Genomic DNA, 72,089 nt, shown 5'->3' with positions numbered 1-72,089 from the left:
TTTGTCTATTTAGGTCTCAGTAGGTCGAGTCGGGTGCGGAGTTGTCTCTTGAACATAGGTGAGGCAGGGGACACTTTTGTCGTAGCATAAGGTGTTTGCCGGTATGACAACAGGAATGCACTATGGCGCCGGTTGAGGGACTAGGTACTTTGAGAGGACCTTAGAGCCTGCTTCATTGTCTGTACAAATTTCTCCGCAAGACTGTTTGAAGCAGGGTGATAAGGTGCAGACTTGATATGTTGAATACCATACTCTTCCATAAATATCCTGAACTCTTCAGACACTAGCTGAGGGCCATTATCACTTACGAACTGTTGTGGTAGTCCAAAGTGACTGAAGATAGACCTTAGCTCTTTGATGGTTTTCTCTGAGGAGGTGCCCTTCTTGACAGCCACCTCAGGCTATTTACTGTGAGCGTCGACTACCACTAAAAACATGTGATTCTCTATTGGTCCCGCAAAGTTTATGTGGACTCTTTGCCATGGTTCTTCAGGCCAGTCCCATGGAGGTAAGGGAGCCAGCTGTGGGAGGTTTCTCACTTTCTGGCAGGCACCGCATGTCTTCGCTTTTTCCTCTATAGCTGCATCCAGGCCTGGCCAACAGAAATAACTGTGCAATTTCTTTCATTTGCACCACACCACAGTGTCCTGAATGGAGCTCGTCGAGCACTTTCTCTCTCAATGGCGGCGGAATGATGACCCGATTGCCCCACAAGAGGCATCCAGACTGGATGGACAGCTCGTTTTTCCTCACCAGGTTAGGCTTAAACCTTGGTGACATCTCTCCTCCCATCCCACAAGTGACCATATCCAGAACCTCAGACATGACCGGGTCAGTGTGCGTGTGTTTCTTCACATGAGCTGAGGTTACCGGAGCAGCAGTCACATCTTTGAAGTAGAAGACCTCTGCTTGTGTTGGCTTAGCGTGCGCGACCGGTAGCGGAAGCCTCGAGAGTCCGTCAGCATTGCCGTGCAGGTCCGACTTCCTGTAATTGATGTCATACTGTTGGGCCGACAGTAGCAGAGCCCACCGCTGCATACGGCTAGCTGCCAGTGACGGGAGGCCACTGTGAGGACCAAATATAGAGGTGAGAGGCCTGTGGTCCATCAGTAGAGTGAATTTTCTCCCGAAAAGATACTGATGGAATTTCTTCACTCCAAACACTATAGATAATGCTTCCCTCTCAATCTGTGCATAATTGGATTCTTCCTTGCTCAGTGTCCTTGATGCAAAGGCAATCGGTTTCTCTTCTCCTGATGGCATGACGTGTGACACCACTGCACCAACACCATAGGGTGAGGCATCACATGCTAGTTGAAGTGGTAATGTGGGGTCAAAGTGGGTGAGGGCCTCTGATTGAGAGAGGGTTGTTTTCACATCTTTGAAAGCTGCCTCACATTTGTCTGTCCACTTCCATGTCTTGGTTTTGTTTAGGAGCTCATGTAGTGGCTTCAGTCTATTTGAAAGGTAAGGCACAAACTTTGAATAGTATGTCAGCAGGCCAAGAAATAATCTCAACTGGCACGCATTCTTCAAGTATGCCTTGCGAAGTCCTGTGCTATCGATTACATGTCCCAGGTACTCGACGGAAGGTTGGAAAAACTCACACTTGTTTTTCGTGACCCTCAGACCATATTCCTCCAACCTTTGTAATGTAGCATCCAGGTTCCTTAAGTGTGACTGTTCATCTGGTCCTGTGATAAGCAGGTCATCCAGGTAGCACTGCACCCCTGGTAGCCCACTCAGAATTTGGTCCATTGCTCTTTGAAACAGTGCTGGAGCAGATGTGATTCCAAAAGGGAGCCGCCGGTATCTGTAGAGGCCTTTGTGTGTTACCACGGTAAAGTAGTTCCTGGACTCTGGATCCACAAGCATCTTGAGATATGCTTGACATAAGTCTATTTTCCTAAACTTCTTCCCTCCAGCCAAACCAGCAAAGAGGTCGTCTATGAGGGGTAAAGGATACTGTTCAGCAATCAAAAAGGGGTTCACCGTTACTTTAAAATCACCACAGATCCGTGGGGTTCCGTCCTTTTTCATTACTGGAACAATTGGTATAGCCAATTCACTTGTGCTCACTGGTTCCATGACCCCACTTTTGACTAATCTGTCTAGTTATTTTTCTACTTTGGGTTTGATGGCATATGGGACAGGTCTAGCTTTGAGACACCTTGGTGTGGTCCCTGGTTTAACTGTGAGCTTAACCGTAATGTCTTTCATGCTGCCAAGTTCTTCATCACAAACTTTGCAGTGTTTTTCCAAGATCTCCTTTAAGTGACTTGTGTCACCATCACTGACCTGAAACACTTCTTGCCAATTAGGTCTGAGCTTTTCCAGCCACCTGCGGCCTAGTAGCGCTGGATGGTTTCCTTGAATGATGTACAGTGGAAGAGTCTTTTTCTGCGTGCTATGGTTCACTGTTACATCCACAACTTAGTTTCAACTTTGTCTCCCGAAAATTAAGGTGCTACAGCTTCTCCTTGTAAACAGCATCCAATACCATAGAAACCCCTGGGTCAGAACAGTGGTGTGACCCAGTATCCATCATCCCCGTCTGTAACAGCAAAAACGTGCACTGTATCTTCTTCATCAGAATCTGAGTAACTCTGCTCATCCTGTTCATCATGTTCCATCTTATTCACTTGTTTTTTCTTGTTTCTTTGAAAGCCACTTATCTTTGTCTCTATATTCTGTTTGTGTGTCTGGGTCTTTTTCATTTTACAGGCACATTCAATTCGGCCTTATTTACCACAGTTTTGGCAGTCCGAGCCTTTACACCAACACTGTTGCCTGGTGTGCTGTATTCCCACAGCGGTAGCAGGGCTTGCCTGTTGCAGTCATGTTCTTAGACTCAAAAGACAACCTATGCACATGGGAGGACGCCCCCAGTTGCTGTGCTTCTCAGGCAGCCATCTCCATTGATGTTCTTATCTCTATAGCCCTATCCAGCGTCAGCTTAGCCTCCGACAACAGTCTTTTCTGGATAGCCTCACTTCGTAGACCACACACCAATCTGTCACGTACGGTGTCATTGAGTGAAACTCCAAAATCACAATGTTCCGATAATTGTTCATTACAGCTACGAACTGTGAAACTGATTCCCCCTCTTCTTGTTTTCTTTTGTGGAATCTGAACCTCTCTGCGATCACCAGTGGCTTAGGGGAGTAGTGATTTCTCAATATTGTCACTGTTTCCTCATAGGACAAATCCCCTGGCTTGGCAGGTTGTACTAGACTGCGCAGCAAGTTGAATGTTTTGTATCCCATAACACTCAAAAATGTGGGCACCACAACATCATCTGCAATCTTGTTAGCAAGCACAAAATATCCAAACCTTTCGGTGTATGAATTCCATGGTTCAGTGTTTTCCTCGAATGGTCCGATATGTCCAATCAGAGCCGCCATTCTGTTTTTTTTTTTTATATTTTACTTTCCTTCCTGTGTCTCTTCACTGCCGGTCTCGTTGTTACAGAGATTCCTCATTTCCCGCCGCAGCTCAGTCCTCTGTTTCCGTTCACTCTGCAGTAGCCAGCTAGTAGCCTCACACAGCCAGCCACCCGTTGGCGCCGTATATCCATGTCATTTCTGATTGGAAAAACCACAGATGTTTATGATCTCAATTAAAATACTTAAATGGGATGTTTATTTATTTCATCGCGCTTTATCTTGACAAAACATAAAGCCTCAGATGAATGTCATAAAATGAACCATATTGAAATGTTCTAATTTGACTGGATCACACCACAAGGCCTCAATGGCAGTGCGCCTTAGGGCCAGGGGTTCCTCAGAGGGGTGTAAATTGCCATGGGGAACATGGATGGAAGAAGGACATAGTCCCTTGGGTGCTACAAGATCCGATGTAGGGGGGTCCTTCGTCATACAGAAGTTGGGGTTGAGGAGAGGCAATTAATCTGTGATTGGAGTTTCGGAGCAAAGGTGAAAGGCCCTGGGACATGGGAGAGGTGGGTAAAAGGGTACCAGAGTGGTTAAAGTTCAGTAGAGAAATTGGAAAAAGGTTGCTGGGAGAAAGCTGTTGGGTCAACGGAGGGCTCTGGCTTCGTGGCACAGATGAAGAAAGGAACAATTGCTTGCCATTTTGTAATGGAGCGATTTGTAGTACACGTTGTGAAAATAGTACAAAACTGTTTGTGTACCATGTGCTATTTGCACCCACATTTGTAAATTACAAATTGTGATGCATGAACCTCTTCTTAAGAACCCAATCCAATTCCAGTAATACATTTGTAGTAGCTAATTCATGAATGATAATTTTTCGCCTTGATATACAAACTGCAGTGGTTCTATTTAGTTAGTTGATATCACACCCACTATTATGAGTTATGATCTAGGCATGCACCTCAACAGTTCAAAGCATTCCACATCTTCTGCACCCCAAAATGTGGTTAAAAAAGGGCATCTCACTTCTGAAAAGTGGATTTTGTGAGCAGACAACATCCCTAGTAATTTCCCCTGGCACAACAGCTGAGCATACTCTTCTGTGTGCAATGACAAACGGAAAGGGTTAGCCTGTCCCTGCAGAATTCCTCAGAAACATCGCTCAGATAGACCTAATTTTGCCCAAGGCTCTCTTCACCTGCTTCTAACCAAAGCAATAAATTAGCAAATATCTTCAAGTATACCTGCTTCCTGGACCGTGCACAAACTGTGCAGACACAAGGGCATGCTGTTCTTTCTCATGAGCCTTGGGAAATTAAGAACTTCCACATATTGAAAGTTCACAAGGTCTTATGCACATCTTGGGGAAATTGTATTGTTTTACGATTTTTTGGTTTCCTATACATTTCATTCATTAAAACTGATGTTGAGTTTATTGAGTTTGCAACACCCAGGAAATTAACAAGTGAAAGTGAAATATGAATTTTGGTCTGAAGTGACTTACTTTGAAAAAAATGCAGTACTGTAAAACAATTAAATTAAAAACATTTACTACAAAATTCTGTTTGAGAATGATGGAGCCTATAAAAAAGACAACGATAATCTAACCTATTTGAATGTATTTTATTGTGTGTCGGCAGCACCACGTCCGCATCGAAAACCTTTGAATAAATTTTCCAAGAAAGAAGGGACCAATGCGGAGGGTATAGACTGAGAGAGAGAGAGAGAGAGAGAGAGAGAGACAGAGAGAGAGAGAGAGAGAGAGAGAGACAGAGAGATAGAGACAGAGAGAGAGAGAGAGAAAGAGAGACAGAGAGAGAGAGAGAGAGAGAGCTCTTGGAAAAGAGAACTAAATTCAGGTAGGTCACCTGGGATTAATTAGCTTTTTTGAAACCCACCAAGCAGATGTCAAGGTAATCTCAGTACATGGACCGCAGAGGTCGGGCCGACACCGTATCTCAGAGCCCATCCACCAGCACAACGGGTGATGCTACACCATGTCAACTTTTAACCACAACCACTGTCGTGCCAAATCCTGACCCTTTTACCGTTCCCCACTGTCCTCCTCGCCTCATTAACAGAAATTATATAAATAGATGGCCGTTTTACAAGTGATTTAAGCAAGCCACTTTTATGATCAGAAATGCCTTAATTAATAATGTCATAAAATATAGCTCATTATGAGTTGGTATATATATATATATATATATATATATATATGTATATTTAAAGGGTGAAATGGTTTGTGTATTTGTATTGAACTTAGTTCATCCTAAATACAGATGGATATAGACAGATGGATACATATTAGATTTATATATAGTGTTTTTACATATAGAGTCCAACTACCCGTGTGCGACGACCCGTTTGCGATGGCAAACCCTGCAAAGACACCTAACCTTATTTGACTGAACAAAGTTGAGATGTGCTTCTGATGTTGTCTGATTTGTGAGACTACTCCAAACCAAGCTCCATGACAAGACCATGACATCACTTGCGTTGTGTGCGCTTATATATTATTTAAATGTATTTTCAGATTTTATTTCAGTGTGGTGTGCTAAAGTATTTCTTTGATTTATTAACGTTTTGCATTTACACATGGTGTGCTCAAATATGTATTCAAATGTTTTATTTGCGCAAGGTTTTCTTGAATATTGGATTATTGAATGCGTGCATGGTGTGCTTAAACATTGTCCATTTATTTGATTTGCGCATAACTTGGGTCATTTTTTATCTTTGAGAATACACAGCTAACCTAGGCATTTTCTGAAAGATTCAAGCTGTGGAAGATGCATTTCGAAGATGTAGCTATGTTTTATCAACTCACATATCAGTTAAGACCAGAACTATGAGTCACGCAAGGTAGCCTATTAGACCAACTAAATTTAGTAGATACAAGGCCCATCTTAGGCATGTACGGCTGTGTTGCTTTTTATTTGAGGGGTTACAAAAGGAAGGGTCCACATATTTAGTGAGGGTACCTTTGGAAATTAAGGTAGGATGTAATAATAATACCAACAACAACATTAAGATCCGCTCAACTACCTCAGCTGGACGTCTGGTACCGCCATCGCTAAGAGCAAGCAAAGGTCGATCAGCGAAGTCACAACTTTTCTCTGTTTTGGGACCTCAGTGGTGGAACGAGCTCCCTATCGATGTCAGGATCGCAGAGTCGCTCACCAGCTTCCGCAAAAGACTCAAAACTCACCTGTTCAGAGTTCACCTCGACTCTGCATAGAAACCAATGCACAGCCACCATTGAATGTTGTACGTCCTGGCACTTGTACATTGCACTTATTCAAGGTACTTAATTGTGTAGCATCTACAGTAGCTGCTATCATTGCTTTACACGGGGAATGGGTTAGCCTAGCGATTGTAATACTTGCACTTGGTTCTATGAACATCTTTACTGTACCGACAGCGATATATATTGTTTCACTTCTTATGACAAATGTACTTATTGTAACAAATGCACTTATTGTAAGTCGCTTTGGATAAAAGCGTCTGCTAAATGCCCTAAATGTAAATGTAAATGTAAGATCGGAGTTTGTAAGATTGAGCACCTCCCAGTTAGAGGTAAGGTGACGTTCTGAATTTAAAAAACATTGTATTGTTCAGTCTAACTGGCTGTGCTGGATTGATTGCATGGGTGGAAGGGGTTTTGTGAGATTCAATAGTATGTTTCTTGTAAACAAAGTGAGGTACGAGCTGGCCAGCATTTTTAATTCTAGAATATATGTGTTATAGGATGTGACCTTATTGATAATATTATTAAAATCACAATCGATCAGAATTGACGATGGATAAATCCAGGGTTTTTTTTAAGCTACGAGTTTCCGCCCGCGCGTTGCGAGCGCTCAACCTCTAGTTGTAATTAAACCCATAGCAATAATGTGGAAACCCCAGTATATGATTTAACAAATTTCTGAGCGCATAACATGATAACATTTTGCCTATAATGTTACAAGGTATAACATTTTGGTTCACTTATTACATAATAAAGCAAGCATAATAATTTTCTACTTATTTCACACATTTCCGCCACGCTTGTATGTCATGAGATTCGACCCTGAGGGCGACTCACACTTGATGCTTTATATGCAGACGTCGATGTTGTTTAGACATCAGTAGAATCAAAGGGGGGTTTAGGGAGCGGGGCTTGCATGGCGCGGGATATGACGTAGGTTCTTAGTTCGCAAGAGGCAGGATAAGTGTGGCCGCTGTCACTGTACTTTGTTTTGATTTGACCATAGACAAAATGGAGGCAGAACGGGCAGAACTTATCGCGCTCATCAGAGCATGAGTTTGAGACAAATAGAAGAAACGACGAAGAAGAAAGGCGTCGCGAACGTCTGCGTTTCCGGAGAAAGAGAGCATATTTTTTTTTGCTTCATTTCACATATAACTAACGCTTGGACAAATGTAATTGATTTCTGTGTTTAGCTGGGAAAACAGGGAGTGGAAGAACGGGACCCTATAATGTTCAGCTGACTGTTGTCAGTAATAACAATAAAAAAAATAATAATTACACGTGCAGCTGTGTACAAATTACAGGATTTGTTGTTCACACAAAGGTCCATCAGGAGAATATCAGGACTTACACGTGTGTCTGAAAGCAGCTAGTGAGTGGGCATTTGATTACATTATAAAATGAGTCAATTTATGGGTATCAGGGGCAATTGTTCAATGGAAAGTGTAGTATACTATGCATGCAAATAAATTATTCAATGGCTTTTACTGTTATTCAGGGCTGAAAAGTGCATTGACATTTTAAAATGCATGACAACTACTATTGGTTAGTCGAAAATAATAATCCTCATTAAGATTAAACATCTCTTTCAGTGTCCTGGCCAAGACAGGCAGCACTAGCCTTCAGTCACACATAGCATATACACAAAACATAAGAAAAATGAGAACAACTAAAACAGTCCACAAGGGGGAGGGGGGATATCAATATCGTAAGACATTTCGGGAGGCTCAAGGAAGACAGTAATATTAAGTTTGAGCAACAAAGTGTAAATACATTTCCAGATGCTTAAGGAGGAGAGTAATATTACATTTGAGCAACAAAGTGTAGTTTTGTGGTGGTCTCTATAGACATAATTCACCATACTGTGTTATTGACATGTTTTCGTTCTGTGTTATAGGGACGTTGTCTCTTTATGACCACGTGACTTGTGTGTTGATATGCCGGTCGGCGTGATGTTTGAATTCAACGGTTTATTTGTGACAAAATTAACAACCTGCCGTTGCTTGTCAACGTGAGAAATTGTCTCTTCACTTCTTTTATCGCAATTTCTACAGTCAATAGACATAATGTCTTACCTACGAGAGTTTCTCGACGGCGATGCGGTTAAAACAAACAGAAGGGGGGAGGGGGGGATATCAATATCGCAAGACATTGCGGAATGCGGGATCGATCTTGCCGTTGTCTTTCAACGCGTACGTGCGTGTGTGCATGTGTGTGCGGTGTACGTGTATGCGGTGTCCTGTGCTGCCTTTAGGGCACTTTATGGTCCCACGTTCACACAACGCAAGGGGGTTACGGACCCCTTACGTCCTTGCCGACCCTCCTTGCATCCACCACAAGGGCCAGACGTGCAACGGCCCTTGCAGCAAGGGCTGTGATTGGTCCGCTTACTACAACCCAACACAGAACCATAAACGTTCACGACTGCGTCGAAGCGTCTGCATGGTCATTGCAGACGACCCAGCAGCAAGGGCTGTGATTGGTCCGCTTACTACAACCCAACACAGAACCATAAACGTTCACGACTGCGTCGAAGCGTCTGCATGGTCATTGCATTGTGGGAATGTGGGACCATAAAAAGGCCTTTAGTCTTGAACCACTGTGTCAGCGTGTGTGTGTGTGTGTTTGTGCGTGTGCGTGTGTGTATGTGGTGTGTATGTGTGTGCGTGCGTGCGGTGTATGTGTGCGTTCGCGAGTGCTATGTGTGTCTAAGCTGCAGGCCGCTTGGTGTGTGATAATTATTGTTCAAACTGTTATCAATTTAAGCTTTATATACTGTAGATCATATATACATACAGAAAACACAGTTATGTTTCAAATTTCTATCATCTGATTCGCGTTCCCTCGAGGATGGGCACTCAAGTCTTTTGTCCTGTAAGTCGTTATTCGCACCGTTGGGGTGGATCCATAAAATTACAGTATCCTTTCATATAATGACTGCATGGGGGGTGGGATCTGAAACAGGAGGAGGCGCGGCCAGCTTCTCTATACTCTGAAATTGTAACCATTGCTGAGAATAGCTCCCGTGTCTTTGCCTGCCGGGTTTCCGGGTTGACCCTGCTGTTCCATAATGGCGGCCCGCTCCACAGTGGCACAGCGTTAATGACTCAGAAAATGCAGGCAGGCGCAACTGCTCAACGGGTGGTGAGGCGGTATGCCGGCCATTAACGCTGTTTTAATAAGCAGTTCTGGAGGTTTAAAAAGCTAATCAAATCTAATCCATATATATATGAGAGGGAGAGGGAGAGAGAGAGTTTTCGTGTATTATCTTTGATGAAAGGCATTTGACTTCATAGCTTCGGTAAAAAAACAACCTGTTCCAGAGAGCTACAATATGATCTCTACGTATGAAAAAAAAAAAAGAGTACAAATACAAAGAGCTCTGAATCAGACTTTTTTTAATTACATTTTTGAAAGTCACCCAAGCCCTGTGTGAACATGTGTACCAAGAGGGAAGCTTTGCAGGAGCTAAGCACCGCGACGGCTCATCGAAGTGACTCTAAAGCACCTATACTCCTGCCAAAGCAGCGTGTTTGGCCCAATCATAGTGACTCACAACAACATTTAATTTCCTTCCTGTTCACTCCTCGTTCACGAAATTAGGAAGGGCTGCAAATCTGAGATATTCTGACAAAAATACATGCACACAAAAGAGAAACATTGAAAAGGAAAGAAGAAATAAACAAAGCGTGACATCCATAGCGAGATGCAACTTAAGTTGTGCTACATGCATGTACACGCACACACACACACACACACACACACACACACACACACTCGCTCATGTTGTTGGCCACGTGCCCGCTGTTAGTGTCAAGAGGGAAAGTGGCCGCACGATTCAATTTTGTGTCATTTGTCTTTGACAAACGGTAATGGCTGTCATTTTGTGTTGCTGTGGCTTGCGGTTTGCTTTTCGCCATGTGAAATGAGGTGCAGAGAGGGGACTTTGCATGACTATGACTCCACGTATTCCTGGTGTCAAAACAATTGTAATTTAAAGTCACATTACCATAAGCTGCTTATGCCACGGTACTGTCGGTTTCAGTCCCTTGGATGACATTGAATGGCGTTGAATTATTCTGTAATAAGCTAGATCCGTACATAACATTGTTTGCAGAGGAAATGTCTAATCCCACACAAATTATAGATTTTAACCGAGGAGACACACTGGAGTAGTATTATTTGTTTTTGTTTGTCTTGTTGTCACTGACTATTCCGTGTGTAGTTTAGTAGGAACACCATGATTGGGTTACGGCTTAAATTCCCCCTAGGACCTACTATCCGAATATTTCTTTGCAATTAGTTGTATGTGATACTTTGGATAAAGACACCAATTTGCCTATGTTATCCCTATGTGTCATTGGTAAAGTGAGAGTGAAAACCATGAACTAGCTAGCATTAACTTTACGCATATAATTGCCTTTTATTTAATCGTATGATTAAATAAAAGTGTTATCAAGTAAGTATGTTTATTAAATAGCAAGAATGTTTAAGAATGCATATAGAATCATAATAAAGTGTTCAATTGGTGCCTAGACTTTTGCAGTAAAGTGTGTGTGTTTGTGTGTGTGTGTGTGTGTGTGTGTGTGTGTGTGTGTGTGTGTGTGTGTGTGTGTGTGTGTGTGTGTGTGTGCGTGTGTGTGTGTGTGTGTGTGTGTGTGTGTGTGTGTGTGTGTGTGTGTGTGCGTGTGTGTGTGTGTGGGGGGCTGCATGCATTTCTGAGTCTTACAGCTTTCTTGTGCTCTATTGGTTGTATGCTATTGTCCCCAGCCTATCAGCCTATCTTGGAAGGCTTTTGCTAAAAGCTTTGAATATAAGCTAAATGATTAAATGTAAATATCAAGTGACTTAAAAACAATTCCACTGTCTGTCATGTTGGCTTTGGTAAGGGTTTGGTTCAGCTGCACGTCTAGCCAACAGGTGTCAGGATATATTATTCCTCCTGTTGTATAATTCTGAAGGAAAAAGGAAAGAAAAATCACGTAATTTACACGTGCCCCTAGTGCACCTCAAACGTTCTTTTTTAGTTGAACGTTGTTTGACATCTTCTGTTGTTTCTTCTTTTTCCAGTTTCTGCGATTAATGTGTTATGATATGCTTGAACATCAACAGCAAACTGTGGTGGTGACCCAATAATTGGACTTTAGCTGTGTGAGCTTGTTATATTAGGCAGGTTTACATTAAGTGAGACCTACCAAATAATCTTAAGCCTGACCATAGAAATATATTGCATGTGAAAGCATTCAAATGCACACACAGGCGCACACACAACATTGTGCACACACAATACTGAGATTATCCCTCACCCTATTTCTTATACACACTCTCACACATACTCTCCCACTCTCACACCCACACATTGTGTGGGCTCAGATATTTAGACAAACTTGCCACAAAACGGCCATAAACATTACAAACAATTGTGTGCTGCCGCCGGATATATAGAGAGAGCAAAGAGTCGGGTTTCGACACTCCATCATAATATCCAGCGAGTGGCTCTTAAAAGTATAGTGGATCAAACCATGATGGATAGCTCTCACATTAGCCTTCGTCTGGAAAATCCTTGTTGGCGCTGGTCACCCAGGTATTCCATCATGCTCGTGGGATGCTGCTGAAAGAGGTGGACGTGTAGGCCTACCACCCATGCAATCTGTCACACTTGTTCAAGGCACACCGAGGAGCAATTAACTTTAATCATGCTTCAACTGGCTCAATAATTCCAAATGTAATCACAATTCGTCAGACGTACAGACATTAAATTTAGACTTAGCATGTGGCACGTTTCCTCTTCCACCCGTTCCCAACTTTGTTAACCAAGATAATTGTGACGGAGTAAAAGTGGAAAAAAGTGTCTCGCTTGTGTTTATTTGTTTCCGTGGCATAGCAGTAGATGTGCAACCTCTGACTGTACGGGGGTTGTATGCGTGTTGGCGGGTATACACGTTTGTGTGGGAAGCTTTTTTAATGGCTTGCATTTGCGGTTCTGCCTCTGCCTCTTGTTTACATCTGTTCTAGAAAGCCGGCTTCAATGTGAATAAGGGCTCATTCGATTACGGCTTAGAGGGATTTAAGATGAATTTTGTGTGTTGGAGTGTGTGTGGAGGGTAGGATGTGAGTGTACGTGTGTGTGTGTGTGTGCCTTCGTTCCTTTGATGGCAAAGACTCTGGCATCAGCAGTGGGGGGGAACACCATTAGTTACGTGTGTCTTGTACACAACCTTTGGGCTTATATTTAGTTGTGAGGCAATCCGACCCGTTCGACCGCCCTGATGCGAAGGTGCCATCGCTATAATCACTCTAAATTACCATTGGCCTTCGGAGACTAGATCGCGGGTTAAGGCTCTACCTTAACACTTTGTATTAGAAACAAAGTCAATGTCTTTGCTTAATCAATTACAGCCCGCTATGTCCCCCTGCGGCCGGGCTGTATTGATAGAACCTTGAACCCGGAACCTCAAAACTGCAATTTGTAGCTTCTCACTGCATGTTTTTTGCATTTGTTTAAATGAATGTGGTAAGTTACTGAATGTCTACAGAATAAAAGCAATCCATGAACGACTCCATCGACCCAGGGAATAGTGCTCTCTCATTGAGTTTGCTCTGTGCCGACCAATGGCAAGAAAATCACCATGAGAGGACTTGAAGTTATAGGTGAAGTGGATAACCAATTTTTTTTAATTTTTACATAAAATATATAAAAGAACCCGCTATTACTACATTGCCTAATAACGATTTGCTACTTGTTTCTTGCTTGTTTATGACACTCGATTTCAGTTTTCCCAACGGCGTTCATTAGTTGTAAGTCCAATAGAAAATATTTAGGAGAAGAACACTGTGAATCCTCATAGTGTGGTTTTCAACAGCCGCCCCTAGACTCTGGAACAGGCTCCCCCTCACCATCAGAAGTGCCCCCACTGTTGACACATTTAAAACTTGCCTTAAACCCGTCTGTTCCCTGTAGTATTTGTTTAACTAGTCTCTGATTAGCTATTGTCTTCATTTATTCAAATTATTTGCCCTGTTGTCTTCGATTGTTGTTAGTTCAGGACTTTGGTTGATTTTAAATTGGAATTTATAAAGGAACTTGAACTTGTTTGATACGGTAGTGAAATTCTAATGTGGAAAGTCCTGCTGTCATATGTGAACATACTGTACATTCACAAATGGCAGCAGTTCAGTTTCTAGTTTTCACTCTCGAGTTATCCCACCTGTTGAAGCTGTAGACACCAAGTGTCAACACTTCCAGCAGCAACATGTTAAATGTCTCTACCGTAATTATTTCTGTTATGTATCTTTATCAGGATACTAGTTCCTAAAGTGGAGGTGATTTCTCCACCATCCCCCCATCCCAACCCAACACCTTGGGAGGACACATGCTGGGATCCATACCGCTCACCTGCTTGCGTCGGATTGATAGCTTTGACACAAGCGACGCCGTATCAAACTTTCTCGCGGGGCCATCTAAAGTTGAAACCTGACGCTGTCACACACCGCACAGAGGACTTGACACCCTTATCAATATTCAGCATGCGTTCCTAAACCGCTATGAGCAGATGGCCTGGCTCGTCTCACGACATAAACCCACAAGAAAGAAAGCACTGCCCTGCTTTCACACCACAAAAAAAACAACGCCATGCGGGCTGGAATAATGGGGCGCCATTGTGCGTAATTGCCCTGTTTCTGATGGATTTCTGCACATAATGGCCTCTTAATTAATGCTTGTAGTTTTTTTTTTTTTTTGAAGAGTGACCGAAGGCCTCGATAAAAGCGTCTCTCTCTCTCCCTGACTGATCTGGCTTGTTGGAGGCAGTGAATGGGAACGGGGTGATGACGATGATGATGATGATGATGATGATGGTGATGATGATGATGATGAGGATGAGGATGAGGATGAAGACAATGGCAGCGGCTCTGTGTCAGAATGCTGTGTGTTTGTGGTGCGTCTCGTGTCTCCGATGCCACATGTCAATCCTCGGCCTTCTAATGCCGTGGTACGTTTTGGGGGAGGGGGGGAGAGAGAGGGGGACAGATCATTTGTCTCGGGCGTCAGAGCCACTTGACATTACGGGGCCGGCCTATCCGCCTCGCATCTCAAACAGCGGTGGCGCTGACGGGCGCGGTGGCATATCGTGCTCAGCAGCTGATCTGCCGAGCACTCTGGAGCCGCGTGAGACCGGACCGATCCGTCAGAAGTCTCTGAGTCTCGGAGAGCTGCGAGAAAAACTGAAAAGTTACGCGCATCATCGACTTTGAGAAAGTCTGCGATGCTGGCGGGGCCTGCTGGTCTGGCCCCGGGAGAGGCAAAGGTGAGGAGGGCTGGTGTGTGTCTATGTGTGTGTCCCTCTCTGTGGTACCTTATTACAGCAGAACTTTAACATTCCAGGTCATTCTCACTTTAGTGTTCAGTTTAGATATTTCTTGATCCGTTTATTCGGCTCAACCGGTTTTTGTGCTTACCTTATTTTTCTGTGTTGTGTCATGTTTCAAGTTTTACTTTATTTACCTTGACCACATCAAATCTTCTGTATTTAGATTATGCATTATTCCTGCAGTAAGGCGTAGAATCACCGCTCAGACATTTTATTACTTTAAACCTATTCTCGATTTGGATAACAGCAGTGAGTTATTGTATTATCATTGTTTATGTCCATCTTTTGTAGTTTTTGTTTAGACAAAACTGTTTGGACAAAAGAGTGATACATGATACAATGCTAATGATCCTATGAATGTAGAAATTATATCAAATTAAAGGGGTATTGTGTGAACTGGATTGAATGTCATGACTAATCACATGCTTTGTCAGGTAGATCAGCAGACATTGGTGGAAGTGATGAAGAGACATTAATTGGACCGCCTCTCAATCTCTTATTTTTTAGAAGAATAGATTTTGCCGCATTCATCTCTGCCATGTAATATATGCTAATTGCTTAACTCTAATAAGCACTATCTCTGCAAAACCTTTTCTCCTGATCTGACTGTCTCTGGGTCTAATTCCTGCTCGAGAATAACCTTATTATTTCCTGATAAGGGCAGGCTTGTTGAGGTGTCTGTGGGCCTTTCTCGCTGAGAAATCACCCCGTCCGTTCCGTTTGGATTTCAAATAATCTGTCCCTTCTCTGTTCTCCCAAGGGACACGGTCACCTCTTCCCAGTGTGTTTTCACACACACAAACACACACACACAAAACACAGACGCACAAACGCACACACACACACACACAGACACACACGCACACACACACACACACACCACAGACGCCCATACGCGCAACGGCACACACACAGAAACACACACACACATAGGGAACCTCATTTCATTACATACAAAGCTGTCACCTCACCAAGTTGACACACACATATGTTGATGGCACATCACCCTGGTCACGGCTAATAAGAGGGGGGATGATGGATGGCTGTGCCACGCGTTCAGCACCTAGCGACGGGGAACATTGGGTTCTCTCGGCCAGCTTCACACAAAACGTCCCCTCCTGGAACACCGCACTCTGGCTGCTTGGGGCTTGACTATGAAAGGCGACCACTGGGCCGAGCATATGGGGCCCCGATGCAAAGGCACCACATGAGATAACAGGTGATGCTGCGGCTGTTTGAGGGGCGCGCGACGGGGGGGGCACTGAGTCAGGGGTCAGCGGGACACATGATCTACCTGTAGGGCATTGCGTTTGGCTTCTGTGGTTATAATTGTGCCCAAGGGCAGCCTAGGGGGGGTGGGGGGGGGGGGGGGGGGGGGGGGGATTCTTCAGCAGATCAGAGGCTTTCGATTCATTCCGGCAGGGTCCCTTTATTCTGTCTACAGGGTGCATCTCCCCCCCCCCCCCCCCCCCCCAATTCTTTAGCCCACCTCTCCTCACTGAAAGGTTGAAAAATGAACCCTGCCAAAAAGCAAAGCCAAAGGACTGTTACCAAGCAGCTGTACTGTGAAATGGATATTAATTGAAATTGATTATTCAATCCGGGATGCATGGGTCATTAAATTCTAATCTTTCCCTTTATTCAATAATATATCCCTTTCTATTCTAAAAGGAGCTTTTATGAGCTTTTGTTAGCTCTTGTTTATGAACCAAAATGATTACAACTATACCATTCCTTAATTAAAGTCGAGGCTTCCCCACCTCCTTATTATTTTATGGAATTTCATGCTCCTGCAGCAAAATAATTGATTAAGATGAGAGGAGGAGAGAGTGGCGGAGAAGGACAAAAATTGGTTATTCAACAGCAGGAAGCTGTGTTTAAAGAAAGGTTTTAAGTCAAGTGTTAAAGTAATTACTCTGCACTTTAACCAGCATGAGTAATTCCCGTGTTAGTCACGTGTTCCGTTGCCAAACACATCTTTATGATTGATGCAGGTCTGACTCGCCTCTTGTTCTAGTTTTGTGCTACTCGCACCGGTGTTAACGCAGACAATGTCGTTATGTCGAGAGATAAGCTTTTGCATCATCTCAAGCTTTTTACAACATCTCAATTCTATGTACTAAATTCTCCCCTCGTAATGCCCACATCACATGCAATGCAACTTTATCTTCTAATTTCTAGCATTGATTTAACGGAGCAAAACATATGGAGTGTGAATGTTGAAGGGTTTATTCCCTTAGCTTCATATAGGACTTAAGTATTTTTGATGTGAAGATTCAAAAAAACAATTGTTTTACATCCGTCCTGAAACACACCATTTGTGCAGTTTATGTGGAAAATACAAAGAAATACATAAATAAATAATAAATGTGTTGCCGAAGCGAACCAGCACAAATGCTGTCTGATGATGAGCTGATTAAGGTTATTTGTCCCTCGGTGACCCCCAGTGTTGTGAAGCCACACTCCAGCAACCGTCTCAAGTGCCGTTGAAGACGCCGCTAATGACCGCTTCCCACCCCTCCAGTCTGCCTACAATTTGAATTTGAAGTCCTTGTGTCATCCAACCAGATCTTTTGACAAAAGTGCTTATATTCATAAGTGTCACCATGAGGATTGTTAATGTTAGGTATTTTTTCTATTCTTACTTTCTCGATGTTGACACTCTTATGGGACTCAATTGGATATTTTGAACATTTGAGAGCATAAATAAATCTTTTCCTGCAAAAAGTGTCATCACGTTAGCCTTCTAATCGGTACATATCATTTAAATGTAATTGGGATATTTAAATTAATGATATTGATTGATTGAAGTGTTTACAAAACAAAAAACATATTCATATTTAGGACAATATGTATAGATGTATATATAGGTCAGTATTAACAGGAAAGCATTAAATAAACTAGATCAAGATACAATATAATCCAATCCTATTATAATGTCCTCCCTCTTTTAATATGATATTGATTTCAATGCCCCCTGCGTCCAAAGTTGAACAAGGAGCAAATGTGGCGCTCAGGTGAAAGATTACATCCTTATCTTGACATGAGGACCCCTCTGACATCCCAAAGCAACCTTAATAATAATTCACAACAATATCATCTTCGATTAACAATAAAATTTGTATTGCCCCCTTTTTCCAAGGATGCAGCGAACAAGAAATACATGTATACATATTGTGGCAAGCAGCACGGGAATGAGCAGACGAAAGCCAAGGTTCAAAGGAGTTTGCAACTCTCGTGCCTCATGCACCGCACGACCCCGCGAGATGCCAAAGAACAAACAGACAACACACAACCTAACCCACAACAATGAGCACCTCTGTGTTGATTTTCACCGACCTGACCATTGCCGAGGTGTAATCCCCATTCAGTGTTTACCAAGTCTGCATAATGTCAATGCCGCAAAGGACCCAGGAGGGCACTACAGGTCCAACTAGTGATAGTCTGAACCCTCCCAGGATCCTTTGCGGCGCAGAAAATGGCGCCACGGTTGCCACAATATATACAGTATATATATATATATATATATATATATATATATATATATATATTTTTATGATACATATACATCCTATACAGTGTAATTGGCATGAAAATGGAATCAAAAACCTATGCGCAAAGTGTTTGATGTGTTTTTTAATTTAAAGAAGCATTTCATTTGTCCCTAGATATGATGAATAATGTTTGCGATTTAATTCAGCTTTTGCTAGCTCGCTATAGGTAATCATTCTTGTTGAAGCATCTCAATAATTATCACCCTTAGTGATCTAATGATGTATTGATTATAGAAAAAAACATAATCCCGTCTCTGGCATAGAGATGTAGGAAGATTAGGTAGACATTTATGAAAGAGGACGATCCAACTCAAAGATACATTTTATAAAATAAGTAATGATAAAATAGCCTTATGGTTGAGAAGATGACAGCTTCTAAAAGACCCTCTCTGATACCGGCGGTGGTTCGGCTTCTCTGATTGGTACATGTCACTATAAGGAAGTGTCTAACAAGGGACATCACTGTCTAGCCACCCACTGATCACCAAACTGTCCCTGGACCGGTTCGATGATAGCTTTGCAAACCATTATCCCATTCATCACATTAGGTATGTGGGCCACCATTAAGAGGATTTTTTTTTTTTATTTTTTAGCGGCAAGGTTATTGTTCTAGTGCCGCCCCTTTTGTCGTCAATTCTCCTGAAGTCGTCTGTCATCTCTATGGAATAAATATGTCGTTTGTTCAGTTGGGTTGATGTAGCATGTAGAGCGAGTGAATCACTGCTACAAAGGGACCCCTGAGTGCTTTTACCACGACCGGCTTTGTTGAGGAAGAAGGGTTGAATGCAAAGGCTATGCCCAATGCAGTTAATAACTGAGGATGTAGCCACTAATGCATGGTAATGCATTCTCCACTCTTAAAAAACACACACTCTCTCTCTCTCTCTCTCTCTCTCTCTCTCTCTCTCTCTCTCTCTCTCTCTCTTCTCTCTCTCTCTCTCTCTCTCTCTCTCTCTCTCTCTCTCTCTCTCTCTCTCTCTCTCTCTCTCTCTCTCTCTCTCCTCTCTCTCTCTCTCTCTCTCTCTAACTGCAACTGTGTCTCTTTGGCTGTCCTTGTGTTGGTTTTGCTAATAGCGATGTGGCCTCCTGAGATGGATTGCAAGTGCCCTTGTGCTCCACTTATTCTCGGATCCGGGAAGGCATGTGGGCTCGGCTGACAGTGCCCTGCTTGCAAAAGACAGAGGGGGGAGTTTGGACTAGAACACCAGTGTTTATGCTTATGCCTTCGTAACTCATGAAAGGATTTCCTTGAAGTGAACTTTGTGGCGCCACACATGCAAATTATTTGTGCACACACACATGCATACATAATTGTGCTCTTAAAGGCATGTTGTTCTACTTATAATGCTTGTTGCAGAAAATTGTGGAGTCAAGGGGGATATAGGATGGCAGTCTGTACAAAACCTAGAAGATGATTTGCATAATTAAAGCATAAGCAGTCCAAAACACTGTCATCGCCGCTGCGAAAAAGACGCCATGCTGTTTTATTCACCCCGTAGTTGGGTTCAGAAAGGCATGCTTTCCACAGTGTCTCCTAGACACATTGCTTCTCACAGGTGCTACTTATCATAGCACATTAAGATGGTCCCTTTTTATTGCTAACACAGATTATTTCTTACTTAAATGTAAATTATAATTTGTTAGAGTCATAGGGATTCTTTAAACCTATCCAACACCTGCCTTACAGCAAACACAGAGCATTTGTACTGTTCTATGTCGCCTTATGTAAACTGTCATAACGAATCATAAATTAGATGTTTGAAAGAGCAGGTTTTACGATGGCTTTTGTTCTATGCATTGTGCATTAGTAGTTATGGTCTTATAAACATCAATGTGCTTTCTCATGATAGACCTAGCTGCAGCATGTTTATCATGCCCTTAACCTATTCATGAATGCAAATTAACGATTTATGTAATTATAGCACATAACATGATAAGGATTAAGACGTAAGATGAAACACAGAACTGCTGACCTATTTTAAAATATTTGTTTCTGTTTTTTGTGTTTGTTTAAAGAGGTGATTTGTCTTTTTCGACAATATTTTTTCATTCTGTATCAATCACACCTTTTAATAATCAAGATAATTAAATTTGAATGAGTGTTAGGAAGGTTTATTAAAGGGGAAATAAGGATTATAGAAGAAACGTTCATGGAGGTTGCTCCTACATATTTTCAGCCTCACTTGAGACACTGTGACAATAACATTTTTAATACATTTGAGTACCTTTTACATTTACCGAACAATCAATTTTGAGTAATTATTGAATGATGCATTGCTTGATTACAATATACTAAAGTGGGTTTAATAAGGTTGAATATTTTGAACATGGTGCCAAAGAGTCACACAGGGAGCATCATTTTTATTTTGCGGTGGTGTTTTACGTTCTATGAAGTACACATAACTATTTTATCGAAACCAGTAAAGCATGAACAACCTCATTCACTTCCTCTTCTCAACTTCACTGCTGATGTGAGAATGCACACCCACGGTCAATACAGCAAACCCTTCCTAATGAATGGCATTCACCTGGTGTGCTGATTAATGTTCTTTTACAGTGCATCATAGCGGCTAATAAAGTCGGGATTGATTTGTGCTCAGACAGGAACCCATCGGGCAGAAACCAACGCATCAGTAATAAATGGATGGCGATGCCGTGGGAGGGAGACTGAGGAACCAAATGCCGATGAATTTTCTCCTATATCTTCTTATTACGGGGCTTCTCTCCCTGGCGCCATCGATCCTGCTGCAGAACCTACCTTTGTTCTCTAAAGTAATAAAGCAGACAATTGATTTATCGGTGGGCGACGGTTACAACCCCCCCACCCTCCCCTCCCTCACCCCCACCTCCACCCCAACCCATAAAGCCTGAAAAAACACACAAACATCACTTCAGCACTAGTCCACTCTTCCTGTGTTCACGTTTCACCCCCACACCCCCGTACTGTCGCCCTCCTTGGAGGAAAAGTTTGGACGAAAGCTGTGCTCATATACTCTGTGCAGTCATTATGGTTTATTCCTTGTTCCGAACCCTGGGAAAGGACACCGATTTTCACATTGATTTCACAAATAGGTTTGTGTTTTATTACGGTAAAGATGGGATTATCCATTTAACAAAATAAAAAAATATCAGCTGCTCTCAGATCAAACTTAACATGGTCAAATTTGCAACTGCCTGTCGGAAATGTGTTATATTTGTCCTAGCCTTTTTTGGCAAAGCGCTTCAGTAATCATAAAAAATAAAAAACATCTGTGCTTGGCCCTCTGTAAAAAGGAGCCATTGACACAAGGCGGTCTTAATGAGAGGAACAGACTAATTGAGGTTATGACTGTTGACCTTCACAGGTGTCTGAGATCACCGCTGTCAGTGCTGTCGTGGCTCCTAGGAATCAACATGTTCTTTAACTGAGCATCAGCTGTAATGAGACAGTGACAGCACTATGAGGAACACAGAAGTGTCTCCAGGCATCACTCTTTGTTCAACATTATACTGAGTGGATGTAACCTACCCAGGGATCAATCAACCTAAATACCTTTTTAATAAAATTATTTATGAATCGACAGGATTTCTTTTACGTCAATTTTTGGTATTTTTTTATTATTAGGCCTAGTATGTTTTATGATATTTGGTCTTACAAAGCCTATACAACATAAAATTAAACAGTAATGCTCTCTGGACAAGGTGATTCTTGGGTGCTGGGTGGTATGTGCAAAAACTGCACTGCAACACAGGATGAGATGCAACTTGTGTGATACATGTTAAGTTGTTTCTATGGTAACCTGTAGCAGATACTGCAAATACTGCTGGTGGTGGTGTAGCTCAAAGAAATTCCTGGAAGTGTGAAAAAGTCAATCTGGAGAGTTTGCTGCATTTGATTGATGAAATAATCTGTAGAGAAGAATGCCAGAAATGCCATGAAATTATAGCCTGGCACATTGAAGAGGTATGGTTGGCATTGCGGTTAAGCAGAGAAGTATTCTCTATTAATTGCGGACATAAATTCCTACTACGAATTGTCTACTAATAGGATGTAATACCAATGAATTAAAAGAGCTATATGTAACATATGTACTGTACTTAATCATAAAAATGACCATATGTCATTAGAAATTAGGGAATTTCCTCAATCTAAATACTAGCCTACTAACAACAATACTACAGCCAGAATGTTCTACTTCGAATTTCCCATTACGGGTCAGAAAGACTTTTTCTTTGGCCTGCGTCATTCACCACACTGCCATTTCGATACCCTTGGTTGCCAGATTGAAAAAAAATTGGCATACAAACACAGCGTATCGCAGCCATGGAAGCACCCAAAATGGATCCACCCAAAATGGATCCACTGATACTGTACTAGATACCCAACCTAAAAAGCCTCGCCCTCTTTCGAAAATAAGCGGTTTGAGCCATGCTAAAATGCGAGTAAATCTTTGAGTTGCTTTTGAAAAATGGAGACGGCTAAGAGCCAAGAAAGATTTCAAGATGGGTGCCAAATTGTCCAATTTGAGCTTTGAGCTTTGACAGTCTTACAAAAAGTCCACGTGAGCAGCTTTATAATTTGCAAACAATAAAGAAATTGTGCATGCATTAGCTGATCAACTTAAAGTGTATGACTCGCCGTCGCTTGTCATTATTAAAATTGAATAATTGCCTCATCTCAAAATATAATTTAGCGACCGGCACATCTTGCGCTTGTTTTTTCTTTCAGTGTCCTCTACCTGACAACCCGTGTAAGCTCCGAGTGTGGGGAGGAGGAGAGGTTGGGCAGAGACCACTCTCTCCAATATTGTGTATTTGAAATGCAGTACACATTGTAAACGCTCTGTGGCAATAGCCCCTTTTACACAGAGATCTTCACAATATTGCTGTAAAGATGTTCTGTCATTATGCAAGCTTTGCTTTTTCACACATACCCAAACAAAGCCATCTTAATGCCGGAAACAAAGGTGAGAAGTGTAACACAATATATCAGCGTCTAGTGTGGTGTTGAATGTTTGCATCAGGAATTTACATTACTTTCTAAATAATAATGGCGGTTGATGGCGAGTGTTGAGATGTGTATGCTAGTACTGCACACTCTTAAAATCTTAAATCTTAAAATGGCAGATTTCTGCAAGCAATGTGTTCTTCTTTGTTCAATCAGAACTAGGTTGGAGGAGATATTGAAGAGAACCATGGAGCGGTTCTAGGCAGAAAGGTGCATTGACCTTAGACACCGTATACGGAGACGTTAGGTAGTCTGTTTATTCTTCAGACATGGTCAAATCCCCCAGTGGATGGTTGCAAACATTATGTCATCACACCCCGGTCCCGCAATACTGGTTCAAGACTGCTACACAGATAACGATTCGGCTGGGTTACCTCCTCTTCTGCTGGCTTGAAGGCAGAACAACAATGCCACCCCATTCCTTGTTTGTATGTTTTATACATAATGTAAGCTCGGAATCCGTCTTGAACAGGCTGTGTAAAAGGGGATAATGTTACATTTAATAACTTCATGGTTCTAGACACCTTTAAATGATAACAAAGTGCAATGAGGATGAAACATTTTCCACAGCTGGAGTGTGTCATAACAGTATGTTTTAATATCAATTTTATCTACAAAATCTTGACTAACACCACTGTATTCTGGTCTTCATGGAAAGTGCACTGTCACTGAAGCAAAATAACATATAAAAATTACAAACAAATATACTGTACCATCGTTTAGCTTAAAACATCCATTCATTTGGCCTCAGTATGTACGGTATAAATGGGGCTCATATAGAAACAGGATGATTCAACATGATATAGTATAATTTGAACTTTCATGTGACTTTCATTTGTAAGAATCTCTGGTCTTGTGTAACAAGTTGTTGTGATTTCTTCTTTCTTTGTTTTCGCCAAGCAAGACAAACCAATACAACATTGCTTTCCCTGCTGATAACTACCACTCCTATCCCCCTCCCACCCATCCCACACCTTCAGTTTATTACATAATTTGGTAAAAAATAAAATAAACCCACATTCATCTCCATGGTTCATGGTTATGACTCCAACATAACCTTGTTGCTGCATCACAATGGGCTATTCCAGTCCATTCCAAATTTCCAACATTCAGTTTTCCCATTTTTGCTTCACCATAGCAGCCGCTAGCTGCAAAGTTTGGTGGTTTCGTAATCCTGCGAGTTAGGCAACCGAGAGCTGAATGCTTGCAGTGAGGCGTGTATGCGGACAACCTCACTGGCCGTGAGTTTGAGCCGATGGCGTAGAAGACACGCAAACAGATCCAATTGCTGCTGTCCGGGAGGCGAAAGCCGGTTTATCCGGTCCCTTAACTCTAGAAGCTGGAGCATGGCCGTGTCCTGGGAGCCCTGGGTGTACGGGTAGTCCAGCTGCAGGATCAGATCCCGGATGGCCTCCGGGTCAAAGTGCATGCTGTAGCCAAACACCTGGATGCTGTTGATCTTCATGTAGCCCAAGTTGTGGCCGGGATCCGTCATTTCAAGAGGCTCGTAATAGACGCTGTCATTGGTGCTCCCCGGCGTCTTAATTCTGCTCCGAAGGTAGATGTGGATCGTCTCAAAAAACGTCTTCCATTTGTTGCCCAGTGTCAGGGTCCAGTTGAAGCACTCGAGGGGGAGGTCCAGCTTGTTGGACTGCCAGTCAGGGAAGCTGTTCTCATTGACCGGGATGTACCAGCTCTCCGAATGACTCCCGCCGAAGGGGTTGATGTAGAGTGTGAGAGCGGGCTCCAGGGTGCTGTTCTTGGTCAGGCAGATCTGCAGGGACACGCCCAACAGCATGTGCACCATGTTGGTCTTATACTTGTTGCTCTTCAGTGTCAGCAGCATCCTCTTCCTCCAAGAGGGGTCAAACCAGCTGTTGAGCCGCATGTCGTTGCTAATGAAGATGGCGTGGACCTACCGGAAAACACACACACACACATACACACACACGAAAACGAAATTTTATGCCAAATTGTTGCCAGTTATATGCAGACATGCATACACACACAGAGATACATGCACATGTACACACAGACACAGGAGCACACATAAACATGCACGCGCACACACACACAGACACATAAATGCAAATCAAACGTTATTAACACATTAAAATGTATTCAATCATCATCAAAATGACCTTGAGTGATCGGGTGTTTTATTTTTCTTTTTTTTTATTCAGATTAACACTGTGAAAGAGTTATGCACTTTCATTAAAAACTAATGTGATGCAAAGTAATAAATGACTACTGGCACGTTAGAAGAGGAAAACTGAGGAGGGGTCTATGATGTTCAAAGGACCCCCACAACCAGATTACCATAAAATGACGCATGACTATGTGAGTTTAAAGCCAACTAAAGGTCAAAACAACAATGCTTACGTCAACAAGGCTATACTCTTATAGTTTGTAATATTCTAATGGGCTATACTAATAATATAACTAATATTCTGGTCACAAACTCTGGATAGGAGTTATAATTAACAACATTTAATCATCATATTTTTTTACTTGAGAGGCACTGTGGAGGATCTATTTGGTTTCCCCTTCTTGATCTCTGGGGCTGCATATCATTCAGCGTTGAGAAGCGCAGACGGCTTTCGTGATGCATATTAACATCAAGATACTCAGCACGACGCCTTGGGTCTTTTTTATCCTTTAGCAATAGGCTTTTTTTTACCTTTAGATGGCAGCAAACTCATGCATTCCGAACCATGCTTGCATTTACTCAAACGGTTTTAACAAACGGTTAAAAACACTCTAAAGCAAACAAACACCTCTAGCCTGCGGTCAGCCCTCTGCAGCAGGTAGCGCAGCTCCAGGTCCTGAAGGTCTGTCTCGAAGCCCAGGTAGTTCTCTGTGGAGTCGGCCACCATCGGCCTGCAGGCCCCTTGCACCAGGGCGAAGCCCGCATTGCAGCCCCCACAGCGGGTGTGGTTGTCTGGGGCACAGGCGGCGCATGCGGGGCCCTCCCCGGTGACGCAGGGCGGGGGCAGCTGACAGGGGCTGTGCTCATAGCGGCATGTGCAGCTATGGAGCTCCTCAGAGAAGGTGCCCAGCTGGTTGTTCTCTGAGCAGTAGAGCAGGGACTGGAAGTGGCTGAGCCAGAAGGACCGAGGCCTGCGGGAGGGCAGGGGGGGGGGGGGGGGGGAGAAGGATCAGCACAGGATGTAGTTACTGCTAGAAAAGCACAGCACTTGCATAACACAAAGTAATGCCCCTCTAGCATTGCTTGTGCAATGATCAACAATGAAACCTGTGTGATTTTTTGTTTATTATAGTGTGTGTTTGTATGTGTGTGAGAGAGAAAGGGCAGAAGATAAAGATAGAATAGGTAGAATAGAGTGACAGTGCCATGAGGTCAATTGCAAGTGATAGAAGGTGGGGAACATAGAAAAAAAACACAAACACACACACACACCAGGGCTGAGAAAAAATTTGACTTTGATCAGTTTGTGACATTAGGAGTGCGCTCTCAGCCGTAGGGGTAACCGACTTAGACATACACATGAAATCCCTTCGTGGCCTGGGTTTTTTGATATCCGTCTGAAGCACTTTGCTATGATCTCTGCTGTGCCTTTTATCCCACTTTCAACGTGTCTGCAAAACGCGACGAACACGACGTAAATGCTTCTGGCCCTGCCACTTAAAAGCAATGTTGTTTTTCCTTTGATGAGGGGCTTAATGTGCTAAACTTAACGATGGCCCGAGATGGCGACAGGTTAGTCTCTCTCTCTCTCTCTCTCTCTCTCTCTCTCTCTCTCTCTCTCTCTCTCTCTCTCTCTCTCTCTCTCTCTCTCTCTCTCTCTCTCTCTCTCTCTCTCTCTCTCTCTGCGGGTACAACCACCTGCCAGTACCATGGTATAGTGCGGGAGGTCTTGGAAGTCCTGAAGGTTACACAATGTACTCTGGGGGATCAGCAGAACGTTTTAAGATTTCAAGATGGCCTGATTGAAAATCCTTTCCATTGCAAACTCCCATGGGGACCATGGAAGAGCGACACTTTTTCCATTTCCCCACGCTATGCCATTAATTCCTGCAAGGAGGGCACCTGTAAGTTGGTCTCAGAATAGAGCAATTGAGTATCCAAAGCATGGCCGCTATGGTGCTTCTGGCAGAGGATTCGGGGAATGTCATAATGGTTAAGGTTTTTGTGGCACAATTAAGGGAGATGCTTGCGAACGTGCAAGTAAGAGAGAAAGAGAAAGTAAATATGGCATGTTAGGTCTGATACTTGATTAACCCAGAGTGTTAATCAAGTGTTGACATTATTTTCTTGTTTTTCGACTCTGTGTGGTATTTACACATAAGGGCCTCTTGGAAAAACTCTCCAATTATTCATTTGGACGGCAAACTGTTAATTCATTGTTGTTTTGGTATATAGTTGCATTTGTGCAACTATAAAAGGCTGGCTCTTCCTTCAAGACAGTTGACATAAATGCTGTTTGGGGCTTGCGTTGCTTTAGAAAACATGCAATACATAGGTTTTATTTCAACCAATGCCGTAGCCATTTGCAACTTTAAATTGATGGGTTATGTATGCAGGTTGGTGAGATTATGATGCAATGCAATTGTTGGTTATATAATAACAAAGAGACACCATGAGGAAATATGTCCATGAATTGTGCTCATCCTTCATATTAAAGAGGAAGCATTATTGAAGGTTCCTAAAGCCTTTGAAAGAGAAATTACAGCCCTTTCAACATTCAACAGCTGCAATTTTTTTGGTCAAAAGTCAAATCCAGCCACCATTTTGTTCCAAACAGAGCTAAGGGCGGCCTTATGATTAATTCAATAGAAATCCAATTTGAATAATTCAAAAGCAGGTCTATTTATTTGACCAATTTTAATAGTTTCCTAGGGGCTTGATCAGAAGCTTACATGTAAGGAAAAGCTTCTCTAAGCTTAATCTTTTTCTGGTGCATGGTGAAGAAAAGCGACTGGAAATTGGACTTTAAGCGTCATTATTGCCTAATGGAAAAGGTTTGAGCAACATATGCTGGTACAGTCAAGCCAAGCACTGCTCTTTTCATACTATTGTTCACTCGTTACAGTCGAGGACAGAGAGAAGGCAGCGAGAGGAAGCAAAATCAATCACATCTCTCATCTCTCCCATGAGACGCGATGTCATTACTGTGTGTGTGTGTGGGGGGGGGGTGGATGTGATTGTGTGCGTGTGCATCTTTGTGTGTGCTTGTTAGTGTGCATGTGCACGTGTGTGCTTGTATGTGTGTGTACTTGTGTGCATGTGTGTGTGTGTGTGTGTGTACACGTGTGCCTTCAAGCGCCTCCACAGACTGGCAGGCATTCCTTCCTCTATCATGTTCCATTGAATATGGAGATTCCTATACAGTGGGAAATGGAGAGTGTTTCAACACTTGCCAGGAATAACGTAGATAAACAGTGGCTGGGATGGGGGTGCTGCCTCGCTTTTAGCCATGTTCCCCAGTGGGCGGGATTATATGCACCACATAGATCAATGATCCATGTCTATTTTGATTTTGTGGCATCAAATAGAGAGAGTATTAAGAGTTTGTGCGTGTGTGTGTGAGAGGGAGAGAGCGAGCCAGGAATAGTTAAGAGAAGAATGGAATCAAACAAGCGGCATTAGCAGGTAACATCTCCAGGCAATACTGAGGCCAGCCTTCCTTGATTAAAGCATACATTGGGTGACAGGGGTGTTTTGTATGTGTGTGGGTGTGTACGTGTCGGTGCACATGGGTAGAGATAACGTAGTGGGGGCTTTACCGTTCCCTGGGTAGGTGGATGTGTGGCTGTCTCTGGCAGCGCTTGCTGAGGCTGAATAGCTTGAAGACGACCCGCTGGGCCCGTCTGAGCAGTGACTGCATGCTGTTCTCCAGCTGCTCGTAGCGCCACTGGAAGGCGCTGTCCAGCGACCACGTGTGGCGGATGGCCGAGACGTTAAGGAACACATTCTGGGGCAGCCTCCCGAGGAAGCTTTTGAACTCATCTTTTTGTTTTAGATGTTGTTGTAGATATAAGAGAGATAAGAGGGAGATAAAATAGTCAGTAATGCTACACCAGTAAAATACTGTGTGATTTTGGTTCTAAAAACATAAGTTTTTGTAAAACTTTCAATTCCAAAATACTGCATTCTCCTACAATATAATTGCATCAAAAATGGCAAATGGGAACAGAAGATGTGGGATTTTCTTAAGACCAAAATTGCGAGAAACTCGCTCAATAAAACTACTACTATTATCCGTAAGAAGGTTTTTGAGCCTACATTACTTGGATAAGTGTGATGCTATTGCTAGCAGCCACAAGGCCAAGTTTAAACCGCACGTACACACGCATAAGTCACACGTAGCGATGCTCAATAGCGACAGGATCACCGCAGCGCATTCCGATGGTTGTCACCAGTGTTTAAACATGCTAGTGCTCCGACTACTGCCATTTAATCCTGCTGACAAGGCAGCGGTAGTTCTGCAAAGTCTTTTCACGTCCCCTGCTTGAAGGACACTTTTATGACACTTATGAGGAATTCTGCATTCTGGGCACGCTCCTGCCCTCTCTTCTCACCCGGCTATTAAAACATAAACTTTGAAAGTAATTGCACTTAGAGAGATTTCCGCCAAATTTCCGGAGCAGAAAAAAGGCCTCCATTTTGATTTCACCTGAGTAATAATAGTCGAGGCAGGGTGACCGAGCATGGCAATAATAACCAAACATTATGCTAAGTGCTTCTATTCAGGCTGTTTCTGCACTGATGTGAAAAGGCAAACGGGCCATAAATGGGTTTTATAGTTGATTAATCTGCTTCAGACATATTGTAAACTACCGTAGGCGAGAGCTGGTGTTTTTATTTTTTGTCTTTACCTGCTGCTATCATGAGTTGATATGCTAGCTGTGCACAGTCTTCCAAAACCAGGGAATCACAGCCTCTCATTACAATTTAGAGGCCTGTAAATAAACCATCAGGGAGGAGCATGAGCTTACTACCCTACGGTAATCTTACTTTGTCACCAGTGCCAAATTCACGAAAAACAATTACATTTTTCTCTTCATATTTTGAACATACTCACATGGAGCACTCTTCTTAAAAACCATAACAAATTGGGTTGTAATTGGGTTGGTGATAAGGTTGGTAATCGAAAATGTAGGACCATAACCAGTAAATAATACTGAGGTGAATAGTATGATCAGGGATCTGGAATTACATTTCATGTGTTATTTAACAGAGGATGTGATGGGCTGGAAGTGAAAAATATGGAGAGCATAACTCTGCGTCCTGGAAACAGTGTCCTCTATCAGCCTTGCTGGTCACACCCGGCAAGGCAGATAGAGGCCTTGCAAGTAATCCAGATTTTTTTTTTCTCCTCTTACCTGATTCCTCAAAGTCTTTGTATAGCATTCCCCATGTCTCTGTGATCCTCTGCAGGCTTTCTTCCATGGCCTGAATATCCATATAAGGACAGTTGCATTCTGGGAATTTTGGATTGCACTTGCACCAGCAGTCGTTCTCCCTGCACACAAACTCTCCCTCTCCGTTGCACGCGATGTAGCTCAGCGCCGCCTGCACAAAACCTTCCCTCAGGTAGTTTGGGAGGATGACCTGCAAGCCTATAAAGGATTTTAGTGCCACAATCAAACCATGAACTTATAGAGACAGTGGAGGCAGTATAGTGGAGTAAAGTGACGACTGGTGCTTACAAGCTACTGAACAAAATGTGCATAGGTTATTTCAGCCTTCAGGCTTCTTATTTTGTGCTGGTACTGCATGCATGCTTTTATAGGTATGTTATACAACACACTACAGTGTCTGCCATGGGTATGTTTGAGGCTGGTAGGCAAGTAACACGTACCTTGCAGCTGGACCTTATTTTCTGGGCTCTGCACAAGAACAGAGCTTACGGAATCAAGGTTGTCATAGTTACTGCATCCGAGAGGACCGGTTCTTGTCTCTGTCACCTGGGAAACAGAAATAACACAATTCGCTTGCATTTTTCATCAAGTGAATACATTTACATTTGTGGAAAAGTATTAATCTTTAGAAGTAATAAATTGAAAGAAAAAATGTAAAAATGTAAACAACAATGCAGGAACCCTGTTGCTTTTTTTTCTGATTTACTCGCTCTTGTAGTGAATTTGCATTGGCTTTGACATTTCAATCATCACTCATCCATTGCCAAAGTCAAACGCCAGCCCTTTTTAAATGCCTAAATACCAGAAAGATATAGATTTGGGCAGAGCATGGAAGAAAAAAAAGGAAAACTGCATTGAATCATGGTCATGCCAGTCCTTTCTTGTCTCGTCCAACACCAAATACATCTGCATTGACCTTTTTTTCAAAACATCTCAAGCTAATGATCCTCTCGCACTTAATTTGCAACTAAAGATCCAAGCTTCAACAAATCTTTAATTGTGACTGAGTTTTTTTTGTTCAACAAAATGGTGGAAAGCAATTTTTCTATCTTTGTGGTTGGGCGACAATGTATTTCTTTCGTCAATTTGTCCTGGTCAAGCTTGTCAGCGGACAGTTGGCGTAACATAACAGATGGATGAGGTGGGACAATGAGGGTCAGCCGATCAGTAAGACAATCATGAAGGGCTTGGAGGGACTTGGGAGCCCAGATGAGCACTGTGTCTCTGCGGAGGGAGAGAGGGAAAAAAACTGAATAGAGCTCCATAATCAGCTTTCAAATCCATGAGGAAGGGATTTGCAGGATGGGGGGGAGGCTGTTGAAGAATAAATATGCTCTTTAGAATGGGGGAAATTGAGTCCACCTTGGTGCCATTCTTCCTGTGGTGAGATATTGACATGCCATTGTGAATCCCTTGTTTTGGCCACGGTGGAGTCTTACCGCTGATACGGATGTGAGGAAATTAGATACATGGGCGGATTTTCCAAAGCTCTTGAATATTGAATCTCTGAGACGTTATTTGATATGCCATACGATATTGCTATATGGCAATACGTTGACTGATGAGCAGAGGATTCAATTTCCGCTCTCTATAGCAGATTATATCCATTGCAGATACATTCTGGCATATATAAAACATATTTAATGGAACATTATTGGCCACCTGTATCACATTGTAGTGATTTCAGAGCAAAGTAGGGGGATTGTGAAAATAACCATAATGAAGCTACTTCGCCATTTTGTAATATATACTCGTGTGTTGAAGATAATCATCACAATGTTGCCGTTCACCAAAGAGTTTATACAATGTTGAAACATTTTTATTGACATTTTCAAACAAATGCAAATTGAAGAATTTGAAGGCAGAACGCTGCACAGAAGGAAACACATAGTTAAAAGTAGTTTTCCCCCACCAAATAAAGGATAAGAAAAAAACACAAACTTGAAAAATACAGACAGTACTGTGAACTGTGGATAGCTTTGGGCCACCGATATTGTTCAGATATGAATCAATCAAGCCCATGAATCAACAATAGAGGCCCTGCTATATGTAAGCACTTATATTGAGCCAACGCTAGCACCCAAATGATCACCCTGAAATTGAATGAAAAAAATAAGATTCTGCGTGTTCCTGTCCCCCGTCTCGTTCATCACTCTTTGTAAGACACTCACGGCAAATATAGTTGACATCGATTTAGTCTGGGAAATTGTCAAATCATAACACAAATGATCCCTACCGCTCTCAACAGCTGGGGCCATTACTCATTGTGCAAACAATCTGGAGCGATCACTTGGCTCCTAGAGATGCACTAACTCTCCTTTAAGAGACCAGTTTTTTATTCCATGAACAGTTAAAGAAAAAACAAAAAACATTTGTTCTTAAAAATAAATTAAAAGACTTCCCGTCCCACACACACACTCTCTCTGCTGATCTTGTTCAATTCCAAAGTCACATAGAAGAGCCCTTGTCTGTGGCACTTGTCTGCCACTGTGTGGGTCAACACCTTGTGGAAATGATGTACATCTTCCGAGAATGTGTTACTCTCTCTCTCTCTCTCTCTCTCTCTCTCTCTCTCTCTCTCTCTCTCTCTCTCTCTCTCTTTCTCTCTCTCTCACACTCTCTCACTCTCTCGCTCTTCCCCAGTGATGGAGGTGATGCTCTCTCGTCCTCCTCTGCCCCCACCTGTCAGATACGCCCGATGACTGCCTTTGGAGCGTGACACCATCTCTTGCTGTCTCTTTCGCCATCTTCTCTCATCTTTGTCTTTCTACACATACATAAGGAATTCCCCCACCTCAAAAAAAAAGATCCAAGGCATGTGCTTTCAGACTGAGATGAATGGGACTGTGGCAGCTGCTGACAAGCATGCATCCCTCACCCGGCTGTCAGGGCCTAGGGCCCTCAGAAGGTCATAGGGGCCCTCAGAAGGTCATGTGGGCCATCAAGGTTCATAGGGGCCTTCAGAAGGTCATGCAGACCCTTCAAAAGTTGACGTGGACCCTCATGTAATTCCAACTGTATATGGTGGTGTGTTAAAGTGATGGCATACCGCTTGTGCAGTGTTGTCATGATATCCATATAGATGTATTCTAAGTCCAGTGGGAAAAGATGCCCTGATATGCAAGATTTGAAATATGAGCTCCCGGAGTGTTCTAGATTAGAAAATTTTATAGAACGGATGATATTATGAATCCTAAACGAATGCATCGTTTTTTCCGACTTCTCTAGTGCTTCCACAACACGTAGAGACTGGCCATGGTTGTGGATGAATTGGCGGCCACAAGAGGAAGCCTCTCTCAAACTCAGGCGACCACGCGAACAAGCAACCACATTTTTTTTGGTGCAAACGCAGCTTAACAACATTGCTGGAGATTCAAGAGTGAAATGACCGCCTCTTCTGTCAGCCAATCAGGAACTGAGGAATCAAACTCACTTCCTTTTCATTCAAACTCACTTCCTTTTCATTCAAACTCTCTTCCTTTTCATTCAAACTCACTTCCTTTTCATTCAAACTCACTTCCTGTTTATTCAAACTCACTTCTGTTTCATTCAATCTCTCTCGCACGCACTACTATACTCTCTCACACGAACTACTATAGTCTCTTGCATAACAACTATACTCTCTCACACACACTACTATACTCTCTCACACACACTACTATATTCTCTCACATACACAACTATTCTCTCTCACACACACTACTATATTCTCTCACATACACAACTATTCTCTCTCACACACACTACTATACTCTCTCACACACACTACTTTATTCTCTTGCATAAACAACTATTCTCTCTCACATACACTACTATACTCTCTCACATACACTACTATACTCTCTCACATACACTACTATACTCTCTCACATACACTACTATACACTCTCATACATACATGTAAAAGGAGTATAATAGTGTATGTGTATGAGAATACTGGTGTATATGCAAGATTATAATAGTGTGTAAGACCAAGTATGAATTCTGTCCCAGACGGCCCCTCATGCTCATCCTCATACACACATACATTCACATACATTCTCAAATGTAATGAACAATGAATTACTTTGCATGAGATTTTGAATGCATGATGCACAATGCAAAAGACAATATTCAGCATTGCCTTGGAGTTTGGGATTGGTCCATGTTTACCAGCTTTCTCTTCCACCTAATAATCGTACTTAGGCCTCCGTTTGGTTGCATATGATGCAATTAGACGTTGGCTGGCTGGTACAACACTGTACTTTTACGTGATTGATGTTGGTTCTAGCTGTGTAGGTGTGTGTGTGTGTGGGGGGGGGGGGGGGTGTGTGTGTGTATGTGTGCGTGTGCGTGTGTGTGTGTGCCATTGAAGGGCCTTGTGTGTATGCTGGTCCAGGGGTCAATGGACCATCCATCTGTCATGCTATGGTAGATAGCCATTGTATCACAAACTGTAGGACGAGAAGGGCAGCCGGAGGGGGGGGTTGCTTGACGCAGTCCTCTTCTCCTCAATCACCTTATTAACCTATGCTATCTAAAAGTGACCATGGGGAGGAAAAATCAATCACGTGCCCCCAGTTTACCAAGATCATTTGTCTTTTTTACTTTTTTTCCCCGAGCATATATGCTGAAGCTAACTTCAGCGAGTTGTGCTCAGTAGCGTCTAATGACCACATCCCATGGGGGGGGGGGAGGGTAGCAGTCCTGCAACCGGACATCCTTACCCTCTCTCTCTCTCCGTCACTACACTGCTCCGCTGATATTGCCTTCATCGGTATGTCCGCCTACCTTCTACTCAGTCATTTACGACCCCAATGTCCCCCTCCACCTAGTCATCGCACACGCACAGACTCACATACGTAGGTGCTAGCATTAGCGGCTAATTTCGGAGGCTTTAGATTAGCGGTTAGTTTTACCTTGATGGCGGTGGAGGCGATCTGGATGTGGTGCAGCTTGCGCAGGGTGCTCTCTCTGTCGATGAAGTAGGAGGCGGCCAGCTGGTGCAGGGCCTCCAGGGTCACCGCCGAGGAGTTGCCCGAGTAATCGCTCACCTCGGCTTTCTTGCTCAGCTTCCTTTTGTCCACAAATATTGTGAGAGCTTCCTCTCCTGCCGCACAAGGGTGTCAAAGGGGAAATCACATGAGGCTCGTTAGTAATAAACTGTTTAGAAATTTTAGGCAGAGGATATTTTTTTAAAGATGACTGTGGCTCTGGTGGTCACGTGGATTGGAAACCATGGCTACTTCTCTATCGTGTTTAATCATTGTATATTTGTGTTGGTGTCGCTGCATATTATGACTACAGGTTACCTGTAGTCTAGTATATATGTCTTTCTTGTAAGATGTTGACTTTCTTACTAACATGGGCATGCAGACATAAAATAATGCACGCCCATGTTAATAACGCTTTATGATTTCACATCGAGGTATGATAAAAATCATACCTCGCACAAGGTGTTTTCCTTTGTTCATTTACATTGATTGGTGGTATCCTACACTTTCTGAAAAGCCCAGCCAGATAGTGATGTCGACTTTGAGCTAATTTGTTCTAGTCAACAAACAACAGAACGTTTTTTTGTTTTGTTTTGCATAGCAAAAGGTTAACAAGATTATGGGCATAGCTAAGTCTATAAATAATTTATTTACGCAGCCCTTGCATAAGGGGAACAATAAATCAGGCTATCTCAAGCTAACTGGTATTGTTTCTGGGGTGAACAATACATCGGACTAAATATTGAATGAGTGAAGGTGCACTTTTAATTATCATGGTTAATTATTGTGTTTACTTGTAAGAAAATTTGAGTTCTCCTTATTTTCTCTTTCAATGGTTCATTTGGAGTTTTCAATTTATTTTCTAAATGACACAAAATAAGAAAGTCAAGAGAACATGTAGAGTTCAACTATCTTGTAAGATTTGTAATTAATGATAACAGTGAATTAAATATATGTGTTAGCCTACGTCCAGTAGTGTTGCAACGGTGTGGACGTTTGTACACCGGTGTATTTTATTCTGAAAACACAGTGGTTATGCTCGTAACCCAGAAGGGCATGCACATTGCATTCAGGTTTAAGGGGCTACGCAAGTTTGTGCTGTATTTGGCTGTGATGAAGCTGATTAAATGTCATAAGGCCTATATACTTAGGATAAGAATCTTTTCGTATGCTCCCTTTCTTAAACATTTTAGGTCAGCCAAACGTACAGATTTGTGTGGGACAGTCCCGATTTATTTAACTATTAGTACCATGTCCCGCAAAAAGAGGACCATGTCGCACATTTTAACAAAACAAATTCATTAAATTGTATATATTCAGATGTATTAAAATGTACTCATTGGATTGTATCTGCCTATGTATCAATTGTGATCCAATGCACCAAACGCATCGCAAGCATCCATGCACCAGTGCAACTGGCACAGGACACAGAACCCATACAGTAAATGTATCTAACCAAAGACTAATCCATAGAAAGGTCATCAGAACCGTCAACCTTAAGCAACGGACCGGGTTGATGTGCAGCACTGTACACAATAATAAAAGTATCAAGAAGGTCTACATCGTCTCCTTGACTTCTGCGAGTACTTGAGCTGGCAATACGAATAAAATAATAATAATAATAATAATAATAATAATAATAATAATAATAATAATAATAATAATAATAATAATAATAATAATGATAATAACAATAATAATAATGATACATTTGGAGGGAGACTTTTAAAAAACGATCTTACTGGAAGAATGACGGTTGGGAAAGGTGTTATTAAATTTGGTGGCACAACCAACATCAGTGAAATTGGCAACCGCAACATCAGTAATGTACAGTCCTATGTTACTAAGAACTATTTCTTAAAACCCTTTAACAAAGTATTTAAAGGTATTGAAAATGTGCTGTGTGTTTAGAAGTGTATCTCCCTAGCTCTAGAACAGAAATAAGCAGGTAAAGAACTGCAGGGCCAATGGAGCTCCAGTGCGGGTTTAACAACCATAGATTGTATAACATGTTGTTGAACCAAATTTAAAATAGTCTGTATAACAGAGATTAAACTGACTTCACATATGTGTACATTTGTCAAAAACAATCGCAGGCTGTTTTCACACCAAATCCAAAACAAATACACGAAAAAACGAATGCATGATGACTCCTGATTGAGTCTATTAATGAATTCGGTCAGCCTTCTTCACTGTGGGGAAAAGCCAACAACAATTATTGATATCCCGCGCATGGTCATGTTTTGATCAGAGTGTGCACGGAGGGGAAGGCTATTCAAATATGGTCTGCTGTCAGTTTGTTGCTGAGAGAGAGAGCGAGAGGGAATCAATGTGTTTTGCGCTGTACTGCAATGAGAAACGATTTTTACCAATTTAACAGAAATTGTCAATATATGGGAAACACTATAGATTGCGGACAGTTAGGGGTTACATGCCGTATTGATGTTCACACATTGACGTGTGAACAAATGTAATGAACCGTTACCCTGAGTTAAACTACTGATTTCTCTGGGTTTGAAAATTGTTGGACACAATTTGGATAATCTTACCTAAGTACACCCCTCAACAAAACTCATAACAAAGGTCTAGTCCTTTTTAGATATTTGCATGTGTAAATGGTCCATATTCATCCTTTAAGTAGGGATTAACATGATCGACTGTCTTTTGTTGATCTCAATAAAATACTTCAAAATAGTACACAGCTGTATTCTGACAATCCATGAATGGTTCCCACCTGTCAGATATTTTAAGTGGCCCTATTCTCGATTCTCGGTAGAAGACTTTGCCCTAATAACTTGTTTAAATTGCAAGGAAGTTCTGCAATTAAGCAGAAGTGAGATGCAACAAGGAGACAGTCTTGCCACATAGCTTGGAAGGCTAACAATAGAATCATGAATCATCTGGCTCTGTCTATTTTTTAATAGGTCAGTGGGATGAACAAATAGCAGGCTATTTTTCCCCAAAGCTGCAAAATCTCTTGTTATGTAGACTTCGGTATTAAACAGTACCATGAAAATGCTTCTTATCCTTGAAGCAACAAATTCAAGCCATGTTATTTTGTATGACTCTTTGTTATAATTATGGTTACAAGATCAAAGTATAATTTGACCAGTTCTGTGCCATAATGGACAGTATAGTACCTAGCATTAAACATTATACTTTTGGGTAACACTTTACGATAACCGTACACTAATTAACAATTAGTTGTGCAGTTATGCACAATATTGTATGGCATTAGCTTTGGGGTTAAGGTGAATGTTAGTGTATGTTTGTTTTACACACATTTCTGGTAAGAAAAAAAACATTTTTCACATTTTCACACCTCCCTGCAGAGGATTGGATGAGAAACATTTTGATTGCTGATGAAGAAACCATGAACCCCAAAAATGCCCCATTTAGTAGCAACCAGTAACACTAACAGGATGTTGGCTTTCCTGCTGCTTTGAGCACCGGCTGTGCTACTTTCTGGTGCTAGTGGTTGAATAAGCTTAAAACGTTTCCATGATTTACGCACAATTTTATGCGGTAGTGTTCAGCTCAAGTTGTGTCTTTCATTCTATGTGCCGTTTACACATTTCATGAAGTTGATACATTTGTCGACACTGAAGCAATCAATTTTTAATCCGAACAGCACATTTCTGGTCAAAGCCCAAGGCGCGACAAATTCTGCATTTTTCTATACTTTCTTCAACAAAGAATGGGCGATATGCCAGACAGCCAAAGATGCCTTATTTGTGCTGGTTGCAAACACAACTTTTCAAAAGCGGCCGTCCAAGCTAAAGCAGGCTTTGTTGAAGAGTGCTGTGAAAAGACAAAATGTGGAGAAAAAAAGGCACCCAACCGAGTGGGCCTTTTTTTGGCATTTATTTATTAATGTGTGTGTGTGTGTGTGTGTGTGTGTGTGTGTGTGTGTGTGTGTGTGTGTGTGTGTGTGTGTGTGTGTGTGTGTGTGTGTGTGTGTGTGTGTGTGTGTGTGTTTGGCTATGGATGGTAACATGTTAAAAATGTGAAGGCTTTTTCAAAGATCTCTGCAATGCAATGACACATTATTTTTTACCACAGTCCTGTGATTTGCTATTGATTTACTTGTTTTGACTTATCTTATCGAACCGGGTTTATTTGTCTGTTTCCTGTGTGGGTAACACCTCAGACTGCAAGTTTTAATTAACTTATATGCAAGATAAAATATAGGATCTGCCACTCTGGGGTCTGCAACATCTACATTTGAGTGGAAAAGAATCTGGTCCCAAATGCATAATTAGCTCACAAGAAATGTTCCAAAGAGCAGAGTGCAGAGTTTGGTGCGCTTATTCCAAAGGGTACAATTAGCAAACCCAATACGGCTTTGTACAGAGCACCCCTTGATAAAAAGTAAAGTGTAAATCTGTGCGTATGGATGAGTAAAGCATATGAACAGATTGGTAAAGTGTGAGCACAGATTGGTAAAGTGTGCCATCGGATTCGGAAACCATGTGCAGAGGACCACATGGATTTTTTACTTCAGCAAATGGACCTGCCTTGGAACACGTCGACCGCTTCTTACTTCTTAGTCACTTCTTTACTTTAAATACAATTTTTTTACTTTTAATTATAGTGAAATCAGTGCTATTAATTTAGCTTTGTGGTTTGGACCTTTCCTAGCTTTGTGTGCATTGTTAGTGCTTTTCACATGAAAACCAATTCAAATTTAAATCTAGATTAATCTGATGTACTGGGAAGAAGGTGTCATCGTAATTCAAGGCAGGTTGATTTGCTGCACAAAAGGCATGCGGATGGCAAATCCATGCTTTATCAATCTGTGCGCACACTTTACCAATTCGTTTGCAAGTTTTACCAATCTGTCCGCACACTTTACTAATCTGTGCGCACAGATTTAAACAGTACACTTTTTTTTGTTATTATGACCCTCAGGGGAGCTTGACAGCCTTACACATGCAACACTCAACCTTCTTGAAGTTAATCCATACAATCCTCTGTGTTTACCTCCTAGCGTCGCTGACAGCAGGAAATGGGTCCCATACTTTCTGATGAGGTTGTCCGTGATCATTTGGGTGGAGGGCCTGCGACCCAGCAGCCGAATGTTCCGGACGAACTCGGGCGTCAAAGTGAGAGGAGACTCCAGGAATTCTCTCCTTTCCACTGCCAAGTTGTTCACCTTCCATCGCCCAAATTCCCTGAGAAGGTATGCAAGGGAGAGGGAGAAAAGGGACAAGGGCACCAGTGGTTGGCATTAATGGCATGTTTTTTATTAATGTGTGCCTATAGTGAGGGGGAAGAGGAGGTGAGCGCACAGGGCCAGATGCAGTCACACAACAGCATTGTTAGCTTAAAATTCTCAACAGCCGCAGGAAATGTGAAGGGTCAGTCGGGGAGCAGCCAGAGTCAGAGAGAGGTGCTTAAGTAAAGCAGGGACAGAGGGGGTGAAAAAGACAGAGAAGCGTGGGACTTTGGGAGGCTGAGGAAACAACCTAGTAGCATTTAGTAAGGTACTGTACACGCTGAAAGCCCCATCAGTGAGAGACATCCTAATATGGATTTAACAACCCAAAAGACAACGAACATGAGCGGGAAGGTACAACGCAAGTGTATTCTGTGATACGTTTTTGAAACAAACCATAATCTCATCAGCAGCTTGTTTACTTAATGTTCCTCGATCTCATTTTTTCTGTGAAGTGTATCTCATGCAATGTTTAAATAACTTGTCCTTCAGTGGTTATTTCGTTTTGAATAGACTTTTTTAATTGCTGAAAACAGTTATGAGATGATAATGTTATGAGTCATGGGAACCGAATATGAATCATCTACATTGTGAGGCTCTGGGCAACCGCAAATTAAAATCCAAATGCCAAATGTATGGCATTTGGTTATTTGTAGCTTTGTCTGCTCTAAAGGCACAGAAGATTTCTTCCTGCATATCTCCTCTTCACAGATTGTGTTCTTGTGGATTCTGTTATTGTGTAAACATTAGCCAGCTATGAGTTAAAGTGGGATGTCTGAGGTCCACACAGCTTGTCGCAGCCATGGTTTATTTCTGCACAGCGCAAAAACATTGCTATGTCCAAGTCAAATAACCACAATTCTTTGGGGAGATATACAATTATGGCTTTTGGTACATAAATCAAGGATTTCTGTACTTGTATGACACCTTCCCAGCTTTTACAAAACAATTCTATCTGCTGTATTTTGTAATGCACAAGATTCTGTTTATCCTTTAACTGACTTCTACGGTTATTATTTTACCCAGAATTTGTTAAGAAACTTTATTCAATAAAATGTAATTACAACATTTTTGGGGGATTTTATTTATATGAAAACTAGTGGCACATCAGCAGAATTGTGTTTGTGGTTTTCTGATATGCACAGCTTTATTTGTCTATATGATAAGAATTATAGACATACAAATATATAAATTATTTGTTTATTAAATTAAATGAAATATGCATTGGCTATTTAGATATGCATTGATGTTGTTACACAAAATGATAACTGCTGTTTAATTATATCTATACTTACACAACCTTGGTGAAAGATACTACCTTTCAAAGGCTATTACATTGTCATGATTAGATGCAAAGCTTAAATTGAAAAGCCAGAACGAAATGTTTTTTTGCTTTAAAAAACAATTCCTTGACGTTGCATTGAATATATTAAGTAACATCCCCCCCCCCCACACACACACACACACACATTCACAATTCATTATATTGATATTTTTTATCTGTCAACATACATGTGGTTACAAACATTTTAACTTTCACAATAAATGTCACTGCTTACACTGAAACTACAGCAGAAGTCAACCCTAATAAGAACAGTCTAAATAAGCTTCAATTACTGTATATTACTATCAAATGGTAGACAAGATAATAAAAATGCCAGACAGACCTATTACCAAAGTCCAATTCAATTATAATATAAAACACTTTGGTGATTACCAGTATATATTATAGTTAATCTAGATTGAGGAGAACATAAGCGATGTTGTGATGTCATGGTTCAGGCTTTAAACCCGTAGCAGAGCTCATTGAGCGAGCCTGTATCTGTTTTTTTACAGGCATCCATACACTTTTCTTTTAAACATTGTCCAAGGCCGCATGTCTATCCTCACCTTGTTCTTGTTAGTGAGAGAGAGGTTGTTTGAACAGAAATGTTTTTCATATTTAACTTAGGGTGATGGAATAAGCCCCATATGCAAGATTTCCGATGATCATTTCATATATTATTGCATCCCTGACAGGGTACCAAGTTGAAGCTTAATCGTGTGCAAGTGGGAATTGCACGGTCCCTGAAAAGTAAAAAAATATGAAACGGTAATGAAAGGTTATAACTACTACGGCTGATAACACTACTGGAACTATCAATCAGAGCTGCAGTTGATTATTCAATCGTCAGATATGTAATCGAATCTAAGGCCTCGTTACATTTGTCATGTCAGTGTGACTTTACATCCAATAGAAACTGGACGCATTAACTGGTCCGGGCAGTACCAGAACAGGTCCTTCTCACATTGTCATCCGATGAGCTAGACTACATCCCGAGATGGTCAGGCAAGCCTTGTGATCGGATTGCATAAGTGTGTAGACAGCAATCTGGGCACGATGCGGGCAAACTGCAGGCTACATCATTAAACCACCACCCCATGCCTCCACTGAGCCCACAAGGATTGTCCTCCATCGCCTCAGCAAGTATCCACCGCTAGACACACTGGGACTCACACTGGTAATTGTGTCTTTAGTTACCCGGGTCACATCGTTAATTCAAATGAATGTCTGTCGAATATCCAATGTCTTTCTAACTTAAAAAAAACAAAACGCCCTTCAAACTGAATAAGCTGCCATTGAGATGTGTGATTTTTTATTTATACACCACAGCGGCGATATGCTACTACCCATTTCACTTTAAATTTAGATATCAGGATGTTCCTGCAATACGGTCATAACTTGAACGAACGTCGCCTACCCGGGCCAGCTGCTTCTTGTAGTGAACGGACCTATTTTAAAGAGCCTCTCAACATCAATGCATGACTGCCCAATCTCAAAGGCTTTTGACTATATATAAACTATCTGACCATTTAAACAGCAAGAATAACATAAAAGGAACCAAGGCCTAATTTTTTTAATTGATAAATCAGTTGAGTAATTTTTCAAGTTCAAATAACAATAATTTGCAGCTTAACTTTGCAGTTAAATTCAAATATGCTTAAAAGATGAATACAAAATTAATAGTTTTGTTTTTCCAGGATCCTTATCGGATAAAGATACCACATTTGCTGTTATTTAGAAAATTGTACAGAATATAAGAAAATATAATATATATAAAAAAATCGTTTGATGATTTGACAATGGCAGTCACAATTCTTGCAGCCCTACTATATAAACACACAACTATGACTGTACCACTACAAATAACAACACTAATACCATGACTTATGTAAATACTAATGTAATGAGCCATTTTAAATGTAATCACATTTCACACATTTCACACACATCCATGCATCATTGCAAAAGCTGTTAGTGTACGTATATATTAAGACGAGCCCACTCTAAAACTCTTTCCTATCAGCCACGGATGACCAAGGTTGTGTCCTCAACCCCCTCTGCCTCATTCCAGCGCAGGTTGACTCCACACACCACGGATGGAAAAGTGTGACTCATAGCACGGCAGCGAGTATCTGCTGGTCTGTGGAGGTAAAAGCGGTGAAGGAGTTCTCGCTCAAAGACACCTTCAATACTTTTTGTGAATTTTTCTCAGCTAAGGCATCAAATCAGCAACACTTTTTCTTTTCATTCTGGTTCTGCCTTGTAAAGGGAAGTTAACGCGGTATCATATGAGAGGTTTTCCATGTGTGGGTGTAATGGGGAAGGGAGTGGAAAGTTCAGTTTGTACTTAATGGATATAAGGTACCCCATTGACCTTTCTGCCGACAATGTACGACTTAGACAAAGGTCCATGACAAATCTCTCGGTCAGATGTACCTGGTGTAGCTATTAATCCTCACCTTATTGCATGGCATACAAATAAATGACCTCTTCAACTGGGACACTGCATACTCTCCCAAGTCCCAACTTGCAAAGTGGAGAAGGTAGTTCAAAGACACACCACGTACAGAGAGAGGGATGGAAAAATAGGTTGTGTGTATGTATGTGTCTGGTGCGTGTGTGTGTGTGTTTGTATCTACACACAGAGCTATTAGAAAGTAGCTATAGAAAGTGTTTTCGCAGAAATCCTGTTAGTTCGTTCTTTTTTTTTGTGCGTTATCGTCGACTGTGATAAGCTGGCCCCGTCTTATCTTAAACCCCTGATAGAGCAAATGGTTTGTCCTGGAAGGAGAGAAGGAAATTAAATGGGGTTCACCACGGAGCTGATTTTAGGGAGTACGCTCCAAGTCATTAGTTTTATCAAGCCTGTTGCTCTAAGGCTACAGGTGCATCAGATTCAAACATCTTGACTATATAGGTTATTAATTTTAGCAAATAGCATTTACCCCTTCGATGCTGTTGAAGCAACAGTCTTTATTTACTAAACTTCATTCACATTTATGTCAGTTATGTAGAATTGAATATTCCTCGGTTTGTAAAAAAAAAAAAATCCATATTATTTGAATGTCAGTGGCGGTGTGATACTACAAAATTTTAGTAAGTTCATTTACTTTTTTTGGATTTGTTACGATCTTTGCCCAATCAAAGGTAAGAAACAAGATGAAAAGAGGGTGATTAACATCATTGATCCTCAATATTTTGTTGTCCAAATTGGAGTGCAAACGTCTGTTTTTCCCACTGGATAAGATCCATTGTGTCAATATGTTAACACAATAAGCAAAATGTAATGAACATTGCCCTAAACAATATAGCCTAACTAAATGCATGGCCAGTGAAGCACCAGTGAGAAGGTTATTCACATAGACTTTATAAAAGGTTGAGCTGACTTTTTATGTGTATGCTACATTGGTGGAAACTATCTCGGACTCCCCCCCCCCCCCAAAGAAAAGCTTACGAAACCAGTACACTAGTCCTCGTTGGGATTGAGACCATGCATTTCATTCGATTTTTCATGTTTTTCCTGCGTCCCTTAAGAAAACCATTTATGAACTATGGATTGATTCTTTTCAGGATTTTGGCCAGAGACCCTTCCTTGCATGATCATGTTTTGATTCAGAGCTAGCACGGGGGGATGGGCTATTCAGAGACGGGGCCTTTGTCAACATTTTTGTGAGAGAGAGAGAGAGAGAGAGAGAGAGAGAGAGAGAGAGAGAGAGAGAGAGAACGAGAGTGTGGCGAGGACGGTCTAAGCAAATCAATGGGCTGCAGGCAGCTTTACAATTAAATAGGATTTGCCCATTTTTAATAAGGAATGAAATACATACATTTTGCAAGGCAATATTGCTATTGTGGCGGGCTGCTGATGCCACTGGTAAGACTATCAAGGATTTATGCTTGGATACAGAGTTGAGATGGCAGACTGGGATTCTACACAACACGCATATGAAGCAGTACTTCCTAATGTAAGACAATAGCAGAGCTTGACTGGTCCCCTTTAATGTTGGCATGCGACTGCCCTGCGATCAGCCAAAAGCCTGCTGTTGCTTCTGCTGGTTCCCTGCAGGGGCTGCAGGGGAGGCGTTAGGGCTGGCAATGATTCCAATGGACAGGTGGTTTGAACGGAAGGCCCACTTTGTGTTGGCCCAGTGGAAGCCATAGTCACACCATCTCTAGTGGTGGATCTCCAGAAACATGTAGGCAGAGCACAAACACACGCACATTATGTGAACGCATATGTGCAGTCACACATTGTCTTCCCTTCCAACAATTCTGTGTGTGTGTGCGCGTGTGTGCGGGTGCACCCAGGGGCGTAGGAATTAGTTTAACATTGGGGGGGACACATATCGGAAACCTGACAGATCCGGTATAATTTTTAGGTGGGACAAATACGCCTGTCTCCGATATTGGAGGGGACACGTCCCCTTCGTCCCCCCCGGTTCCTACGCCCTTGGGTGCACCGTTGGACAAATGCATGAACGTGCACAGGGGCACACATGTTGTCACGCGGAGGAGGATGAACACACACACAAACACACACACACACACACACACACACATACAAACACACACAAACATACATATGCAAACTAACAGCATTGTTTGATTTTTTCAGAGCACTTGATTCAAAAAATCTTTCAAACTCAATCAGTGAGAGGAGGGAAGAAATTGAAGGGAGAGGAATGGAGAAGGTGCAAATTCATTACAGCATTCATTTTCTCGGGAATGCCTCATACTACTTTAACCAGAAGCACCACTTCTGGTAATTCATCTTCTCCTGTCATCAAGCCTTTATTAGGATTTAGCAGAGATACAGCAAGCTCAGGAGGACAACCGGTCCGGAGCGAAAATAATATTGTCACTTTCAATCAACGCTCTACTGTTTTAGCCTCAGAAATTATGGGGCCTTTTTATTGAGGAATGGGCCGTCAAAAAAAATTTGCTCAAACAAACAGCAGCAGGAAGAATATCCGAAGCTGCAAGCACCAAACCTTTTGCGATCGACTACAGAAAAATGCCAGATTTGGTCAGTTTATACTGGTGCATTGTGTATTATTATATATATTATGTCATGGTCTGTTTGTGCGTACACGCGTGCTTGTGTTGTGTGAGAGAGCCCGTGCCTCCATGAGAATGGAGACATGGCATTGGATCGGAGATTGACATTAGTAGGCCTATGATGAATGAACTGCATTACAATGCAAAAGTGCAGAATGTAGCCCTTTTCACCAGATTAATGCGTTTGACTTACGTTTGTGGCATGTGAACTGGATTGGGCCGGAATTCAATTGGATTTCAATTTTGGAAGATTTAAATGCTGTTTACTTTTTTTCACAATTTCTTTTTTTTTAATACCATCACTATTAATCAAGGCTGTGTTGTGGTAATCTAAGGAGCCTCAAACACAACCGTGCAGCTGACGGAAGCCTCTCACGGGAGTCTGTGATAATGCAGAGTAATAAGTATTAAGAGCTCACTAATCACTTGGCCACATGATAAGACTATTAATCTTGCTGCCGCCCATGCCGCTCGGTTCCAGAGGGCCACTGCCTTTCCTGGAACCGAAAAAAAAAATAAAAGAAGAAGAAAAAAAAACTAATTATACATCCTGAACGAAGAAGCCAATTTCCAAGGGCCATAAAGCATCCCTCCAGTGATCCATAGGTGTCTGAGACCTCCTGTCCACCCGTCCATTCACTTTGTATATTTTACAGTGGCCTGAATCTTGTTCCCTCCAAACGACAATAGGCATGAGTTACGATGCCATCAGTGTTAATTGCTCACAAGCCTGATGCCTCAGTCAGACCGCATTGTCATCTTGACGAGTCATCATTTCTCCCTTCCAACCAATCAGCGTATTTCACCTGATCACCTGACACAATCAGCATTCCATCCCCTAAGGACTGGGTGTGGAGAAAGGAATAAAAAACTTGAAGGCAGTTAAAGTTATAATATACAGCTCCCCAGGAGAAATGTTCCTCCCTGTAATCAATCACGGGACATTAATCACACCTGTCCCACCATGTGCCCGTTGTCATGTGATTACTGACTGCCAACAACATTTCAGCCTGACAACACCAAGCCAAAGAATGGTTACTAGAATATTGCAAATCGGAATCAAAGCTATGACAATGGCGTGTTATTAATAGCCTCAGACAAGAATATACCTTTTTCAAGTTCTAGTTTATGTTCACTGCTAATGGAATGCATGTTTAATTTATGATATGAGACTATGAAATAATTGATATAATATATATATTTATATTATATATATATATATATATATTATTCAATCTTATAATACTATGGATCAAATATAATTTCAGAGAAAACGCTATTGGTCTCCTGATCAATAATAAACTCCAGCTAATGCAAAATTCACACGTAGCTCTTCATTTTCTCCCTGAAAAAGGACATTCCATCTATCTGACAATGCAGGTAATTGGACCCTGACGGATAAAAATAGTTCAGTAGCAGCCTACTTCATCTCAATTAATTAATTCACCTTGCCTGATTGAAATGGAGTGCAATTTCTCTCCCTCGCATACAATTTCCATCGGCTATAATCTATAATACAGAGACTGACAATGACAAAAAAAAAAGTGAATTTCTGGCTAAGTGCATCTCTAAATCTCATCAATATGCTCAAATCCTTCAGCAGTCTATTGACACTCATTTCAGGCTGGCACATACTCAATCTTTTCATGTTTTCCTTTTTTATGTGTCACACTGTGTGGTTTGACAAGATGAACATCTCTGGATCCTGAACCTGGGATAGTTGTAAAATGGACAACGTTACACTGGGATTCTCTAATCTGGTGGAGGTGGCAACAGGGTGTGTGTTGCCACATTCACATTGATGGATGAGCGACATTCACTTTTTTTCTATAAAACTAAAAAACAAATGATTTAAATAATAAGTAAACCCCTCGTATCATATCGAATTCAACACAAATACCCTAAAAACGTATTTTGGAAAAGCAATTTTAAGTGGGGTTGGAAGCGGGTTTGGGGTTATCCCCATGGTTACGGTCCAGTCCGACTTTCCATTGTTTATATTCAGCAACTCTGTGTTGCTGAGTGAGCGATATAATGACCAATTTATATGAAATGCACAACACATTGCGTTACACTAAAAGTCTTCGGGAACCTTAGCCCTGCCATCCACGCAGGCATTAACATTAACCACTCCTCAGATCGAAACACACACTGTTGCTGTGTCACTTCGACATCAGGACCAAGTGACCCCAGGTATACTAACACCGTCTTGAAAAATAAACAGAACCTTGATTTGAAAGAGAGCAAAACATTCAAAATCTGCTTGGTGAAGAACAGCTGCAGCATTTTATACAATAGATATCAGTATTTATCTGAATTTCATTATTATTTTGGAATGGGGACGAAAGAGCAGGGAATTCTGGGTTTAAGATCATATAAGTGTAAGACATACTCACACGTTTAACACCAACCAAAAATTCCCTTAGGCATGGAACTCCCATCTATCTATCAACTGAATTCAATTTTAAAATGCTCTTGGTTTCATATGCTTGAAACACAGCAAGTCAATGTTTCTTCTCTTTTACTCTGGAATCTCATCTTCTCCCGGACCGAGAGTTTGAGAACAAAAAAATCAATCAATAACCAGATGAGTCTTGTAGCTTTCTGTACCTTTGATAACAAAAAGCCCTTGCAGACTGGAGGCTGCTTCGTCTGATCTTCACGGTTACAACACTCTGCATCCACCAGCCCATGGACATATCCTAAAGTTAAACTGCCACTCTGCGCCCACTCACCTGTAGATCTTATATCTGGTAGAGAAGCCCTGCCGGTTCTTCTCCACAAAGTCCATGTAATCCGGCGAGTGGTGGAAGGGGCCTTTGTCCGACAGCAGCCAATCCAACGGGCCCCCAGCATTGTCGCTAGGGAGGCTGAGAGCCGCAGCACCTGCTGCTGCTGCCCCGGTTGACCCAGACGCTGTTGCAGATGTTGCTGATGTGACCGCCGACCACACACACATCCAGCAGTGGAGGCTCAGGTTTGGTCTGCCCCATTGAGCCATCAGAGACGGAGGGGTTGGTGGTGGTGGAGGTGGGGTAAAGGGGTTCGGGGGTGAGATGGGCCGGGAAGATCAGGGAGTGTAGTGGAGGGGGGTTGGGGATGGGGACCGGGGGTGTTCACCAGATTAAGCCCAGTGTTGACAGCTTGCTCCTCCGCTGGGACCCCCGGAGGATCTTCATAACCTTGACGGCCGCAAAGCACCTAAAAGTGAAGGAACGAAGGAAAGCAGCATTGGATTTGTATTCCGAAAAAACAAAACCAACAAAGAAAATAACGCATTTGGTGAAACACAACTACTGTGGGTACAAAAAGAAACCTCTCCTTCGCATGTTGCAAATCGGCCAAGCGTTGCAGACACAGAACAATATCTTACGAGTGCCTCAGCTTTGTTCTTTGGCATTCCTGACACTCGCAGAGCCCTCTCATGCTCTAACTAACAAACGCAAACACTAGCGGTTTACATTCACAGCCTGCCCTGCAGGACCAGAGTGAGGACAGCTTCTCCCAAAGATCTAAAACACCAAAGCGATGGCTCTCGTCCAGAATAACCCCTCTTTTTCTCCTGACCTATTTAGCCGTGTCTTGCTGTGTACGGGCGTGCTGTGGATGCTGGTCAATCTTCTCAGCTTGACGTTGCTGAATACGCGCATTATTAACTTGAGTTCACCCAATATCACTTCTATCTTCTACAAAAACTCCAATGTTGTGTTAGAGTGGCTATATCAGAAAAAAACAACAACATGCAATGGTTCAATTTCGATTTTCAACAGGCTATGACTTTTTCTTTGTTATACATGCACATATATCTGGCTAGTTTCTGCCTTGGCTCACAAACCCATGCACACACATACACACTTATGTGTTTATGCAGTCTCACACATTTGAGTTTACATTATACGAGTATATCAATTATACAAAGGAAAACATGCACATTGAAAGACACACACACACACACACACACACACACACACATACACACACTAGTTAGCCATCATACAAACGCAGAACAATGAAAACATTGCAGCATTGTAGCTAGTGGCTTATGGTATCCCTTCATCTTCTTTAATTAGATCTATGCTGGTCTGAGCTACTTCCAGAATGATTATACTCATTATGCAGCAAAACAGAGTCATGCAGCCATAACACGGCCATTACAACTTCCTCTCTCATAATAAATCGTTTTAAAAAACTCTGCCCCAGAAATAATAAAAAAAACAATAGCAATAGGACATAAGAGGTCAACATGTCTGCTCTGCAAGTGGCTGCTTCGGGGCTTTGGTCTGCATTCATAGTCTGGTACCTTCTCCATAGTTTGCAAAGGATAGTCAATATCACACCTGCTGCTAAAATAGCTTCCAACAAAGCACTTTTTAATCATCTACAAATGTACATTCATGTTTTTTTAATGAATAGTTAATCGTTAACTAAAGGCTTACAAATGAATGTATTATAAGTGATTACTTCTTAAACCAAAGGCTTACAAAGCACTTATGACTTATCGTCGTTAAAAAAATGTTAATGAAACAAGATGTGTCAAACCTTGTGTGACACATGAAATGAGAGGTTTAGTGGAATACATAACTTGCAGATCAAGGTGAAGTTCTGTTGGAGAGGGAGCCAGATGGGGTAAGTAAATTGGGATCAATTGTTGTATAGTGTAGTCAAACATGCAGAGAGAGGGAAGCTGTGGGGAGGAGACCCAAAGATGGATGTGTGCGTGTGTGCATGGGAGTATTTATGCTTATATATAAAGTATACATGTCTCAGGTTAAAAATGTTTGTGAGTGACAGAGGAAGTTATGGCCACAAACTACAGCTAGTCAGAGAGGTGTCTGTGTGTGTGGGTGTGTGTGTAGGTGTGTGTGTGTGTGTGTGTGTGTGTGTGTGTGTGTGTGTGTGCGAATGAATGTTTAATGCTACAACTATGTTATAAACATAGTAACATGCAAATAAAGAGAAGGGCTATCAGAGGGGCTGCAAGGTGCGACATTAGATTGTGATAGATTGTTTAAGCTAACTACATGCAGTGAGAGGGCGGTTGAGGGGAGGAGACAAGCATATAGGTATGTGTGCGTATGGGGGTGGGGTAGTCAATCTTTCAAAAGAGGTCTGCATGCTTGTAATAAGATGGCTAGACGTCTCCAAATTGATTCAAGGCCCATTTTACCTCATCAGCCATTGTGCTTTGGAGCTGAGTGTCTATTATAAGTCTGTGTGTCTGTGTGTGACTGGGTTAGAGGGATACAGTGAGAATGTGGGTGTGGGTGTATGTGTTTGTGTGTGTGGCTGTTTGTGTGTGTGTGTGTGTGTGTGTGTGTGTGTGTGTGTGTGTGTGTGTGTGTGTGTGTGTGTGTGTTTGTGTCTGTGTGTGTGTGTGTGTGTGTGAGGGGGAGAGAGATAGAGAGAAAGAAATATGGTCAGAGTGTGTGTTTGTACTATAGGGAAGCATGATGAAGTTCGGCCATGTGGAATAGGACATCCATGGAAACCAGATTTACTTGCCTTAATGGAACTTGGGAATCTTGTCTAATCTAGTGAATCTAGTGAAATGGATAAAATAAATATTTAATTAACACGCTTTTCAAATAAATTGGCACACATCAGCCACTTCCAATTCCAATGTGTGATTTAACAAAGGATTGTGTCTTGTCAAAGTACCAATCCACCTTTCTAACTGTCGATGCTTTTAAATTAAATATGAGTCCTGTGGCTACAACTGCTCTAGTTGCAATGCTACTGAACCTCAGTCTTTGAGCCATAGTGTTAGATCTCTCTCTCTCTCTCTCTCTCTCTCTCTCTCTCTCTCTCTCTCTCTCTCTCTCTCTCTCTCTCTCTCTCTCTCTCTCTCTCTCTCTCTCTCTCTCTCTGTGTCACACTGCCTTTTGTGTTCTGAGCATGTAGTCATGTCACTGTTTGTGCCCCAGCATGGCACTGTTCTTTTATTCATTACACGGGCCGGCTCATGTCAGCAAGAGAGGGCCACTTCTCTATATGACATATTTACAACATTCAAGATAAAACCCAAATATATCTTTACTGGGTCTCTGCACAAGGTCTTTGTGTGAATACTTGCTTTACCCCCTGTCAGTGACATACAATCCTAGGTATAATTTTCTCTTTTCAGATTCCCTGTACAGTTTATACTACTTGTCAATGTTCTTAAAATGTGGAGGGGTATACTCTATCAACAAGTACTGGTGATTTTATTACATAAACACAAAATATACACAAACACCAAAACGTTTTTTTTGTGTATTTTTGTCATTGTGTGTTACATTTCCATGCCACCATGAGCATTGAGACGGGCAATAAGCAGTGAAATGGGCCTATCCTTCTGCACCTCAAAGCACTCCTAAAATAATCATAGTTAGAATACAACAGTATCACTATATGTGGCTGACTCTAATGGTTAAGTGGATTAGTGACTTGCTATATGATCAATATGTGTTCATGGTAGTAGGGGTGTTGAAGGAAATAAGTAGGTAGGATAGGATAAGGAATTTTGTCCTATGGATATCTGGACACATACCAATATCACATTTTTCCATTTTGAAAGGTGTTAAACAATTCCTTATCATGGTGCTGTTGCTTTTTACTGGATAAACATACAGCTGGAAATATATATGCTACTGTTGCTGCATGTCCCCTCTGTCTTTCTACATATACATTGTACACACACTGAAGGAATTCATTTTCATGAACATACTTGTACAGGAAAAACTGAGAAGACTGTCTATTGAAATATTTGTTCTTCAACATATAAAACCGGTGGAAAATCAAAGGGTTGAAAATAATGGAAGATGAATATATCTCTGTCTCCTACGTCCCTCCTATTATAGCGGTGAGTGGACTTGGCAGGGACTTGGCAGGGCCCCTATTGTCTACAGTTGGCATGCAACTACTATTAAATGAGCACTTTACACGTTATAGCGGCGTCGCTTTGGTTTACACAGTGTGTATGTGTGTTGTGCGTTGTGTGTATTGTATATGAAGTGACCTTACACACAGCGGAGGGGAGTGTGTTGTGTGTTAATATCAGTGAAAATAACTGCCTGGCAGGGTCATTTTTTAAAGACAGGCAGTCATCCAAAAAAGCAGATACAGGGAGGAAGGATGTTGCATGGCCTGTTTAATTATATTCAATTATCAATTAACAGTCTTTTTTAAAAAAATATTTGCATAAGCTTCATATGCTTCTTTTGTAATTTCCATCTTTGCTTTTGTCCAATTTGTCATTTCGGCTGTCATGTTAATGTAATGTCATATTTTGAAATGATAGGACATGTGTTTGGATGCATACATGGCACGATGAGAAACACATTGTTTGACATTTTTGTTTTATATTTAAACTCTGCTGTTCAATCTCCTCTCATAACTTCTTTCACAACTTCCTCCATTTGGTTTAGTGCAACTCGAGATGTGGCGACCTGCTGGCCCTCATGGAGATCTCCCATTACTGTCCAACTGTTATGCATTAGAAAACTCATTCACCATCAACTACATCCCCTCCTGACCCTCACTTTTCATTGGAATTGCTTTGTGTGTGTGTGTGTGTGTGTGTGTGTGTGTGTGTGTGTGTGTGTGTGTGTGTGTGTGTGTGTGTGTGTGTGTGTGTGTGTGTGTGTGTGTGCGTGCGTGCATGCGTGTGTGTGTATGTGTATGTGTGTGCATGTGTGTGTGTTTGCTGCTAAAGAGGCAGGTTGGAATTCGGTTTATGTATCTCAAGCATTAAAAACATTAATTGAAACAAGTATGAGAGCGTGAGTGTTGGGCGCGACCCAAAGCTGATGGTATACTCAATGTGAATTGAAGTGATGAGCAATCTCATCCCTACAATACAATGGTCCATGTTGAAGAACTAAAACCATCTGGTATATCATCGAATAAACTTTATTATTACTATTATTATTAAACATTTGCAATGTATTCAAATTTAAATTAATACAAAATGCTTGTAATAATTGTAAACAAATTTGCCACCTTCAGGTAAAAACAGAGCAAAAAAAAAGGGCTGGGAAATAGAAAACAGTCTCGGATTGTACAACCTTTAAAAATGTTTAATAATTACATGTACTGGGGGAATGTAAAAGTGTTTAAAAAACAGATCACGAATTTCCTCCACTAAAATGATGTTTAAATTACCGACCAAAGTCAAAGCTGTGTGTTTTGTGACGGGACTCTGGGCCACGTAATGAATGTACAAGCAAGCTTCATCCGCTCCAACTTAACTCCCAATTTCACTCTCCCACACACAGACACACACACAGACACACACACACGCACACATTTTCTCTCTTTATTCCCATTGACCTTTCTCTCTTCTCCCTCGTTTTCACAGAGTGCTTTTTTAATATACACACTTCCCAATCAGTTCCTTTTTTTCCTTAGGATTTCCTTTAAGCCACAAGGTAACATCTTGTGAGTAAGCAGGAATGCATTCTTGTAAACAAACTCTACGTTTATCAGTATCCATTGATTTTTCTTTTTGCATTCATCGTTTTTGTGAGTATGGTTTGCGTCACATTTACATCAGCCCCTTCCTATTTCCTCGGTACCATGGGGATCACAACGCACATTTACAGCATCACGTAAACATTGTTTTTTTGCATTTAGCACTGTTTACAACACTGAGCCTCCAGGCGAGCGTCCACACACCCCCACCCTGCCACCTCCATGCATACACACACACACACACACACACACACACAGACACACACACACACACACACACACACACACACACACACACACACACAGCCGCAACCTACTGCTGCATAATCTGAAAACAACAACCACATCTAATGTCGGGGTGCACTTGAAGAGAAAGGTGTTTTCATTTTATACAATGGGAGGAGTGGGGTGGTGGGGGGCGGCAGTAAGCGGGGGGGTTGTCCTCTGGTGGGCCGGCTCGACATATGATTTTGCACAACGCAAACGGAGCCACAATAACCCTGGGCTGTTTGGAGGCACGGTATAAAATGAAATCGCAGTTTGTTCCTCCTGTGCGGCCCTCTCTGGGGAATTGCGAGAGAGCGCCAGAGTGCAAATGATAAGGAAATAGATTTTCCGACACAGGTGCGGACTGAGGCCTGGCATTCGCTGAGATAAAAAGCAGATTTCAGGAAGTAGTGCAAAAAAAGCAAAGCAATGGCTATTGTGTGGCCCAGTGTTGTATAACCTTTTGTGTTCAAAACCAAACGCTTTTGTTTGTTTATAATGTTGAGCTCTGTGTTCAATAATCCACTATTATTAGTCTGTCGAATCATAGTTTCAATTATGATATACAACAATAAGCTTTGTAGGTTTCCGAAAGGGTGTGTTGGCAGCGGATGTTCGAGGCTGTGTATAGGCATGTGTCCCTGGTGCATAATAATCTTAGCCTTGTCAAGGCAATAACATTTATCATTCAAAGGACTGTCCGAAATGTTTGTGTAGGACCCTCTTGAGGTTTCCATCATTGACAAGAGCTGAGAGAGACTTTCAATCTGTCATTTAAATGGCTTCTTTGACAAGGTCCAGTGTATTTATTTGTGGGATCAGATTGGAAATTCACAATTTTTTGAAAGCACTCAGGAGTGTTTAACACAAATGTTCATCCGTTCATCTGAGGTTTTGCAAGCACATTAAAAAAGCTCAAACACTTGTATGCCCACTGACGGCTTTAATAACAAGCTCTATTTATTACGCTCCAATTAAAATCAGCTCTTTCATCAAATATGCAGTTGGTGAAGAATGAGTCATATAATTATATTCAGAGAAAGGTCTTAACATGGAACATTTCACCAACAATCTGACACAAGGTTCAGTGAAGCCTTTTGTTTTGTTGATAGCTTTTACATGTACGCTACATGTATTCTGGCCAAATGTGTTTCTTTTGGCGGTTTGCTGGCAGCAATTGGTCCATCAAGCTGCCCATCGAGCCCTTTGACTGGTGTCAAGACCAATCTGCCCAATCGCAGCTCATGCGCCAACCTGACTTCCTCCGGGCTCTCTCTTGCGCCAGCAGAGCACAGCCAAATGGAAGCGTCACAAGAGTGGCTGGAAATCCAGGCTTCTCTACATGGGCTCAACCAGAGTCAGTAACACATTCACAGGATACTGTTAGAAGCCATGGCCCTTCAGACAACAAAAATCAACAGCAAAACCACAAACACAAGTCTTTGTCAGAGTGACGTGTACCGCGATCGTAGCATTCATTACACATTACAGTGATTCCATGAGTACCTCACTCCGCGACGTCTCTGAGCCAGATCAGTATAAATGACAGTCAAAATGTTTTGTCACTGTAGAATCTCTTTTTTCCACAGCTTATTGTTTTATTTTCGTGAGTAACCGACTGGGACATCTGCCTTGGGGGACCACACCTACTCTGGTTAAACACTGCTCAGTGCCATCGCTGCTCCTCCGTGACTCAAATTGGGGCTAGGTGATGTTATCTGCTACTAATTGTGTGCTGTGTTGTGTACCGCCCCTGCGGCACTCAGTACTCTTTTACGGCATGGCATCTCATTACATTTATGGCCCACCGCACAGTACGATGTTTAAGCAGGAAGCCTACCAATCGGGCTGGGTGGTGGGAGGAGAGAATTTGAGAATGTTTGCTAATAACACACTTTTTTGAAAATGCTCTGCCCACAAGCAAGCGCGGTATGCATAATGTTAGAAGGTTAGCTTAACAAGTGAAATGTTGACACAGCATACAGCAAGGTTTATTTTTTTGCATCTTTTTGTAAGTGCAAAGCCAGCAGAAGGAGGTCTCCAATGGCATTAATTGCATTTGGCACCTCTGTGCAATGTGACAATTGTATTAGTCGTACCATTGCTCTTAATGCATTGGGGATAAGCACATAAGCGGTGCCAATGTTTGAACATTGTTTTCCAGACCCTACATCAAATTTTGTGGCGGGTGGTAGAACTTTGCTCTACCAAATTAGCTTTTTCTTTATTGTGTCCAACATTATCCTGTTTAGAGCATGTTACACATGACCTAGAGCCCTTTCTTTTAGATAACGGCACATTTCAGATGAGCTCAACAAATTTTGTTGAGCTCCATTGAAGTAGAATCAAGCAATGGTTAAGTGTTTAGGAAAAAGTGGAGTAAATGGATATTCAGAAAGCAGGATGTCAGAGGTATAATTAAAGGTTGAGTTAAGGGTGAGTTACGATTCTGTGTCAATAAGACTCAAGTGTTTCTGCATCTGTGATTCCATGGATGGACTTGCCACCACCTTCCACAGAACAAGAAAGACAAAACATGTCTCCTTATACTTGGATACTAATGATGGTAATAACTTAAAATAACAAGTCATTTCAATAATTATTAAAGTAATTTTTGAAGAAGGTCATTGATGCATTGAAATGGAATTAAGGCTCAATGACAGAATGTTATTGACATTTAATCATTTAAATGTTTAATAAGGATGTATGGACAGTGTTGTTATCAACTTCAAATGAAAGTTATCATTAAATAAAACTTTAAATGAAATGAATAAGGTGGGAATGTTTTATTTTAACTGAAATGAAAATTAAACAAGGCTTTCCAAAAAAATGATAGTTAACTTAAATTGTATTGTCAATTCGCAAAACAAACTAAAATAAACCCATATGATAGAGAACCTTTCTTTTCGTCTTTTATGTTTGGTTTTTCATCCGCCCTAAGTGAAAAAATACATACATGTACATACAAATACAACTGAGATTTTACTACATGATGCCTTTTCTGACCTTTTTAATCTTGCCCCTGACAAAATACTAAAGCAATGCTGAAATTAATAAAAACTAAATTAACATTAAAACCGAACAATAAAACAAAAATATTTTTTGTATCGACTAACAAACTTGTTTTTCCAAATATCATAAACTAAACTGAAAATTGTAGAAGAAATCGAATTTCAATAATGATTGTTGCTGACCTGTAAAAACCTTGATTCAAATCTTCGCAGGCGATAAAACACGACAACTAATCTTTTCCTGTGCTCAAGCAAGAAGGCGAATCTCTGCTCCCACAAATAATAATAATGACTTTTAGGGCAACTGTTAGGGCAACAGAAGATACAAAAAGACCTATCCCTCCCCTCTTGAAGTCTGCCCTTCTTTCACTCACAATTCACAAATCAAGATGATTGACTCAAAATACTCGGGACAGTATTCATCAATTCTACATTAAAGTACCCTATGTAGAATATTTTATTTTACAAGACGATATATCTATATATTCTACGTTAAAGTACACTGTGCACCCTTCCCTATTGTGTACTGAAAAGTATGCTGAATGCTGATGGTTAATCTTGCCACCTACTGCAGTGGAGGAGAAAGACTCTGATGCTAGGGGGTCTTTTGATCACCGGTTTTGATGACGTTTGAAAAATTCCCTGCTCCATTCTTTCTCCAGAGTTTTACCCAAGGCATTCCGTTGGCTACTTAACTTTCTGTCTCCTGACATCTGCCCAAACGTACTTTCTGGTGCCATGCCAGGGCTATGTAGACATAAGGTACCTGAGTGTTTGTGTAGCTGTGTGTGTGTGTCTGTGCACTAGTGTGTGTGTGTGTTTCCATGCACGTATGTCTGTGTGTGTCTGTGCACGTGTGTTTCTGTTTCAATTCACGTATGTGTGGGTGTGCGTTTATGTATGTCATTGTGTGTCTGTGTAAGTGTATGTGCTTCCATGCACGAACGTATGTGTGTGTGTCTCGGTGTGTGTCTGCGTACGTGCATGTGTTGCCATGCATGTGTGTGTGTGTGTGCATGTGCATGTGTGCAAAGGCACAGTGCCGTGTTCATCTGCAGTGTCAGTGGTTTTGTGCCTGGGACGCTATGATCACGTCGGGTCACCTTTACTGTACCACCGCTGGTATGTAAATCAGGACATGCTAATACTTCACTCATTGTGCAAGGATTGAAGGGGAAACGGAGGACAAGGGGTAGAGATGATGGACGTGTTACTGGTGGTGGGGCGGCGACGGGGGAAAGTCATGCTACATAAATCGGGAAGTGAATTGCCTGCGTGTGTGGTTCATGAGAACCGGCCATTATAATCTGGTTAACAGGATAACAATGTTTAACTTGGGCGATTAGCTAAGCCTTGGTTGTCAGCCACTAGCCCACATGCGCACGGACGCACAAATGCACACGCACGTGTACACGTGTACACGAGCAGTCACACACACACACGCACGCACGCACACACATACACGTACTGACACACACATACACACTATAACAAACTATTCCCAGAGTAGGGGAAACGGAAAACAGGATATACCCCAACCGCATAACAGCATCCCCCCCTTACCCTCTAAGCCTGTTCCCCACATGCTGATTAACCAACAAGTAATTTTTCCCCCCCTATCCCTAATTAACCCAGTTATCTCCCATCCCACCAGTGTCAACAATAGCTGTTGATGCCGTTGCCGAAGGGTGAAGCGGGAGCCTTTGTTCAAATGATAATACCAGTGTCAGTCTCGCTCGTCTGGCTGCCTGGCACACAAACACCCCCATCCCCACACCATCCCACCCACCCAACGCGTCCTGAGGAAGAAGACATCAAAAATGAAATTCCGCTCAGTAAGCAGGGACGGTGACTGTAGTCTCGTGCACGTGGCCTGTAGATGAGTCATCTGGAGACAACAATGTGCACACACACACACACACACACACACACACACACACACACACACACACACACACAGACACACATACACTCAATCCCTCCAAGCAAAAGGCAGTGTTCATACACTTGTTAACACACACCTCACGTACAAAGACACAAATGAACACACATATACACACGCACACACACACATCAATAAATAAATGTGTTTTGGTGTGTGTGTGTGTGTGTGTGTGTGTGTGTGTGCACATTAACCCCCCGCCGCAGATAGTATGGAATGAGTGGAATGAACTCCAGAGTGAGCAGAAGGTCAGAGGAAGAAGCAGAGCACCGCTAAATCCAGCCGGCCCGCGGCACCTCACCGTAGCTTCGTCAGGTTCCTGGTGGAGGCTGCTGGGGGCACCGGAGCTTCCAGCGCCTCTCAAATCACTGGAATGCACTGTTGTTGGGCCGGTAGGGGGGTGGTGGGGGGCGGGTTAATTCAATCACGCACAGCTGTGAGGAGGGAAGATGGGAGCTGATCTTGTATATGGCCCCCTCCTCTGCTCCCTCTCTTCGCCCCTCATCCTGTCTCACATTCTACAATCACACTCTCTCCTCGCAGGGCGTGTAATCCACTTTACTGTACATTACAGGGCGGCCGACATTTACCCTTAGATAGGCCCGCTTGAACAAAAGGCTGAATTCATCTCTCCTTTGTTGATATGTGTGAATGTGGTTGGTTTATTGGATTGTATCTTTGCACCCTAAGGTACGAGGTTAAGTCTGTTGCATGTGGAAATAAATCCCACTTTAAATAATTATATTGGTTACAGATAGATCCTGCTCACAGGACTGTGTTCAACAGTATATACATATATATATATTTGTTTTACTATTTTTAACAATGGGTTCAATATCAACAGTCATATTTTTTGCATCCAGCTGAATGTTACTCCTTCTTGCTCCTTATGTTAGCAAGATGCCAATTTGTTAGAGACAGGCGGCAAGCTTCTCGCAGTAAGTGGAATCCGTCAAGCGATTTCCCTCGGCTTCAGAGCCCAATAAATTGGCATCATAATCAAAAAGAAAACAGCCAAAATATGAACTCTGACTGGCTAGTTACGTGAGACAAACAGAGACAGGGGAAGGGGGGAGAGGGAAAGAGGATGTATGTTTAAAAGAGCCGCTTCAAAACTGCGCTGTCCGTGGTTTTGAATTCCCAGTTGTGTTCAGTGCTGGTGTAGAGAGTAATTAGGTTTAGGACTCTATACTTTCATTGAATGTTTGTCGTTTGCATTATTATTTGTCATATATAAATTGAAACAACACATTCATTTTAGGTGGAAAAGGGGCCACTTAAACAGCCAATTCTAAGAATGCTATGGGTGGTTAAAGGCAATGCTTTGTTGTTCTCTTTTATTTTAGCTTTTTTTCTGCCTAGAACCTGGGAGTCAAAGACAGAAATAACAATAATAACAAGGATAAGAGTGAATAAAAGCCCAATTGGAATGCTTTTATTTAAAAAGATGGCTCTATGCCACCCTTATTATGGCTGCCAACCCATGGCTCTTCATAAATACCTACACATACATATACTCACATTATTTTCAGAGAACCACAAATTCTTAAACAGAGAGAGTGAGAAATAGAGGGGGAAGAAAGTGACAGAGCACTATATTTCCTTCTAACATTGAATTAACTTTTGCCTCTTAAAAGGGATTTGGATTTAATGCCCAGTCATTCTTAATTTGAGAGGTTCCAGTTTTAATGTTCTAGTCTGTCTCGGGAGCCTGCGTTGAGACACTTTCTTTATCACTTTGTCTTCTCATTTTCAGCAACACATGCCCACACACACACACGCACACACAAAAACACACATGCACACGCACACGCATACATACACACACAAACAGATTTCAATTTGAATGGGATAAAACCCAATCTGGGAAAAAGCCGCAGTTCAGTTTGCTTATTATCATAAAATAATGGGACTTGGATATTAAACAGACCCTGCGAAAACTTTCCAACCACCCTCCTCCGCCTCCACTTCAATCTCGTCTTATGATCAACTCCTTTCCACCTCCACCAGCACTCCAACTTTTCTTCTATTCAGAGGCCAGACTAGGTTCATCCTTACTTTTTCAAACCACACCACCCACCCACCCGCCCAGGCTCTCTTCCCAGCGATGGTGGGCGCAGTTTGACTCATGCTGCATACACCGTGTCACGACGTTACCACATGCCTTTCTTATTCAGCCGGCAAACACTCATGGGGAAACCAAACACCCACTATTTCCTCAAGCAACTTCACATACATCTACGCATCAATTCATGCACAAATGCACGTACGTGCACGCACACGCGCGCACGCACACCTACACTCATGCCAATGCACACGCGCGCACGTCCAACACCCAGTCACGTGCACGAAATTGCAAAATGCAGGGGTATGCATACCCTCGTCGACAAACTTAGGAATGCAAACAACATTCCTACTCCATTTATTTTCAGAAGTCCCTGTCCCATCAGGAAGTATGTGACTGAAGAAATAAACACGAGAGAGGGGAGACTCTTTGCGCTCTGGCTGCAAAAACAACATCTCATATTGAGGGCAAATTAATGGGCCGTCGGCTGGAAGGCGGAGGCTTTAGATGTGTTCTCCTGCACTGCGGGGACACATGTAAATACGTAGATTGAAGCTGCTGGGGGTGTGATGTGTCCCCACTTTGCCTGTGTGTGTGTGTGTGTGTGTGTGTGTGTGTGTGTGTGTGTGTGTGTGTGTGTGTGTGTGTGTGTGTGTGTGTGCGTGTGTCGGAGTGCGACAGTGGGAGAAAAGGGTGAGAGGAAGAGAGGGTTGGATCTGTGTGTGTGCGTGCGTGCATGCGTTTGTGTGCATGTGTGTGTGTCTGGACGTGCATGAAATTAGGTGGGCTCTAATTGGTTTTCCTCAGCTCATCTTTCCTAGTGAACATGCGGCGCTAACTCAAAGGACTCCGCCGCCACAGCCTTCACCACCCTCCTGATATTATGTGCATAATGCTGCCCTCAGTGGACCAACCCCTGGTTGATCGGAAACCAAACTCCTTCAGACACTCCCCTATCGGGAACTACTGATCACATTACTTATGGAAAGATACTCACGTCACTCACACCCCACCAGCTGTGTGTGTGTGTGTGTGTGTGTGTGTGTGTGTGTGTGTGTGTGTCTGTGTGTATGTGTGTGTCTCTGTCTGTCTGTCTGTGTGTCTGTGTGTGCGTCTGTTTGTGTGTTCACCTGTATGATGTGTGCACTTTCATTTTGCGGCACATGTACCGTATACTCTCCGTTGGACTCTCAAAATAATCCAAACTGAGTTCTTACTTGAGAATGACCATGGAAATGCATTGAGCTGTCTCTTAAGCTTCTCTCCCTCTCTCCCTGTCCCTGCCTCTGTCTCTCTCTATCTGCCTCTCCCTCTCTTTCTCTCCATCTCTCCCTGTCTCTGCCCCTGTCTCTCTCTCTTGCTCTCCCTCTCTCTGTCTGTGTCACCCTCCTTTATTTCAGGGGCAGCTGACTGATAGGGGGGAGAAATCTCTCTTTTCATGGCAGTAGACAGTGTGCCTTTCAGGCCTGGACGCGATTGGCCTCACGAGTCCCCCAGGACAGATAGATGAGCGCTGGGCTGAACAGAGAGCCTGTTGTAGACCAATAAACAGCCTGCGACTTTGCTGCCTCTGGCTAAAGTCTGTTACCGTTTCTTTATCTCTCTTGCGCTCTATCTCTATAACTCTATCTCGCTCTCTATATATATCCGAGAATATATTTCTATAAAGTTAAGATTTTATGTAATTATGTAAATATATGTGTGTGTGTGTGTGTGTGTGTGTGTGTGCGTGTGTGTGTGTGTGTGTGTGTCTGTGTGTCTCTGTATTGATAGGTAGGGGGGATATTTGGCTTGTCGTTAAATTCTTCTTCGTTGGTAATATCACACAGCTGCCATGACTCATAAGTCTTCCCACCATGCTTAAGGGTGAAATATATAATCACCAAATTATTCCTCATTCTACCCACGGGCGCTTGGCATGTAGCCTACCGTTCCCAATTCCCCCCCCCCCCCCCCCCCCCCCCCCCCCACACACACACACACACACACACACACACACACACACACACACACACACACACACACACACACACACCCCCACCCCCACCCCTACTCCCATGCTCACTTACTGCACGGGACTGTCACTGAGCTGCCCTGCCACAAGCCTGAGAACAAAATGGAAAAAGACCATGGCAGAGAAGGGGAAAAGAGAGAGAGGACAAGAAAAGAAACAGGTGGCGAAGTGGGCGTGGGGGTGGAGACAGTGGAAGTGGAAGAGTGAGTGCTCATGCGAAGGGCTAGCGCGTGGGGCTGTAGTGCACTTTTTTCTGTGTGTGTTTGACGGAGTCGGAGAGAGAGTGTGTGTGTGTGTGTGTGTGTCACATGGGTCCGTTCGCAAGCACCTTTGTGTGCGTGAAAGGCGTGTTCGTGTTCTTCCATGCGCACGGCGTTGTGTTTCAGTGTTCGTATTTCTTTGTGTTTTATTTGCATGGTGATCAAGCGGTATAGAGCAGTGGGCACACTCTCCGCGCTGTTCCAAGACACAGCGGGGTTCGGTTTCGTGTTTTGGTTGGCGAGCTTTTAGCCAGAGCGTATCACAGACCAATCGAACGGAATAGCATTTGGTTTTTGTTGTATTATTTTTACAGCATTGATACTCAATTCCTGTTAATTATAGTATTTCAGTAAACAACACACATCAACACACAACAACACTATATATTATATACAGATAAATAAGAAAGATAACCTACCGCGATTCGAAAAAACAGACAAAGTTTAACTCAGTATTTCCCATTCTCCCTCGGATTCTTTAGCCTCCGTTGTTGTGCAGTTGCCGACATGGTAGAGCCTCATCTCAGCTCACTTTTCAAAGATTATGGCAAAAAAACAAACTCCAACATTCACAGAAGAATCCCCGAAAGAGTGTAAAGTCACCGGTGGCTGCTGCTGCCGCTGCTACCGCTCTGCTGCCATCCGTAAACAGCAGCTGCAAAACTTTGGGCTCCGACAGGCTTCTCAAGGTGCACTGGAGGAGTAAAGTCCTTATCCCAATATCATTTAGCGGTCCTGGAAGCAGCGACGTTGACCTTTTCTTGGGGGGTGGGGGGGGGGGGGGGGATAATGACTTTACAGAATTAAATCATCCAGCAGGAGATGCAGTGAGACGCCCGGAGAAGATGAGGCTCTGGGAGAGTGAGAAGAAGAGGAGAGAGAGAGAGAGAGGGAGAGAGAGAGAAAGAAGGAGGGAGAGAGAGAGAGAGAGAGAGAGTGAGAGAGAGAGAGAGAGAGAGAGAGAGAGAGAGAGAGAGAGAGAGAGAGAGAGAGAGAGAGAGAGAGAGAGAGAGAGAATCTTTGAGGAGCGCAACCAAAAAAACAGATTGCAGGAGAAGAGGATGCGTGCGCGCTTCCCGCGCCGGATCTCTCCGTGTTGGACAGTCGCACTGGAATGCGGGGGCGGCGACGGCGGCGCGCGGGTGCTTAACGGAATGTGCAGCAACTGCACTGGAGAAGGCGATGGGTGAATATTCCGTTCTGTTGAAAATTCAACGCCAGCAAAATTCTCTACTTGACCCGCCTCCTACTCCCGCATCATCTCTGTGTGGTGTGTGAGCTGTGTGTGTGTGTGTGTGTGTGGGGGGGGGGGGGGGGGGCGATCTAGATCTCAGTTTGGAGAGGTGGGGGCTGGGCTGTCCGCAGGTTCCAGGGCAGCGTGGAGACGCCCGACATATGGGCGTTCAAGCTCGCTCTGTCCCGCCTCGCATACTTAGTCACATGTCTAAAGATACAAGTATCCCTCTGTAATGTCTGCACGACAGAGAGAGAGAGAGAGGGAGAGAGAGAGTGAGGGAGAGAGATAGGGAGGGAAGGAGGGAGGAAGAAAGAGGGAAGGGTGGACTGACTGAGGTGGCTGCGTGGCACGGCGTGCACGGAATGACAACAAGCCAACACAGCCTCCCTGACTGAAAATGAAAATCCACTGATGTGCACTAAAACGAAATTATTATGCGCACGCTATTAACTTAATGTCACACTAAATTGGACCAACATTTAACAACGTCGTTTTTTCCCCCTCCTCTTGATTTATTAGTAGGCCTATAGGTAAGTACCACACGCAAGCCATTACTTATCTTAACATAACGTCAACGCAGCCGTAGTCTGTCCTCCGTCTGATCTAATAGCAGGACATGATATAGGCCTAAGCTATGACCCCCATTTCCTGTCCCTGAGATGTCGTACAAGTTGTAGGAATGATAATGATGATTAAGAACTCTGTAAAGTAATATTTCATATTTTATTTGCATGGTCAGCATCATGGCTCATCATCTGGACATATATTGGAAGTCTTGTAGTAGGCCAACCCATGCAGCAGGTTTAACAAGTAGCTTAGAGTCTACAAAGTCGGAATGACATGCTATTAAGCCTTTGTAGACTGTTCTGAGAGCAAAGTGACTGAGTGAGTGAATGGAGGCTGTCCTTTTCGTATTTCCTTTCGTACAATGACTTTGACAGCTCCAATCCATTTAAAAAATGAGTGTGTCTCACAGCTCAGCCTTCTGTAACAATCAGCTGTTGTTTATGAGGCATCATTGAAATGGTTTTATATTGCATCATTTAATACAAACAGTCACATAAGCAACATTTTGGTCTCTATAATAGTTGTGGTTTCGAAATCAATACATATATATATGAAACTTAAGGACCCATCCCCAACCTTCAAAACCTTTCTGAAGTATATGACGTATTACAGCCTGTACACGTCAATAAGTCCTAGTTTCCTCAGATAAGGGCTGATGCAGTTATTCATAACAATCCCTGCTGCTTTGCTGCACCTTCAATCCGACAGCATGTTCTCTCCAATTGATTTGTGACTCTGTGCCTGTAGGAGTGTTGAGGTTCTTGTCAACATTTTACACAAATGCCACTGATTATCAGCTGAGCTGCGTGTCACTCTGTATGATGTGTCTAAAGGTCCGCTGATTATACACACATGGTGTGCAGTAACGACTTGTCAGGCACAAACACATAGGCAAACAAATAGGCAACAATATGTTTGATGTGAATGCAATCAACATAAATATATATATATATATATATCCAAGCAGTGGAATGGTGTTAATTGCCAAGGGGTCCCCCAGTGTATTCTGAAGTCTGCGATTGATATGCAGGGATGTGCTTGAGTTAGCATGTGCGAGGCGCGACTTGATTTATGTCTCATCCCCATCAAATCTCTGTGACTGTGACATGTAGCTAGCATTTCATGTTCTTGTCAATGTTGATGTGAGGGTGCTTGGGTGTCTGTCTGTGTGTTTGTGTGTGTCCAGGATGTGCATGTGTCCAGGATGTGTGTGTGTGTGTGTGTGGGTGTGTGACAGGGACGGAGAGAGACAGAGACAGAGTGAGACTGTGTAAAAACAAACAGCAATGATGATGAGCTGTCCATGGCACTGAAATACTTTTTTTGTGTTCTTCTCAATAACATTGTGAGGTCCGTGGTTGCTTGTTTTTTAATCTCTTCAATAACAACATTTTGCCAGACAGATTGCCACCAGCCGCTCCTCATCTGCTACTCAGATCCCCTCCGAACACCTGCACTTAAAGCCTTTGTTGGGCTTTAAGAAGGGCTTTAATATATTGCACATTCACAACAGTAATTACCTTGTCGAGAGTCTAACGTCTTCACCGCAGCGTGCACACATAAAATTCATATAAACACTATGCTACAGCCCTGCTAATCACTTAGGGTTGTGCTTTATTTGGAAGAGAGTGCTACTTCATGCTCCCAGAAAATAAGGAATATCACCTTTTCCCCGCAGGCTTTTGTTCCATAATGGTGCCCCTGTCCCTCTTGGCAACAACCCTTTCCCCTACGTGACCCAATACCTCTTTTAATTCCATTAATTTTCCCTATCAAGTGTTAATGGCTTCCCATTAGCATATTAATGAGTGATGTCCATGAAATGGATCCCTGCCACATTGTGGTGAGGAGAGCAGCACGCGGTGGTTCACCGATGGATTTGCAGCAGCAGCTCCGGTGTCTCCATTTGATGAGCGGTGTGTGTGTGTGTGAGACATTTACACTCCAAGCGCAGCACTTTACCGGGAGGACTCTATGGAATGTGTTGGAGACTGGCCTGGGCTTGTTCTACAGATTGCGCTTTTGTCCAGGGCTAGGGGACCATAAACCCATGCCACTCAATAAAAATGAAAGACAGGCATGGACAAAAACGATTGAAATTAAGTTGTCGCTGTGGTAGTGGTGGTCTTGGCGGTGATCTGCAGGACACTGTTGTTTAAACGGCCGCAGACCAAGCTTATTCAGTTGCCACGGACGGTGCCTATTAAAACGACCACAAGACAGGCATTTGGGTGACAGGGGACAGCGCGAAGTTGTTGAAGAGACTGCAGAACATTTGAATGCCCCTGACACCGCAACAATTATGTTATTTTTTGTACACTTGCAAACAATTGCATCACGAGGAAGACGGTGGCATTTCGGCTGCAATGGACTTCCTTAGTAGATTTTTTAAGTTTCTTCGAAAAACGACGTTGTGTCTGACAGAAGAAAGGACGTCACAGAAGGGTGAAACAAAAAAAGTACCTTTTTCATCTACTCGTATATAACTGACTTTTGACAACCGCTTGCATATCGTGTGTTGTCATATCGCGTGTCTCCGTGAGCAGGGCTGCAGGGAGGGACAGGCACGCCTCAGATCCTCAAGAGTCGGTTTGTGTCGCGGTAGAACAAGCTGAACACCACGTCCATCTGCCCAACTCCTACCCAGCCCCCTCCCCATGTAATTTGACCTTCGTCGTCTCCAATATCCCTCAGCGGCAGGCACAGAGGACGGTTGATTCTGATAACTCCATTCCACAGGGCTTGTGGAATGAGCTTAGGTCTGTTCCACTATGGGCCCCTATTCATTTTGGCTCAATTTCACCCGCTATCGCTTCTTCAGAACACCATCAGAGCCAGTGGCTTTCTACTCTATATTTACAACAGGTGGGATTAGTGAGCATGGGAAATGAATGTACCTCAAAAGTTCCCGGAGATTACTTCATGATATCTTTGTATTACCCCCCTTGCACTCCCCAGATCCGGATTCATATTAGAATACAAGCCATAGACGGGATTAGGATTTGCCCTTTTTTTCGGTTCCTCAATTGCATTTCGCAATTGCTTGTTGCTGAACACCGGCAATGAAAGTGTTCAGATAAGTAGAATCTGAGAAACCTTTAGCCCAGCGCCACTGTTAATATCCACAGAGATTCAAAGTTAGAATTATTGGGGGTATCAGCGAATGTAGAGACTCGGACCCCCTATGCTCTTGACTCTGACAGCTAAGGTGATTATATCCTGTATGAAATGAGATGACAAAGTCTGTATGTGCGGGTGGTTGAAAAGACAACAGCCCTATTTTGAGGCTCTTTTTACATTGGCAGTGAGTCCTTTGGCCGACTTCCTGAATGAGTCAACGGATCTATCGTGACGGCTCGCAGCAGCATGAGCAGGACTGGTGGGATAACTCCACATAATCGCTGGTAAAGGCAATCCTATTGACGATGTTAAGATGTTATATACTTCAACCATTCCCCCCCCCACACCCTTTGTTTGATTGTTGCATAGTAATCTAACCTACGCCGTTTCTAATCTTGCTAATCTTAACATCTTAAAGTAGCCTCCTCAAAGGATGATCATTGTCAGTGTGTCACCGTCCCTCATATGTTAGTAGAGGAGACTGTTACTGTGTTGAGGCAGTGGGTTGACCTTGCGTGGGGCGTGAAGCCACAGTGATACTGAGATAGGAATCAATGCTTTCACTCAAGGGAGGGGCAGCGAGGGGGGTCGCACAGTGCTTAACAGTGAGGCTGCTAATTCAGTGGGGATGGCGGGTTGGATAAGATAGTGTGTGTGTGTATGTGTGTGTGTGTGTGTGTGTGTGTGTGTGTGTGTGTGTGTGTGTGTGTGTGTGTGTGTGTGTGTGTGTGTGTGTGTCTGTGTGTGTGGACGGACGGGGGGAGAGCGGCCCAGGGCATGTGGAGGGTGATGAGGAAAGTAAGCAGCTTTGTCTACCCTTTGATAAACACAGATCCCCCACCAACCCCACATTGCAGTGAGATAATGTTCACGTTATGTTTGAAAGCCACACTCTATTCTCTAGCCACACTGTTCCAGATACCCAGTGGGGCGCAGGTATGCCTCGGTAAAGTTGAATGCACGTCTATTTAACTGCGTGGCACAATGACAAGCAACAAAATAGATAGTCATATACTATGTGTGTCTATTTATTTTTGCATTCAGCAATAGCTCCTTGGTATAGGATAGGATTTGTCCAATGCTGCGGTTCAGATCCCTTCGCGTCCAAGCACACATTGTCTGGCGTCAAGATTATGGAGAGGATTGCGGCATGTGCGCACACACATACACCACACATACACACACACACACACACACACACACACACACACACACACACACACACACGCACACACACACACACACACACTTACACAGACCTTCCTCCTTGTGCCAAGCAATAACATTCCCCCGGAACATCTCAGCAGCAAGGATCTTATCACCCGCTTCTGTTCCATTTAAAATTGGATAGGCCCTCATGTGAATCAAGAGGACTGACGTGGATTAGCTTGTGTGCATTTTATTTTTCGCTTTCATACTTATGCTCTTAACACAAAGGAAAGCTATCATTGACAGCCAAATAACAGATAGCTGGGAGATTTATCAGAGGTGATATAGTGCAGTGAACTAGAAGGCTTTGGCTCTTCCATTACCCATCCATCACCACTGATGTATTGCAGATAAACCACTAGGCAGCAACGCACTCCTACCGAGAGACTGACCCCTGGGCGAAACCCATGTGTTTGTTCCATCCGAGGGTATACA

General features: G+C 42.5%; 1 protein-coding gene across 1 annotated transcript; it reads right to left on the bottom strand.

Annotated features, from left to right (window-relative positions):
- Positions 1-24,549: 24,549 nt before the first annotated feature.
- On the bottom strand, positions 24,550-66,186 carry LOC307077653 (BMP/retinoic acid-inducible neural-specific protein 3-like). Its single transcript, XM_079739084.1, has 9 exons — positions 65,941-66,186; positions 50,247-50,712; positions 40,898-41,088; positions 35,840-36,030; positions 31,382-31,487; positions 30,903-31,139; positions 29,304-29,526; positions 26,333-26,675; positions 24,550-25,470 (listed from the first exon to the last, which is right to left on the bottom strand). The coding sequence occupies exons 2-9, from the start codon at positions 50,510-50,512 to the stop codon at positions 24,700-24,702; spliced, it is 2,328 nt and encodes a 775-aa protein (XP_079595210.1). The 5' UTR covers positions 50,513-50,712; positions 65,941-66,186; the 3' UTR covers positions 24,550-24,699.
- Positions 66,187-72,089: the final 5,903 nt, after the last annotated feature.

Source organism: Pollachius pollachius (genome assembly GCF_949987615.1).
Source record: "Pollachius pollachius genome assembly, chromosome: 7".
Lineage (NCBI taxonomy): Eukaryota > Metazoa > Chordata > Actinopteri > Gadiformes > Gadidae > Pollachius > Pollachius pollachius.
This window is presented reverse-complemented; position numbering and strand designations above follow the sequence as displayed.

Bases quoted from the DNA above. Each gene is read 5' to 3' on its own strand.
- LOC307077653 (XM_079739084.1), bottom strand. From the start codon at position 50,512: ATGGCTCAATGGGGCAGACCAAACCTGAGCCTCCACTGCTGGATGTGT. The intron at 36,031-40,897 runs GTAAACACAGAG...CTTGTGCGGCAG, and splicing joins GCTGTCAGCGACGCTAGGAG to GAGAGGAAGCTCTCACAATA. The intron at 31,140-31,381 runs GTACGTGTTACT...AATCCTTTATAG, and splicing joins AAATAAGGTCCAGCTGCAAG to GCTTGCAGGTCATCCTCCCA.